Source organism: Papaver somniferum, chromosome 10 (assembly GCF_003573695.1).
Source record: "Papaver somniferum cultivar HN1 chromosome 10, ASM357369v1, whole genome shotgun sequence".
In the NCBI taxonomy this organism is placed as follows: Eukaryota; Viridiplantae; Streptophyta; class Magnoliopsida; order Ranunculales; family Papaveraceae; genus Papaver; species Papaver somniferum.
Window position 1 is genome coordinate 146,836,377 of NC_039367.1, and position 72,089 is coordinate 146,908,465.

The 72,089-nt window shown below is 36.2% G+C and overlaps 6 protein-coding genes across 6 annotated transcripts; 4 read left to right on the plus strand and 2 right to left on the minus strand.

The window, feature by feature from the left end:
- Positions 1–15,603: 15,603 nt before the first annotated feature.
- LOC113316442 (mitochondrial import inner membrane translocase subunit TIM17-2-like) lies at positions 15,604–16,227 on the minus strand. Its single transcript, XM_026564618.1, has one exon. The coding sequence runs from the start codon at positions 16,225–16,227 to the stop codon at positions 15,604–15,606; it is 624 nt and encodes a 207-aa protein (XP_026420403.1).
- A 10,950-nt stretch (positions 16,228–27,177) lies between these two features.
- On the plus strand, positions 27,178–28,029 carry LOC113316443. The gene has a single exon (XM_026564620.1). It carries the CDS (start codon positions 27,178–27,180, stop codon positions 28,027–28,029), a length of 852 nt encoding a protein of 283 aa, XP_026420405.1.
- Positions 28,030–28,032: 3 nt separating this feature from the next.
- On the plus strand, positions 28,033–32,428 carry LOC113316444. The gene is made up of 7 exons (XM_026564621.1): positions 28,033–28,771; positions 29,157–29,751; positions 29,849–30,136; positions 30,605–31,298; positions 31,400–31,402; positions 32,118–32,187; positions 32,331–32,428. Exons 1-7 carry the CDS (start codon positions 28,033–28,035, stop codon positions 32,426–32,428), a joined length of 2,487 nt encoding a protein of 828 aa, XP_026420406.1.
- Positions 32,429–43,489: 11,061 nt separating this feature from the next.
- LOC113317286 lies at positions 43,490–45,833 on the plus strand. Its single transcript, XM_026565424.1, has one exon. It carries the CDS (start codon positions 43,664–43,666, stop codon positions 45,542–45,544), a length of 1,881 nt encoding a protein of 626 aa, XP_026421209.1. The 5' UTR covers positions 43,490–43,663; the 3' UTR covers positions 45,545–45,833.
- On the plus strand, positions 45,810–51,476 carry LOC113316445. The gene is made up of 16 exons (XM_026564622.1): positions 45,810–45,818; positions 45,941–46,003; positions 46,449–46,616; positions 47,193–47,248; positions 47,360–47,534; positions 47,868–47,969; positions 48,144–48,215; positions 48,834–48,950; positions 49,154–49,231; positions 49,355–49,417; positions 49,506–49,602; positions 49,972–50,050; positions 50,126–50,334; positions 50,623–50,768; positions 50,866–50,988; positions 51,075–51,476. The coding sequence occupies exons 1-16, from the start codon at positions 45,810–45,812 to the stop codon at positions 51,222–51,224; spliced, it is 1,707 nt and encodes a 568-aa protein (XP_026420407.1). The 3' UTR covers positions 51,225–51,476.
- Positions 51,477–51,594: 118 nt separating this feature from the next.
- On the minus strand, positions 51,595–54,089 carry LOC113317287 (auxin-responsive protein IAA2-like). Its single transcript, XM_026565425.1, has 7 exons — positions 54,022–54,089; positions 53,880–53,919; positions 53,347–53,798; positions 52,797–53,083; positions 52,158–52,305; positions 51,972–52,036; positions 51,595–51,881 (listed from the first exon to the last, which is right to left on the minus strand). Exons 3-7 carry the CDS (start codon positions 53,784–53,786, stop codon positions 51,832–51,834), a joined length of 990 nt encoding a protein of 329 aa, XP_026421210.1. The 5' UTR covers positions 53,787–53,798; positions 53,880–53,919; positions 54,022–54,089; the 3' UTR covers positions 51,595–51,831.
- Between the last annotated feature and the right edge of the window lie 18,000 nt (positions 54,090–72,089).

Consider the following 72,089-nt stretch of genomic DNA (forward strand, 5'->3'; position numbering starts at 1 on the left):
GATGTCTGCCAATGAAGCAGTCGCGGAGCCAAGAATCATGAGAAGTGGTTGCAAAAATTTATTATAGGTGCAACCAAAAATTTTAGGGGTGAAAAGATGTAAAAAATAGGTTTATTTGTAAAAGAAAAAAAAAAATCTTTTAGGGCCTAGAGCCAGCTGGGCAGGGGTCCAAGTGCAACCCCTTGCAATGGGCTAGCTTGGCCCCTGCCTCCGTTCTATAAAGCGGAGAAGTGCATTTCTCTTAGAATAAAAATTTTTCTTGTTTTTTATACATATCTATTTACTTTCCTGTTTTACCCTTTGTCCAATTTCCAATACCAAAAACTATAACTTAATTATGATGATATTTGTGCATGATAAATGATGGTAATATATGGAAGAACCCATCTTGAAAATGGAGTTTCACCTGTCCAGTGGGACAGCCAAAATCTGATTCTCCGACTTTATATTGCGGACGGAAAATACCTCGCACCATCAGTATTGAGTACCATTTTCTGCCATCTTAAAACTTCTCATTTTCTTATTAGTGCAGTATTCTGCAAAAAAACATGATGGATGCAAATCCTTAATAAGTCTAAATTTTCCTTGGTGATGTCAAAGGTGATAAAAGAACATAGCAGTGGAGACAATAACTGGTGATAAAAGAACATAGCAGTGGAGACAATAACTGGCGCTGCCACACCAACACTACTCCTAATTAATAATTTCCAATGACTGAAGTTTTTGTTTTATAATCACTACAATATGCTTTCTTCTTTCTTCTCTGCATCGATTTTTTTGGTAGCAGCAGTGGAACTAAATATTTTTGCTAATGCAAGTTAGTATCAAGTCCAGCATGACGATGAAGATAAGTATGGAGCAATAATATGGTGTACGCATATTATAAAAGAGAAAAACAATAAGTTCTTGCAAGAAACTAACCTTGGTTACTCGGTGAATGGTGGAGAAAAACAATAAGTTCTTGCACCATAGTATGGAGCAATAATATGGTGCATCTTTCCAATGAAATGATATCCTGAAGCGGGTTAAGGTTAAGTTCTTTAATTCTTAATGAAGTCTATAGCTCTGTATAGAGTGGGGTACCAAGCTACAGGAGTACCTTTGATAGACTCACCTATGTGAATGAAAAAGTGTGGCCGCTTTCTATGAGAACATGGCAGTTCTCTAGAACATTCATTGAAACTGGGATAAGCACAAGGCTATAATGTGCTGGCATTTAGGACTTTACTCTTAATATAGTTGCGTGTGTATTAAGTAACATGTTCTCTCCGTAGAGTTCAAAGACATGTGTTCACTCTATGTCGGAGTTCAGAGAATTTAATACTATGTAAAGGTTCAAAACCGAAAGATACCTTTACTTATGCACATAACTATTGGATCTTGCTCAGTGTTTTTTAAAAAACATATAAGTGGGGGATTGTTGGGATATATGGTTTTTTAAAAGAATTATTTTGTACATTTATATCAACAATTCAAGCTTGGCCCGGTGGTTAAGTATTTTGGGCCTTGAGGGTGAGGTCTCAGGATCAAATCCCCCCTACTGATTGGGTATATATATATATATATATATATCATTAGTCCGAATGCGGGGCCTTGGGGTCTTTGTCTCTTGAATTTGGAAAGTATTTTTTATTCTTTTTAAAAAAAGATTTTTTTCAAAACGTTTTTACAGGTTTTAATTACGGATTCAATTGTATTTATTTTGGCATAAATTGCTTGACCGTTTTTGGACTATTACACAGGATTTTATGGAGACAATTAAAACCAAAATTTATTTTCATTAATTTTGTCTTAATTGAGAAGGCTATAATAAGCCAGTTTTGAGAGGCAGAATGGTAAGAGTTTTTCATATATTGTTTTTGTGAATCAAGAGACCAAGTTTTTTTTTGAGCAAGAATAAAAGAGTGAAAGTGATCGATTTCTCACTGTGTGCTTGAGAGATCGACGAGAGTTTTTTTTTTTCTCGGCTTTTTTATCCTAAGGACGTTGTGACAAAGAGAGACTGCTTGCACAAAACTCAAGACAGAGCCACAAAACGTATTAAAGAGAGCGACCTGGTCGTGACTCAGCCGATACCTTTGATTTTGTGCTTAACCCTTATTTTGCAGGTGTGAAATCGGTAATTGTTCCAACAGAAACACATCAAAGATCAGACTCTCATTTTACTTGCATACCAGAAAACACAACAAAGATCAGACTCTCGTTTTTACTTGCATAATTAATGAGCCCAAAAGTTCTACCAAACAGGGAAGAAAATCCATCTTCTTTCACATATATTGAAAAATCCTCCAAAAACCACTTGGTATAGCCATAGGAACATCAATAAATTAGTATGGAGGTTTAGGCGGATATACTTTATCCAACCAAAGACGAGCACCTTCGGTTAGTGTCCAAAAGACTCCATGACTTAAAGCTGATCTTGAAGCTCTAAGAAAACCTTAACGAATATTAAACAATCCACCAGTAACAGAAGCGCCAATTGTGAGGTTCCATGGGTCTTCTTTATCTCTAACATAAGCAGTTGTACACTCAAAAGCCGTAACCGTAGCACCCCATACAGCAAAATGACCGCCAACACGAGGAGCATTCAATCGAAAAGCTTGTGCACCACCGATAAATCTTTCTCCTTTTGGCGAATTATACAATCCTTTGACAGAGTGACAACTGCCACCACCCACAGCTCCTACTCCAAAACAAAGACCAGCACCATCGACAATCATGTGAGGACATGGAGCAATTTTTTCATACCATGGCGCCATCAATAATAACGAGTCTTCGATCCAAAATCCTAGAATAAATTTCTTAACGGAGAATAAGTATGTGGGCTGCGTATAATTCGGACATGTACAGTAACAGTTCCGGGCAGCCCAAGCCTGAGGATGCTGGTAGAAACCCATATGACAAAGTCCTAAAAAAAAAAAAAAAGTCAAATTTCGGAATCGTAAGTACACCAAGTCATATAATCTGTTGCTAAATGGTTGTTTCTTTTAATGAAACTTAAACCAAATATTGGATTAAAGGAGAGTGTCTGCTTCGTCATCCTGTCGTAAGCACAACAATCCCCTTTTGATGTTTTTGGCTAATTCTTCCATGAGAATCCAAATTTCTACTTTACATTACCTGAATTTCCTATGCGTTCTCATCATTAGTATCCTCTTCATATTTAGTCCAATCTCTGTCATTTGTTTTGGAAAATCATTACACTACTCATTTCATTCATCAAGCACATCTTAATTCTTAGAAATTTTTCTGAAATTTTCAATAACACCCATATCAGAAGCAACAAGCACATTAATGTCTACACACAAAGTTTCCAAACTAGCACTTGCCTTTCAATCTTAAACATTCATCTAAACAATTACACACACAGTGTACCAGAACAAAAAACCATCAATCTCAATCCAAAACTATTGAGCATTACTTGTCAACACCATAAACATCATGTTCACAACCATAATCATAAGAAAATTAAAACTAAAACTTACCCAAAAGACACCTTAAACATCATTTCATATTCACATCTTCATCACCACCAGAAGAGAGTCGACACCGACTGCAAAGAGAGAAAGAACAATCTTCAGATTACCATCATCTGCAACAAAATTAGGATGAGCAGGAGCAAGCATCGGAAAAACCACTTTGCAAAAAACTTGTTGAACATTTTCAAGATTTTCTCAAAACCTAAAAATTTGGTTGGTTCTGATACCTGTGAAGAGACATCTAAAAGTCATCTTCGTCAGTGTTCCATCCTTCTTCCTTTCTATATTATTCTTCCTCACTGTCAGACGATGCGGGTGAAGTATTATCATACGACGAAGAACTCTCAGCATCAACAGCATCTTCTCATTTCTCTTCCTCATCTGTCTCTTCCTCCAACATCTCCTCATCATCCTCTTTCTTCTCACCCCCTTGCATGGTCCTTGCAAATATCCTGGGATTTGCACGCTCAATATCAAATCCGTTTCTTAATTTCCTTTCATGATACTTCTCCATTCTTTCCTTCTCCTATGCTGCATCTGAATCCAAATCACTGGTATCAACCTCTTCTACAAGATACTCAAAACCTTCATCTGATGCTTCGGAGTCACTCTCAGTGTCACTACCATACTGCTTGCTTTTGGAGTATTTCTCTGCCCATTCCTCATCTTTTCTTTCACATCTTGCAAGATATTTTGGAAACCATAAAGAATATAGGATTTCAAGCTTCTCTTCCTCTCTTCGACGAATCCTCTCATGCTCTTCCCTTTGTCGTATCAACTCATGTGCATGCCTGTCAATCTCTGCCTGTATATCAGTCCACAATCTATGAAGCTCTAATATGTTCAAGGACAAAGTGAAAACCTTGGATTGCTCATATATACTCCGTTGAGGATGGTGGAACGATCGAAATATTCTCCTCAACGTTTCCTGGAAGATTCTGATCACTCTGATTTTCCATTTCTTAACTTTTCTCTCTTTCTCTTAATTCTTTCCTTTTCTGATCATAAACCTAGAAAATATTGTTTTGGCTAAGATAATCCCTTAGCTAAACATTCTTTTAAAGACCCTATTGTGTCCATTAATTCCCATTTATGGCGCTTGGTTAAGCGTCATGTCGTTTTGTTTCCCACGCCCATTCAAAACCATGCGTATTATTTTCATCTTCACGATCGTAATTACCCTATAAAAACCTATTTTCAACACCTAAAAATCTCTGTTATCATTACTCCCTTTAGAACTGCCATTAAGAGAGGCATGGGTAGGTCATCTAATTTTAATAACATATTTCGGGGTCTCATTAAAATCTTGTATTTTATGCAGATTAGGAGAATGCATCACCTGTTGAGAGGCACCATTGAGGTTTGGGGTATGTATGCCAGATGGGTTATCTCCAAAACTAATTTAGCCATCAAACCTAAACCCATTGCCAAGAGGCATATTATCAATCAGAACTATAAACCACCACATATCTTTTCCCACCATTTCTACTATTTCAACCCTCACCACCCATTTTTTTATGCCAATACCATTATTACCTTTGGAAGTTTATACCGCATCATACCTTTGTCTATCTAAAAAAAGACAAACCCATTTATGATTCACCAATTCCTAACCTCATCATGCTTACGTACCAATTACATATATCCCAGCAAAGTTTACAATGGGTCATTGGTCTATACCTTGTTTTCTTATCATATAACTCACGTGAATTCAAATACCCCAACCCTGTCGTTACACATAAAATATGGGAAAGACATGGACAACCTTTATGATAAATCATGTCTCCAAAGCAGAAGTAGCAGCATAACAACAACTACTTTACACCAATTTTCTCCTGAGAATTTGTCAAACTTTATTCAACAAATTTCTCATTCCCTTTCTAAGGTTCAACACCATAAAAACATAAAAACCTATTGTCATCTCTTCATCTATATTACCTATAATCTATCAGGATAATACCAAGGATACATTCTTTTCTATACACATTCATATTATATTTTTTATCAGTGTTTCTCACCCCAATCAATCTCTCTTTATACACATCCATTGTATATATCAAATGGATCCTTCCAATATACCAGATAACTCTCAAACGATAAATCAAGAAATCAAAACCTGTTTGCTCAAATGGCTGAAAAATTAACCTTACCATCTACACTTTCTGAACCAGTTCTTATCGAAAAACTGTCATTGTAGCGAAGTCTGATAGTAACCAATGGCCTCTTGCTCAATCCCCTACTGTTACAACCTTTAGTGGAATACGCAACAGAGTTCTCATTAGGTTCATAGATGAAGATGATTTTAATTAACATAATTCACTCGCAGAGACCTTGGTTTGTCTGTGGGTATCTAATGGTGCTAAAAATTGTTCCACCAGAAGGTTGGCCAGCAAATTACCAACTCTCCTTCACTGAAGAACTCATGTGGTTTATCCTGTTTAATATTCCAAAAGAATGTACTGAATTTGAAGATCTTCAGAAACTTACTTTCAAGATGGGAGAACTCATTGAAGCTCGTGATCCTTATGGAAATCATCCTTTAAAGAAGAATGTCAAGGTGTGCGTCAGGATTCCAGTTCCAAGAGCTTTATCAGTAGGCTTCCCCCTGTTTGCTAGTGGAAGAACTCAACCATTTCTCATTGCAGATACATTAAAGTTCCAAGATATTTTTGCATTTCACGTCGTACTCTTGACCATAAAGATGTTAACTGTCCTGCTTGGAAGTTGAAACAGAAAGAAATTAAGGAAGTTGCTTCTTCTAGCATCAAATATACTCTTCATGTTGTCTCAAGGCTCATCATGCCATCACCACCAGTAAACAATCAAGTTATTTCTACTTCAACTGCAATACCGGATACGATCATGCAACAAACTGAGATTGTACCAGATACTCAAGTCGAGTCTACTACTGCTCTTATATGTAACAAAGGAAAAGCTAAGGATAATGTCCAAAAGATGGAAAACACTTCCCATAATGGTCTATCAAATATGTTTCAGATGGGTCCTTTTGTAAACAGATCCACAACTCTGAAGATTTTTGATGTTGGTCTGATTCAGCGGAACTCGGCTCAGCAGAACAATGGGTTACCGATTATATTCAAACAGGTTACCACTCAGAATGTCGTTGTTGAAGCATCTATCAATGACTCTGGACAGGTTATTAGTGGTCTGATTCGAACATCAAACTCTTCAAGAAGATTCAAAACTGCTACTGCCCCTAGTCACACACCTATTATCACTAGAGGAACTCTCATTTCAGCTGATCACGATGCTCTATAAAACCTCAAAAGGAATATTAATCCTAAAGTTGATCTGAGAAAACATACAAGAGCAAATTCCAGTTTAACTAGTCTAGTGGTCATCCCAGAAGAACTGGATACCTCTGAACCTGACTATGCCCAACTTTTCCCTCCAATCACCAAATTAGGGGAATTACCTTCTATCAATCTCTCCAATTGTTCTCCCAATACCCAACCTTTGATTGATTCTTATGGAAGCTATAATGTACCTGCCGATACTTCTCCAAACAACAATGGTGTCCGCAATAAATCTCATCACAATGCTGCTAATTTTAATCTCAATTCCTCCCAAGATACTTCTCAATGTGGTGATACTACCAGTGTTTCTCTTGGTGGTGGGTCTAATTCCACCACTCAGGTAAACTCAACCCTTTCACCCCATTTAATTAATCATATTTCAGCTATCCCTATAAATCATTTTCATGTCAATAATGTCAACTTTCTAGCTTGGAACATTAGAGGTTTAGGAAAAAAAACAACAAACAAGGAACTTAGTTTGCTATGTAGAAATGTCAATCATGATATCATATTCTTACCGGAAACCAAAATGAACAAATACCTTACTGCTAGGAAGATAAAAAACATGGGTTTCCCCTGCACTTTTAATGTTTTTAGTATTGGAAGAAGTGGTGGCCTAGTTCTAGCCTAGAAAAAGGAAATTCAACTCAACATTATATTCTCAAGCTTGAGGAGCATCTATGTCAAATCTACAAACATTATTCACTCTAAAACTTGTCACATTCATTTTATGTATGGTGAACCCAATAGTAGTTTAAGGAATGCTTTCTGGGAACAACAATGACAATTTTCTAATGCTCCTTTAGATGAACAAGTTTTCTTTATAGGTGATTTTAATGCTCTCTTAGAAACTGAGGATAAGAATGGTGGTCTAGAGGTCGATGATTCTGATTTTTCAAATCTTAGAAACTTTTGTTCTATGTTTAACTTACATGACCCTGGTTTTTCTGGTCCTATATTTACTTGGTCTAATATGCAGCAAGGTGTTGATCTTATTCTTGAAAGATTAGATAGATGTCTTATAAACCAGTCTGCTGAGGATTTATGTCCTAAACTCTGTGTAAACAATCTACCTAGAAACTCTTCTGATAACTGCCTAATGCATATAGGTTTCAATTATGAGGATGTTTGTATGCCTAGACCTTTCCACTTATGGCTCTGTGGGTTGAAGATCCTACTTGCAGAGATATCATTGCCAACTCTTGGTATGTTAATGTAGTGGGCTCTCCTACCTACAAACTGAAAGCTAAGCTTTTAAGTACCAAGAGAGGTCTTAGGTATTGGAATAAATCTTCTTTTGGTAATATTCAAACCAATATATCTACCATCAGGAATGATTTGGCTGAGATTCATATTTCTAATCCTACTGACACTAGTACTACTTCTAGACTCAAAGCTAGACTAGAGTATCTCTACAACCTTGAGGAACTTTACTGGAAGGATAAATCTAGAGTGGTTTGGCTCATGGAAGGTGACAGGAATTCACCCTATTTCCATAGAGCAACCATATTTAAGAGGAAAATAAATGCCATTAGTTGGATTAAGGATTCCTAAAATACTATTCTAACTGATAAAAATAGTATTGGAACTTCCTTTATTAATTATTTCAAAAACATGTATTCCTCTCATCCTCAGCAATTCTAGGATGAAATTCTTCTTGATCTTCTTACTAAATTTTCTGCTTAGGACAATTCCATTCTAAACTTGCCTCTCACCTCTGAGGAAATAAAGAATGTTGTTTTCCAAATGGGGCGAAAAAGGCTTCTGGTCCTGATGGTTTTACAGGTCTATTCTATCAAAAAGACTGGGATATTGTAGGGGAGGATGTCATTGACATGACCCAAACCTGCTTTAGAACAGGGCGTATTGCTAAAGTTTTTAATCATACAAATATTGCTCTTATTCTCAAAGTTCCTCTTGCTGAACTTGTGTCTCAATATTGGCCTATAGGGATTTGTAATTTCATTTACAAAATACTTTCAAAAACTCTTGCTAATAGACTCAAACCTTTCATGAATAAAATTATTTCCCATAATCAAAATGCCTTCATTCCAAAGAGGATTATTTCTGATAATATTCTGCTAGCAAATGAGGTTATATTTGTTGTTAATCATAATAACAAAATTGAAGGTATTGCGGCCACTAAACTTGATATGGCCAAAGTCTATGACAAATTAGAATGGTATTTTCTTGAAAGTGTCTTGACTAGAATTGGTCTCTCTAACCACTGGATTAAACTCATAAATCAGTGTGTTTCTACTGTCTCCCATTATGTCCTTCTTAATGGTAGTCCTACTGGGTTTTTTCAACCTGAAAGAGGTCTGAGACAGGGGGATCCACTATCCCCCTATCTTTATATCATATGCTCTGAATCTCTTTCTTCTTATATTGACAACCTTTCTAAAAAAGGTAATTTGTAAGATATCAAAGTATGTAAGGATGCTCCAGAAATGACACATATGTTGTTTGCTGATGACTCCCTTTTGTTTTCTAAAGCTACTGTCAAAAACTTTCAAATTATTAAAGACTCTTCAAAAATTTTGCTTGGCTTCTGGCCAAGAAATAAATTTTAATAAGTCTGGCATTCTTTTTAGCAAGAAAATTCCTGAACATAGGAAAGCTCAGTTGGCCAATATTCTAGAGATTAAGAACAGGGATTTAGGAGAAAAATATCTTGGCACTCCCACTGTGTTTCAAGCTTCAAAAATTCAAACCCATATGGGTATTTTCCAAGCCTTGGATGTCAGAATTTCTATCTGGCTACATAAGATCATATCTCAAGCTGCTAGAACTACTTTGATTAAGAACATTGGTCAAGTCATCCCATTTTTCCAAATGGGAGATTTCCTTATCCCTAAACACCTTTGGAAACAAATGGACTCCGATCTTTGTAAATTATGGTGGGGAGAGACTTTAGAGCATCCACAGTGGGCGAGTATAACCAAAAATTTGGGATGAGATCGTAACACAGTGGGACGGAGTAAAGATCAAATCCCAACCAAAGATCAAATTCCAGACCAAATATGGTCGCGACCAAATCCCAAATTCTAATATAGTCGGGCGTAAATTTAAAGTACGCTTGTTGCTGGGCGTAAATTTAAAGTACGCTTGTTAACGGGCGGAGATTTAAATTACGCCCGATGAAAATTCAAATTAAATAAAAAAGAAAAAGAATGATGAAAGTTACGAAAAAAATGGGGCGGACCTTAAAGTCCGCCTGATGAAAGTTACAAAAAATAAATAAATGGGGCGGACTTTTAAGGTCCGCCTGATGAAAGTGTAAAATGGGGCGCAGCCATAACAGTCCGCCTGACGAAATTTTAATCATGTACCGTTGCGTCACAACACGGACTAAACCCAAAATTTGGTCTTTTTTTTTTGATCTTTGATCTTTGGTTTTGATCGCACCACTGCAGTTGCTCTTAGATCCTAAAGATAGGAAACTGCACCTGCTAGGGTGGGACATTTTGTGTGCTCTTAAGGCTGAAGGTGGTCTGGGTTTTAGAAAGTCTGAGTTAAATAATCTAGCTATGTTGGCTGGAAATGCTTGAAGAATTCTTGAAAATACAACTTGTACGCTAGACATTGTTCTTAAATCCAAATACTTTCCTATAACTGATTTCTTGAATGCCAAGTGCGCTAATAAATACTCTTGGACTTGGAAGTGTTTGCATGCTATCAAAGAAATTATTAAGCCTTTGGTCTCCTGGATTTTTGGGGATGGTCAACTCATTGATCCCTGGTGTGACAAATGGATACCTACTTTTGGTACTGCTACACCTAACCCTTTAGTCCCACCTGATCCTAATATTAAAGTCTCTTATTTCGTTGATTCTGCTACTAGAACTTGGAATTTGTCTAGCTTAAACACTCACTTTGATAATGCTTATGTTAAGAAGATTATCATTATTCATTTAAGCCAGTTACACACTCTTGATAAGATGGCTTGGGATCTTTCAAAGAATGACATGTTTTCTGCAAAACCTGCCTACATGGGAGTTAGAGGCCTTAGGCCCTCCCCTTGTAAAACTCTTTGGATGCGTATCTGAAAAATTAGGGTTCCTTACAGAATCCAAGTCTTTACCTGGAAAGCTGCTAGAAATGTGCTTCCTGCTAGAAATGTTTTGCATACTAGGATGTCTATGCAAAGTGTCGAATGTGCTAGGTGTAATAATCCTCATAAATCTATATTGCATGTTTTGGTTCTCTGTCCTTTGCTAGCCGTGTCTAGACTTCCTGATGAGGCGCAGTGTCTCTTTGTTTTTATCTTGTGGTCTCTCTGGACTAGTAGAAATAACTCCATTTTCCAAAACCTGAAAGAAACTCATGTTGTTGTCTTAGCTAGATCTAGAGCCATGCTTCTAACCAGGAAACCATATCTTTCTGTTTCTCCCATTACCTCTATCAACCTTTGTGATAAATGGATGCCCCCCTCATTTGGCTGGATAAAGTGTAACACTGATGGTGCCTATGATGACATTACTGAAGTTAATGGTGCAGGATATGTAATGAGGGATCTCAAGCAAACCCTTCTTTTGTGCCTCCATAGTTTTTGAAGTAAAGTCTGCAGAAGAAGCCGAAGCCAGAGCTATTTGGGCAGTCTTGAAGAAAGTCTTGGAGCAACAGTTAACCCATATCATTATCGAAAGTGATGCGAAGACTCTCATTGATCAATTTTCAGCTGGCTTGTTTGATGGAGATCCTCGTACAGATGCTATTTTTAAGGACATTAAGTTATTCTCTTCTAAATTAGTGGCTTGTATTTTTAGTTTTTAACCGCGTGTTTGTAATTCCGTTGGTCATGAGTAAGCTCAATGGGCAAAAACCAACAATGCCTCTATTTACTGGTTTGTGCCTCCTGTTTGGTGATTGCCAACAGTTGAGGGATCAATATATAGCCTTTTTGAAGGCCTATTTCTATAGAAAAAAACACAAAATTGGTTAAAAAGACCAAAATCAACGATTCCTGGGTGAAATGGACGGTTAGATTTTGATACTGTTTAAATGGACAAAAATGTAAAAATAGGCAGGATGTAACTAGTTTCATCGTGCCCATTTTCAAATATTTTTTCTTATTTTTAATTTACACAAGATGTATCCAGTTTCATCCTTGTTATTTTTTAAATTTAAGTTACGATGAAACCAGTTTCATCCTTACTATTTTTTTTTTTGGCCATTTCACTCAAACTATTTTTTACTCGTCAATTTGAACCGTGATTTAAAAATATTTGGACAAATGACCCATTTTCCGTAAAAAAAAAAAGAAAAAAAAATATTGAATCTTAAACCGGAAAGAGGTGAATGTATTTATCATAAATCAAGATCTAACTACACATAAATTCCATATGGAAGGTGCTTTCTTCATTTTCAGATCCGAACCAACTAGTTTATCCCGTAAGTCATTTACTCTATTGTGATGGTGATGTCAAAGGTATTAAGGTAATAAAGAACATAGCCGTGGAGACAATAACTGGTGTATACGATATTCTCTTATGACCGCCCCTACTATATCTGACGTAAGATAATTTTAGTCGTCTCCAATGATTCATATTTTTGTTTTATAACCACTGCCATATGGTTTTCTTTCTTCTCTGCATTGATTTTTACGGACAAAAGTGTTTAATCCCTTAAATTGAAATGGTCGCACGGATATTTTGTAAACACATATGATGTGTGATTTTTTTTCACCATTGTTTGTTTCACTAACATGATGGTAACATAAAGCAAAAATGTAAATAAGTCGTACTTTTTGCAGTTCTATCGCTATTAGTTCTATAGTGAGTCAGCTCATCTGAGTCTGCTCAGTTTTGTATACCCAACTCATTCGAGTCAAACTCGTATCCCAGAAAAATACACTGCAGTAAGTTAGAAGTCTAAAAATCTGGAGTAGTTATGGACAATACAAGCCCGAATAAAATTATTAGTGCCAACCCCATGTTCTGGTTCTTGTCTACTGGTAGGATCGGGATCAGCACCTACTGATCCTGATCGACGGATCCAGCCAACCACATTTCTTCAACATATGGTCAGTCAACAAAAACTCAAATATAAAACAGCCTCCTCTAAGGTTTCAACTCCTAACGGCCTAATCAGGTAGTAGAGGAACTAATACAGCTGTGTATTTGATACCCTCAACACATATTATAATAGAAAAGATAAAAACTATTAGAATACGGACATCCAACTCAAAACCAATTGGCAATAAGTGGAAAGGTCCAAAGGATTATAAACCGCGGGATCTTAGATTTTTCAGAAAATATGGGATTAATATTCTCAACACGCCCTCTCATGTGTAGCCTCGTTGGGTCTAACACGTGGACAATAAATCGGGTGACGTCGCAAATAGCCTGCTCTGATACCATATTAGAATACGGGCATCCAACTCAAAACCAATTGGCAATAAGTGTAGAGGCCCAAAGGATTATAAACCGCAGGATCTTAGATTGCCCAGACAATGTGAGACTAATATTCTCAACAAAAACAATAAGTTTAGCATGAAGTTTCCGACGATTTAACAGAACTCAAACAAACATTATAGATTAAGTTAATTTAATTGCTGATGTTCATCAACAATTAAATTAGTAGGGAGTGTTAATTGGTACTGATGTTCATCAACAACACAATGGAATATGGAGTATGATGCATAAGTCTCCATACATATTGAACCGAAAACATAAAGATTGGAGAATGAGTTAAGATAAAGACTGGTTTGTCAATGGGAAAACAATCTTTCATTGACCAAAAACAACCACTGCAATGGCTATAGATAGGAACCATCGCGGATCTATGGTGGAAGAAAAGTAATTGATACTGATAGTTCAACGTGTTAGCTTGCGAAGAAGCCAACAAAAAAAAGTTCTATGAGTTTCACCGAAGGAAACTTATGTTTCCCAGAAACATAAAAAAGAAGAAGAGAATATTATTGTAACAAAATGATGTTACCAAATCTTAGATGAGATAATATTTTTCTTAAATATTCGGAAATAAAGGATGTATCTCGTAAAAGATGGAAAATATGGAAACGTCCATAATGAATGAATTGATTCGCCAGATTTTGGCAAGAATTTCAGAAATGGATTTTCGGGATTGAATTCTTCTTGACAAAGAAAAAATAAATAGTAAATTACAGGGTATGTATACTTGATCATCCACAATGTGCTTGATTGAAATACCCATAATTACCATAAAAGCTTTAAGGTACAAAGTATATGATATTAAGAGAAATGTTTTGGAGTGAACAATGGCAAGATATTGATAGAATATCATGTGTACTATATGGACATGGCATAGCAAAAGAATAGATTAGCCCATAGTTTGAACTATTGAATGAAATCATATAGATTGGAGAATCCAACTAAGTACATGAAAATATTAGGTCTTGGTAAAGCAAAACCTCAATAAGATAAACTTGTTAAAAGCGATAACAAGATATCTGAAAAATGGAATACTCTTCGAAAATGATTGAGTTTCCATGAATCTTGGCAACAAGAGCAGGAAAAGGAAAAAAAAAAAAGAAGAAATCATGAAACTACCATCTTGTGCACAAAGTCATGAAACTATGATCGATATCCATAGTCATAAAAATATGAGAAGGAATTCATGATGAGAAGAGAGATTATGAAGTTGAGTAAATGAACCAAGTCTGAGCAGCAAACAATATTATTTTACTGATCAACACAAAGAGTCGGTCATTTCATAAAACAATTTCTTGAATGTGAACAAAGGAAAGCCTATACAACTGTAGGTCTTAGATTTGAATAGAATTCATAAAAATGACGATTATGAATTTAAATCTTCTGGACTAATATTGTAGACTAGCCAGAAAAAAAAGAAATTGAAAGCGGAAGCAATCTGAGCGGATCTTCCCGCTCTGATACCATAATAAATTATGAGTATCGAGGGATCATTGATCAGGAAAACTAAATCAATCAAACATAGAAGACAATAGATTAAAGTGGTTCGGCACTAACGCCTACATCCACTATGAAACCCCGTAGGGTGAATTGGATTGATCTCCAGGCTTAGTGGGATAGTTACATTTGCTTTGGTTCTTCCTATTTATAGATGATAGGAATAAAGAAGGTAAAGAAACTGTATCTCTGACTATGTAAAACTAGTCTATCTAGAATAGAGGATTTACAACTGACTTGATCCTATTATCTAGACGGAGACTTGACTGCATTTCACTTATCTTGACTGCACTTCACTTGCCTTCGTTTAACTAGCGCCTTAATCCCATGGTAACATGTACGCATGATATTTCAACAACTTTCAAGTGTAGACAGTGCAAATGAAATCAAAATGCCAATAACAGTGCTGCATAGCAGAAAAAGCACCCAAGATCAGCTCTCATTGTTACTTGCCTAATGAGAAAATATTTTAACATAAATATTATACTTTAATCAAAGGTAGGAAATTGCCAACTAGCTAGAAGAAGACCCTCCATTTGATTACATTGCATGGAAGATTACAAAACAAATTGAAAAAAAAAAAACATATGTTGTAACAAGTAAATATCTTTGAATTTATTATCAAAAGTTGTGAACAGTTTATGAGAACTTAACAAACAATACGGATTAGGTTCAGTTGTACTTGATAATGGTGGAGAAGTGAGAAGTTAGGAGTTGTTGTCCTGAAATTAAACAGCTACACGACGCGCATATGAGTACGCATAAGTATTCATGTATATTGAACCGAAAAAATAAATGGCTTTAAAAATGTAGAAATGCACATAAACTCATATGACTAAGATAATACTGTGGCAGATCAAAACCGCACCCAAGACCAAAACATGATTTTTTTTACCTTTAATCAAAGGTAGGTATGGGCAAACTAGGACTATCAAAACTTTCCAGAACCGCTGTTTTACTTTCACTACTTTTCTCCTCCTGCTTCTTTTTCCCAAACATCCTACCAAACAAAGAAGAAGACCCTCCATCTTCTACAACGTCTGTTGGATAATCCTCTGGAAAACCACTTGGCATATGAATAGGAGCATCTTCTTGTTCACTTGCCAACTGAGCTAACTTATTATTATTCACAAAGATACCAACACCTTCAATCATAGCTAATAGCACTCCACCATAAAAATCTGATCTCGAAGCTTGACGAAATCCTTGACGAATATTAAGCAATCCACCGGTGGCAGCACCAGCAATAATTGAGTTCCATGGGTTTTCTTTATGCCTAAGATAAACAGCTGTACAATCACAAGCTGAATACATAGCACCCCAGGCTGCAAAATTACCTCCAATACGAGGAGCATTCATTCTCATAGCTTGTGCACCACCCTTAAATCTTTCACATTTTGGCGAACTGTACATTCCTTTTAGAAAGTGCCAAAGGCCACCACCTCCAACTCCCATTCCAAAAGCACCACCAGCATCGGTAACAATTCTGTCGGGGCATTGCTCTCTTTCATGGAATGTCATCACAGCAATCAACGATGAGTTTGATCCAGAACCCTAACTAGTTTATAAATTTTCTTTTGCGAACGTGAAGAACAATTTCTTCAAGCAAGAAAATAAATAGGGTGGGTTACGTACGTACAGTTCCTACTTGTACAATAAGATTTCTTGTCTCTATAGTTGCAAACTATTCGGGTCTTGGAAGGAAAGAAATTAAATTCCTGCTCGACTGTTATAACCTTGTTCTACTTGTTAGTTGCATACTAATTGCATATCTAAAAGGGTATTAGGTAAGAGTCGTGCTAGCTAGGGCCAGGTGCATGCAAGGACTGACCTATAAAGATACGGGGCTATAGCCCGTGCACGTCTCTGATTTTGGCACAACAAATTCTAGACCATAAGTGTGACTAGCTATTTTAGATATGCAATTAGTATGGGGTGATGAAACCCTCGCTTAAACCGTGAAGATGGACCTCTTTTCTTAGATATAACCGTGAAGATGGACCTCTTTTCTTCATCTTCCCCTTAAAGGCCTTGACAAATAAAGCTCTCACTTTAAACGGTGATGAAATTCTCGTTTCCTATTGGTCTAGAAAGACCTTTTCTAATGTAGAAGCTATGGTGAGGACATTTGGCGTAACTCTATTGGTCGGCATATTTAAAACTGGATTACACTTCGTTTACGTCAAGTATTTAACCGTCCCTTAATAAAACCGTCAGTAAAAAAAAAAGGTAGACAACACTTTGTGGGAGTTTTAACGTAATTAATTTCCTTACACCATATTTACACTTAATATTTAACTAACGTGGACCGTCTTAGGTGGACAATACTTCCTTCCTGAAAATCTTTCCAAGACATAATTCTGTTGCGTTCGATAAAAAAATTTGCTTAAAAAAAGTTTTGCCAAAAATATCGATAGTCGTTATGCCACTTTGATAAGAAAGCCAGTTTAATAGGGCGGGTATGGGGCGGGTATGGGACGGGGATCTTGTATCCCAGTCACTGCCCCGTTCAAAAAAAAACCCACACCCTCCCCATTACCCGCTTGATCTGGGACGGGGCGGGTATGGGAAATGCCCGTACGGGGCAGGTTTTTTACGGGTTACCCATAACATTAAGCAAGTTCCTTCCTAGCGAACGATTGATCAAAACTATACGTGTTAAGCTGACTTCTTCCATCACTTTTTTTACTTGGAGTGATTATTGATTGTCTTATGTCTTGCTGTTTACGTCGAGGACATCTTTTCATGTGTGCGTGTAGATGCTTAGTCCCATTTGTGCTTTTTCCTCCTAATGGTTTATGACAATATTTGCAAACTGCTTTGTCTTCCCCTTTTATCTTTTTCTTTTCAAAGTGGTTTCCCACTATGGATCTTTTCTTCCCTGAAACTATAGCAATTTCACCTTCGGCATTATCACAATCACCTGTAATGTTTGCCTCGGCAGTTTCACCATGGTCATCATCCATTGGAGGACTTGGAATTGTCTCGACATGGTGTTCAGACTGTTCGGATTCACCTCGTGTGGATATAGTTGTCATTTTGGGATCACTGTGTAATATACACATAAAGTAATATAATATATATAATAAAGAAAGCTTAAATAATATAATATAATCAATACAATAATTAAATAATATAATATAATATAATTTCTTAGTTTAAATATAATATAAATAATTAATGATATTTTATCCTTTTTTTTATAATATAATATAATATAATTTCTTAGTTTAAATATAATATAAATAATTAATGATATCTTATATTTTTACCTTTTCTTTTATAATATAATATCTTAGTTTAAATATAATATAAATAATTAATAAAAATACAAAATCCTAAAATGGGAATGTACGGGGCGGGTATGGGGCGGGGACCTAGAATCCCATCCCGCCCCATCCCCGCTTCACTAATTTCGGGTATTACCCATATCCAACCCCAACCCCAACCCCATTTGTACGGGTAAAACCCTATCCAATGGGGCGGGTACCCACGGGGATGGGTTTGGGTGGGGCAAATGGCCATCCCTATGTAATGGATATTCTTTTTTCAGAGTTCTCTGTAGAAATTATAGGAACCCTAATTCTTTTGAAGCTTTGATCAGGATTTCCATTAACTAACTTTAGAGGACGAATCTGAATTGGAAAAGAAGTACCTTTAAATTTGAATAAAAATGTTGAATCCTTATGAACAGAAACTTGCACCTTAATACGAATGGCTGATGCATCCGACCACGATAACGTTGATGAATGAACCTCCAATAAACCACCAAACTTGAAACCAATATTCCCAAAAATATCAAAATCCCCAAGATGAAATGGAACCCCTTTGGTTTCAATCCAAGATCCCTCTGAAATTTTTGTTGGCATAAGGACTGTATTAACAGATGGCCACCATGGACTGAGTCTAATTGTAGCTCCTTCAAAAGTCCATAATCCCCTGCTGATTAAGATATCCTTATGTTCTGGAGAAGAAAAGAACTTTTTTTTCTTCAAAAGGAAAGATATCAAAGTCAGTTTTCAAAGCAAAACGACTAGAAATTTCTTTTCCCAATCTGCTCCAAGAACCCACAAAATGTGATGACTCAATTACTAATGCCTGATCCCAGTTATTAGTGCATGTAATTGTCTCTTTCCCTGAAGACTGACACTGAGCCACCAGGGTCGTTTGTTGTTCAGACACTTTAGGATCAATCGGAACATGAGGCTTTGTAGCTGGTAATGATTTTTTTGAAAAAAAAATTATCAAAACCAACTACAAAATGCATCCAACTATGTGAATTGGTTTCAGCTGGAAAGATTGTGTGATGTTTGCTTTCGTTATTCGATAAAGATAGTCGAAAGAATTCACCATAATTGTTTCTATTACGAGCCAGAAGGATGTGCTCAGATCCCTTGTGAAAAATCCAATGCCACGCTCCATAGAATTCTTTCTGAGATTCTTTTCTCAAAATATTCTTGACCCAAACCAGTGCGGATCGACTCAATAAAAGCTGAATCAAATCTTTTGTGTCTCTTGTTTCTTCTGTTAAAAGAAAATCACCAGATTTTTTGGAGATCACAAAAGATTTGTACTCGCAAACAATCCTAATTAATTTCTGATAAAGATGATTCTTGAGTAATAGATTTCTTTTTATGAGTAACAGAAATCCAACCTTCATCCGTATTGTCCATCTCTGAGCCTTGTTGATTTTGTGTGTGATCGGGCTTTCTCGGATTTTGTTTTCCTGTTACCACTACTAACCAATCCTTCTTCTTATTCTGCTGTCCTGTACCATCAATCTGCTTCTTCGAAACGTGTTGATCACCAAACCCTGGCTCTTTCCTGCTGCTGCGTGAAGACGAATCCTGAACCATTTTCGACGCATAAAGTCGACTATTCCCCTTATTTAAAATGCTTATTCATATGAGTTCCCACGTCGGGATGAGGGTGACATTCCCCTAAAATTAAATTAGATAAAAATGTTAAACACTAATAAACCTATAGAGGACACTTGGCGAATCTCTATTAGTCAGAACATTAAAATTTCTGTAACACTCTGTCTACACCGGGTATTTAACCGGCAGTTAGTAACACAGTTAGAGAAAATATGGGTAGACAATACTTTTGTCAGAGTTTACACCTAATTAATTTGTTGCACTCAGTTTACATCAAATACCTAACCGGACGTTAAGTAACACCGTCGAGGTGGACAATACTCCCATGGAAAACTAAGCCATATCATTACACAACCCTAAGTTCGATGATCTTGTGTTTGGTCTTTAAAACTCCATGATATTTCCTACCGTTCTCTCATTCACCTGAAACGAGAAGAAAAGAAATAAAAGCAGCGGTTGCTGCTGATAATAATAATTAGAATGAAAATAATGATGTGATGCTAAAAGAACCAGGCCAAATTGGGGCTTACTAAAATTCATTCGGGCCTATCATGAAAGTTAAAATAATATCATTTTAAAGTAATTTTAAAAATAATATATCCAACTAATATTTTTAATAGCTAATTTATTCTTGGTTTTTTTATCTATTGGTAAAAATTTGGTGCTGGTAAGTTTCGAACTCAGGTCACTGGTATATCATCGCCTAATGAATTTACCTTTGTACTACAATGACACTGGCTGCTCCTGATTAGTTAGTGTTAATTGATTCAATTTGTGGTTATCTAATCGTGTTAGTTGCGAAACTAGTTACTCATTAATTCTAAGATTTTTTTCCAAGAACGTCAAACCATTGTCGGCTGATACCCACATATGTAGATTCCGGTTTGTTATTCTTCATTCAAGAAAAATATAAGGAATCGTCAAATATTTATTGATATATATGCCGATTGTAACATAAAAACCATCTAGAAAAAAATGGTTAACAAGAATCGTTCGATTCAAACGTTCTCGACGACCAGTTATAGCCTAAAACCAAAAACGAAGCCTTTAATCCCAAATAAGTCAGGGTAGGCTACAAATGAAATGCAAGATAAACCAAGAGGTCGGCTCGCCTCCTTTTATTCACATGACGTGTCGCAAGAGTGTAGCGCCCCCACGGCATATCTGTGAGTTTCACCTCATGACGATATGGTTGAGTTTCGTGTCATCTCACCAGTCATACCACTACCATCTCTATTTATACTGGTCGATAACACGCCGTGTAGGAAGAAACTACACATGTGGAGTTAATCCTTGGCGATTTTTGCGTTCTGGATTCCCTTTTTCGGCATGGGAGGGGGCGTTAGCCAGCTCCACGATCGGGCATGGGTTCACGTTTCGCAAGCTATGCCCATCTCTTGAAGAGGTAATCGGGCTTGAAGCTCTCGCGAGTATTAATAAAGAATCGATCAATATGAATGGCTACATCGGTCGTTTGTATCCTAAAAAACCAATGATTTATTTCCTCTAATCCGAATCAATCGACATGAATGTCCACATTGACTAATTCAGTGTTGATATTATTCAACCACGAAGAACATCTAACCAGTATCCTCTTATATGTAGGTGCCACATCAGCGGGTTGTCCAGAATCGATTAATGTGAACATTGATATCGATTGATTCTAGTTAAGTTAATCCAGAAATCTACAAAAATTATATTTTGAATGTATTAATGATCAGAATCCTAATTAAGAGGATTTTGTTGATCAAAAAGTACCCAAGGAGTGAAGCTGAAATAGATTTGGTTTAAGGTATTAAGCTTTATAGTGAAGATAATTTATTACTTTCACCCATTCTAGACACCCATATCCTCAATTAGGTAAGAATAAAATCAGTAGGCATCTATTAATCTGAGTACACCTCAATCTAGTCAGGTACAATAAGTTCGAGGAAACAGAACAATAAAATTGGAAACTTGCTCAATAAACAACCTAAACATCTGCAAGAGAAAAAGATAGATAAAGGTTTCGGTGATTGTAATAGTGACAAGACATGGAGAATCATACGTAGTTGGTTCGTGACTTCAAGTTCCACGACTGTACATACATTGATACACTTGAACGAGCAGAAGTCTAAGGGATTTCGGAGTTGTCACATAGAGGTGTAAAACGGGCCGACACACCTCAATACGACGCATTAAAAGGAGAGCCCAACATGCTATGTGTCGTGTTGTGCCGTGCCAGAGATTAAGGATTTGCGTGTTCTGTGGTGCTTGAGGGTATGCTGTGATATGATGTGTCAAGAATAATTATGATGTTCCTGTACTGCGTCTGCCACATTTATTTTATATTTTCCAAAGTAAATATTTTCCAGATATTTAGATATTATAATTATATGTATATATTTTTATAGAAATAACTCAACATAAAAAAGATAAAATGGAGCGCTGCTAGATTTACTGAGATTTTTCACTCGCAAAATATCCCGACAAGGAAATCAACAGAAGAGATTCAAACTCTCAACATATGGATGGGTAATGGGAAAATGTGGGTCCCATTTCTTATTACACGTACGCGGGAGAAAAATCAGGAGATCTAGTTGGTCAACTAATTATTTCCGGATAAAATGTCAAAAATTGGCCAGAAGAAAACTCTTTTGTGAAATATACACAAAATATGTTGTATTATACCGTATTATTACATGTGTATTGTGACGTGCTTTTTTAGCGTGATATATCGCGTTCTTATACGCGCGATGTGTTGTGCCACTATACCGATTAGTTGGCCCAGTATAGCACATGAAGCTCCCGTGTTGGGCTAAGTCACATGCTGGACTATGTTGTGCTTTGTGGCACGGTTCAATTTAAACCTCTAGTATCACCCCCCCCCCTCCTTTTTTTTTTCTTTTTTTTTGTAATTATCAGACTTGCACTAGTGGAAAATGGGTGTTTACCGACCCACATCAGAGACCCCCACTAACGGTAGTTGGACCGCTGACCCGTAAAAGCGGTCTCTGATATAATAAAAAAACGGAAAAATTCTGGGAGGTTAATTAGCTGTCTCTGAATAACAAAATTTATGTACCATTTTACCCTTCCGGGAGCTCCGATTGAGAGACCCCCGCCGTGAGCTGCAGTTCTGATAGTTTTGTTGGGCGCGAAATTTGGCGCCACTTCCCACGGTCAAGATCTTTCTAACTATGAACGGCTAGATCTCAACTTTGTTTTTATCGATCCTAAATAAATCCCCTCTCATTTTTATCTCTCTTCACTTCTCCTTCCCTAACCTAGCCGCAGCAGAAAAACACAGCTGCAAGTCCAAGATTATCCAAAATCTACTCCACCATTAAGTTTATCTAATTAGCTAATAGAAAGTCGATTAACCTTCCACGTCTGTGAATTTAGTGCTTTTATGGTTTGATTTTCTAAACAAAATCAGGTACAGTAATTAGGGTTTGAAATTGAGTTTTGAAATTTTTGATTTTGTTTTAACTTGTTTTGCTATTTGTTTGATTATCTTCATTGGGTTCTAATTATTTATCGTTTTTTTGTTGATTTCGGTTTGATCTCTTAGTTAGGGTTGGAGTTTGTTCATCAGGTACATGTAGGTTTTAATTTTTGTATCTTCTTTTAATTGGAATAGATTTTTGGTTGATTATCTTCAGTGGGTTCTAATTATTTATCGTTTTTTTGTTGATTTCAGTTTGATCTCTGAGTTAGGGTTTGAGTTTGTTCATCGGCTACAGGTAGGCTTCAACTTGATTTTGATTTTTTTTTAATTTCTTTTAATTGGAGTAGCTTTTTGATTTTGATCATATAATTTTTCAGTGGGTTTTAATTATTTATCATTTTTCTGTTGTTTTCAGTTTGATCTTGAACATCTTAAGTTGCAGGAAGATCTTCACAGGTATAATGAATTTGATCTCTCATCTATTATATTTTTGCAAGGATAAACTATGAATCACCCCGTCTATCCAAAGCCTGCCTAAAATGGTGTTGTATGGGGAACAACCACCAACCTGTACCTACATATATAAACCCTTCAAACCATTGAGCCTGACTTATATCTTCAATCCAAGTTGACTAAGATTTTGTGTTATGTTGTCCTGTATACAGATATGTTTTCCTGTAATAGCTCATGTTAGTCGGATTTGTTTATTTAATCCAAGTTGACTAAGATTTTGTGTTATGTTTTCCTGTATACAGATATGAGAATTCATGTTGGAGGTACCAGCCGATTCCGTTCTGCAAGTACTAGGTCTGCTAGTACTAGGTCGCCAAGTACTACTCCTACCTCAAATGAAGTTAACTGGCCGAGGGGTTTGCTCAGTTCACAAGGCTCTCCATCAACTGATGGTGCAAACACAGCTGCAAGTCCAAGTGTAGGGAGTCGACGTTTGTCTTTGTCACATGGTGAACATTCTCCAACCCAAGGTAATGGGAATCAACCCGAAGGACATGAATGGCATGAGGCTTTTCATCAGGCAGATGATGATCCTGGCGAAACCGAGGAAAGCATGAACGGTATAATATGCAACTCTGTTTTTTCAGTTTCCTTTATGTGATATATATGTTATGTTATAAATTGACATTTAATTTGTTGTGTTTTCAGTAGATGATCAACTTCCAGAAATCCCATTCAACTCCTTGGGCCAACTAATAGAAGATATTTCTAAGCCATATGCTTCCAGACTTGGGGTGATAGCCAGGAGTTTCGTCTCACCACATTATGAGGATTGGAGGATAGTCCCTCTGGAATATAAGGAAGAAATTTGGAGGAGCCTTAAGAATGAGTACAATGTACCTGAAATCATCAAGGCAAAGGCTTTAAGGATGGCAAATAAGTCATGGAAAAATAGAAAGACTAAACTAAGAAATTGGTGTGATAAGTTTGATACTATTGCTGCGAAAAAGCACAATCGACCAGTAGGTGTGAGGAGAGAGCATTGGGAAGCCTTTGTTGATATGTATGCTTCTCCCAAGGATAAGAAACTAAGGGAAATAGGGAAGGAATCAAGAAAGCAACTGAAAGTTCTGCATACTACTGGAAGGGATGGCATTGCTCGTCGGCGGCATGTGATGGAGCAACAAAGTCCAACCGGCAGTGTATCAAGATCTGCTGTATACTTGGCAACCCATGTTTACCAAGAAATCCCCCAAGAAGACCTTGATTTAATCGACCCAAATTGTTATGAAATAAAATGCAGAGAATATGTTGTAAGTCCTGTGATTTTTCTTTGTTGGTTTTTGATTGACTTAAATATATTTGTCTTTTGGTTTTATTTGAAATTTGTTTTCCACTTACATATCATCTGATTAACTTTCCAGGCAAAGATAAGGGAGTTGAACGAAATTGAGCAGTATAGAGAGGAAACCAATTTGGACAAAGATGCAGTCGCCACGGTGGGTGCATATGATTTTGTATTGCAGTTTGCAAAAAAAAAAAACTTGTCAGTTGCTAGATAAATGATTTTTTTTTTTAATTCCTCGTAGGTGCTTGGAATTGATATAGAGGATTTGTTCGAGGAATGGGAGGTGGGATATCAAAGACTGAACTGATTGCTTCCGCAGTTCCTAGGGAGAAATTACGTCAACAGGAGCTGAAGACTAGATCTGTCGAAGATCGTGTTCGTTCTCTTGAGAGACTAATGGCTGGTTTAAGCTCCAATCCTAGCACCAGCAATGCTAATGCTCAGGTAGAATTCTATAACTAGTTAATGATCAATTGCATAAGTTGCTTTTTGATTGATTGTTGTTTTCAAGAACGTTTGTTCAATACTGTTTTGTTATTTCATGTTTGATTAACCAATTAATAGTGAACTAGAATCTTATACTAGGTTTTCATAATTAGTCTGTGTTTCTCTTATGATTTGTTTCTCTTATAATTAGTCTGTGTTTCTCTGTGTTTCATAATTCCTCTGTTTGCACTGTTTTTATTATGTGCACCTGTAATTGTTATTGCCATAATGGATGTGTTTATGATCTGCAGGGAATGAATGGTGGTGGTGGTTATCAAACTAGAAGTCAGGGGGTAATTTTGAGAAATATGAGAAAGAGATGTGTTGCCTTGGGCCATATAGATAGGAGTAGGCCTCTAGTAAATGATGAATTTCATTTGGTCCAAATTGATGAAGTTTGTCTAGAATCTGAGGCTCTCTGTGATGGCGATGGAACTTTTAAGGATGTTATCATAGGCCAAAAGATTTTGTGGCCGCAACACTCTGTTAGTCTAATTTCCACTGATGGTGTTGGGTTTTAATAAAGTTGGAGTTCTGGGTTTTTGTGGAGGTACTGACTTTTTGGGATTTGTTTTTGGGTATATATACATGGCTGGTATACATGTAAGTTTTTCGGATATGTATTTAGGTACTGGGTTAGTTTTTCGGATATATATTTAGGTACTGGTTTTATATATGTAACTATTTTGGGCAAGCTTAACTTTTAGATGTAACTATTTTGGGATTTCTTGCAAGTTTGTATGGTTTTGAGTCTCATCTCTTTTTTTTTTGTTGTAAAGAAGAAGATACTCAAAACATGTAAAGAAGTGTCTTGCAACTTCTATATGAATATGTAGCTTCAGCATGTTTTGGAGCCATGCCTTATCTAACGATATATATTATTATTAACTTTCATATTTTTTTACATCATTTCAGTTTCAGTATTGTTAATAACTTTTAACTTGTTGTCTATCCTCAAATTTCAATCCAGCAAGACCTATTTTTCTTTTCCAAAATGAAAATACTTGTTGATACTGCATACTTAACCAATATAATGAACTAATACCAAAATACTAGATCACTTGAATTATACTGAACTAAAATCTTCAAAAATATATAAACAAAAAATGAGCAAAACAAAGAAAAAACCCAGATCAAAGTTCTTAAAAAGACAGAATCCATGACTGGAAAAGATAAAATCATTCTCACTTCAATTTCTGAGCTTATATCTTAACCCCAAATAAAATCTGACTCGTTTAGAGGCGATTCAGCCCATTCAGATGAGTCAGTTATCAATCTGACTCTTTCTACACCATAATTTCCTTATCCATCCGAGAATAAAAAAGAAAGAAAGGAAATATTTTCTCTCCCTCGTAATCTAATTCAGATGAGTTGACCAGAAACTTATTCAGCAGAACCAACTCTTTCTACACCATGATTTGATTTCAGAACTCAGATCTCCAGCTCACCAATTTATTAGGGTAAGTACTGTTTTCTAAGTTCAAATTTGTTAGGGTTTAGCCTAATTGATTTCAGTTTCATTTGGATATTGAATTTGTTTTTTTTTTAAATTAGGTCAAAGTAAGTAGTGTACTTGTAATCAATGAGTGATGTTCTTTCTTTCATACTTTTGTATGTGGATTTTTGTAATTGTATCTGACTTTGGGTACCATTGATTTATGTGAGTAATACTGGTTTCATTTATATTGGTTCTTTTGTTTTTTGTTAATTGCTTGATTTGATGAGTTCTTTCCAGTTATGATTTGGATTTTGAATAAGATTTGAATGTTTACAGAATATGTTTGTTGAATTGCCTCAATGAGTTGGTTCTGATTTATATATGTATATCCTTTTTTTTTCATATGTCTCAACATCTAACTACTCCAAATAAAGACTGGATGTTTGCACGCAAGGGTTCACCTCCATGGATTCAAGGTGTTCAATATTTCATCCAATTTGCAACAGAGAGTCTTGGTGAAGGTATCAAAGAATTTCGTTGTCCTTGCATGAAGTGTAAGAATTACAACAGTTTACCAAAATCTCTAGATGATGTACATGGGGATATTCTTGATTATGGGTTCGACAGGCAATACCGAACATGGATCCATCACGGAGAGCAACCTCGTGTGAATAATGTTCAAGCTCGTTCTTTACCTGCCAATAATGCTATGAATCACGGAGCTGCTGCATCTTTTCCGAGGATATTTGACTTGTTCAATGAGACACTAGGACGTGTATGTGGTATTGATAATCCTGAAGACCATCCGGGTACTGCTGTTGAAGATGGTACTGTTGTTGAAGCTGGTACTGCTGCTCAAGATAAGGCTAATGTGAATTGCAGGAAGAGGTTGGAGGATGCAGTCCAACCCTTATTTCCAGGTTGTGATGCTGATCATACAAAACTATCAGCAACAGTTGAGTTGCTTAGTATGCAAGCAAGGTATCAATGTTCTGATGTTTTCATGACTGAATTATTTGGATATTTGAAAATTATTTTACCAGATGGGAACACATTGCCATCTAATTGTCGTAAAGCAAAGGACATGATTAAGCCATTTCAGTTGCCGGTCCATATCATCCATGCTTGCATTAATGATTGTATTCTCTATCGCAAGGACTATGCTAATGAAGAGAAGTGTCCTAAATGTGGTGAAAGTAGATGGAAGAAACCACCCGAAGGGAGTAATCCATCAACTAAAAAGGTTCCAGTGAAGAGACTGAGGTATTTTCCAGTTACAGAAAGGTTGTAGCGTATGTATGTTGCAACATGGATAGCTGAGCTGATGACATGGTATGCTAAGGTTGAAGAAAGTGCTACACATATGAGACATCCGGTGGATTCGTCACAATGGAAGTCAATAGACATGAAGTGGCCTGAGTTTGCTGAAGAGAAACGAAACGTACGTCTGGGACTAGCAACTGATGGTTTTAACCCTTTTGGAATGATGACCTCGCATAGTACTTGTCCTGTTATGCTTACTTGTTATAACCTTCCGCCATCTGAATGCACGTCAAAGGATTTTACGATGTTAACACTGCTGATTCCTGGTCCACTTGGTCCTAACCACAACATAGATGTTTATTTGCAGCCCTTGATCGACGAGTTAATTGATTTATGGACAGTCGGTAAAGTAACGTACGATGCGCATACAATGACTTCCTTTACAATGAAAGCAATGTTATTGTGGTGCATACACGACTTTCCCGCATATGCTCATGTTTCTGGTTTGCGAACTTCTGGAAGATTTGGTTGTCCTGTGTGTGGAGAAAATACAGAGGCGTTCAGGCTAAAATGGGGTTCTAAGTATGCTTATATGGGTCATAGAAGGTTTCTAAGAGATAGGTTTCACCCTTATAGACTGAAAACATCTGAGTTCAACGGATTTGAGGAGACAAGGGGTGCACCAAGACGTTTGAGTGGTGCCGAATTATTCGACAAGACAGCAACCGCAGATAAAGAGTTTGGGAAGCTGGTCAAGCGGCCGGTCGTACGTGAGTCTCCGTGGTCGAAGAGATCGATCTTTTTTTGTCTACCATATTGGAAGGTAACCTCCTTTCTAACTTTATGTCATCTCATCTCATCAGTTACTTGTTATATATATATATATATAATATTTTGATCTCCATAGCTTTACTTGTTATATTTGTTTTGCTCGGCATAATTTTACTTGTTAGAAGCTTTATATCTACCAGCATGCATCCATGAATCCATTTCTCAGAAACAGGCCTCATCATAGTTATAGTTATGTTTGTTCTGTTTGTGCTGAAACAGTTACTTAAATTCAATTCAATATGTGTTGTTTGAAATTCCTTTCTAACATAATATCATCTCATTAGTTTATGCAAATCCGGCACAATGTGGATGTCATGCATGTAGAAAAGAATTTTACGGAGAATTTGTTTGGAACTTTTATGAGCCATAAGGATAAGAACAAGGATGGGAAACTGGCGCGTAAAGATTTAAAACTGCTAAACTTAAAGCCTTGCTTGTGGTTGACGGAAGAGAATGGAAAAGTAGAGATGCCTCATGCACCTTATTCTTTGTCTAAGGAAGAAAGGGAAGTCATCTGTAAAACTCTTAGCACACTTAAAGTTCCAATTGGTTACAGTGCGAATTGGAAACGGAAAGTATGCTTGAAAGACTTCCAATTGAAGGGTTTGAAGTCTCACGATTATCATATTCTGATGCAGGGGTTAATGCCTATTTTTATGATGCATTGTTTCAAAGAACATAAGCCTTTGCGTGAGGCAGTTCGACACTTATCGTTGTTTTTCAAAGTACTAACTTCCAAGGTTATTGATCGTGCTGAGCTTCGTATAATGCACGAACGTGTGGTGGAGTCACTATGTGTGTTTGAAATGTATTTCCCGCCTGCTTTTTTTGTTAGTATGACTCATGTTGTCGTACACTTGGCAGAAGAGGCACATCAATTGGGGCCTGTTCAGTTTAGGTGGATGTACCCTTACGAGAGGTATAAACAATTCTTTAGTTACTTATGATCCCTTTAGTTTATTCTTTTTTGAACTTAGCGAAACTTATATATCTTTGTTTACTAACTACATGTGCAGGATGATGAGGTACTACAAAGTACTTGGTCGCAACAAAAATTATGTAGAAGGCTCTATTACAAAACAGTATGAGATTAATGAAGGAGCGCGCCATTGCGTCGAGATACTTCCTGAAAAGAGGCGAAAGTCTCTTAAGTGTCGTGGAAAGATATCAATGCCCAGTGATGTTTATGAAGGTCCATACCCACCTAATTCACAAGGAAAGCCACATTCATTGACCAACGTAGAGCACGAACAAGTTCGTTTGTGGATATTGAGACATTCAGATGAAAATACTGAATGGGAAGAGTAAGTAAAGCCTACGTTGATTTCTTTTTAGATCATTTCATCACATTATGCATTGGATTTTAAGTTCAAAGACATGAATGTACGATCAGTGATAGATCTTAGTTTATTACTTTATGACATCTAATGAACTTATACCAGCAGTTAACTACCCACATGCTACAACTGAAAGTGTCTTAAACTAGCAGTTCCATTTTGTTTATAGCTGTAAAATCAGTTTATACTCTAATGAGGTTCACTCGTCAAGCTTTAGCATACTGTTTTATTTTTAACTGTGCAGTTGAAACATTTTAGTTATCATGACATGAGTTTAAGCTGAAATCTAAGTTGATTTTTGTTACAATATGACATCTTCTAAAATCTGTGTGTGCTCACTCGAAACGAGGTTAAGGGAGTAGTACTACTTGATTATGTTTCCTGATTTGTAAGTTAATGCTTATATCACTTGTCACTTTCTGTGTTGTTTGACAGGAAGTACGAGATATATGTTCGTAATTTGAACCAAACTCGTACGGGAAGGATAAAAACTACAGACTACATTGAATGGCTACAGAAACAACTTGAAGGCACTCCTATGACAGATTTTCGTAGGCTGGCAATTGGTCCTACCTTCGCTACAATTTCGTATAACTCATATTTTGTTAATGGCTATCTTTTTTACACAACCGATGCCGAAAAAAATTTAACTACACAAAATAGTGGAGTCACCATGGATGCTTGCACCAGCTTCAGAGCAAGTTCCAGAGATACTAACTTGGTCGATGACGATACTACGTACTATGGCATTCTACAACACATACTTGAACTGGATTATGGATTTTTCTCAGAAATTGTTTTTTACTGTGATTGGGTGCGAGTCAAAGACAAAGTACATGGATCCTATGTGGATCCGGATACAAAGTTGAGGTTTGTCAACTTCAGAAAGTTTATGAGAAGCTCAAAAGAAGTCGACGAGCCATTCATCCATGCTTCTCAAGCTAGACAAGTTTTTTACTGCAGAGATGTGACAAGGGAGCACTGGAATTTGGTTTTGGAATCTCCAATAAGATCAGACCCCAATAAGAATGCTTTGGAAGATCCATTTGTCTTCACTGCAAATGCAAATGAAGCTCCATCAATTTTTACAGTTGTTGGAGAAGATGAGTATTGGAATGAAGAAGCTCAGGTAAGGTTTCATATGTCTCTTCCTAGTAGATTCCATATTTGTTATGTTAGCTCTTTTATTTTCTTTTTAATTTCATTTTGTATAATTGGTTATCTTTCCAGGGGGTGAGAAACAGGGATACACGTGAATGAACTTGCACGAGACCTTATAATTCCATTGGTGGAAATCATGTAGATCCCCTTGCGCACATGTGAGTTGACAACATACCCTGAACCTCCTTTGTGATTTGATTTTGGTACTTATTTGGGTGAGATAGCATGTCGAATCTTGGGTTATATTCTGCACCTGTTATATTCCACTATATATATATATATAACCTGTTGGCTGTTGATACGAGCTTGAACATTATTCCACTGTGAATTAGTATTTGCATACCAAAAGCATTCCACAAAAGTAATTCCCTTATAGTGATTTTCTTTTCCTGAATTCCCTGCTTTCTTCATTTATGTTTTCACTCTTGTTGCATGATTGTATACCTGCTACTGATGAGCCAACTGTTGTTTACATGACCTAGATCTAGGTTTAATCTCTCAAATTACCTCACACGTGCTTCCAACATTAAAAGAAAGAATACAGAGATTGTTGATTTAAGGAGCTTCATCATTGCAAGGTTTTTTGTTGAATTTGGACTAGGTTAGGATTTTTGTTTTTGTTAAACCTGTACCAGGTTAAGATTCTTTTTAATTGGTTGGTGTCAATTGAGATGCTAGACGCGTTTTAAATTCAAGTCATAGGTACTACCATGTAACGTTTTACTACTTAGAGATGTGTCCCCCATTACCGTGCGATTCTTTAACTTGGTGTGTTACTTGAATGTAGATGCCTCTTAATACAGTTGGAAAAGTGTCTAGCACTGATGATACTCATTACTCGAGTTTAAAACTCATTGGTACTTCAGTGAATATTGAATCGTCAATGCTGGTTGTCTTGCCTTAAGCTTGCCGTCTAGGATTTATTCATCTATATACCACTATGTGACCGTGTATTTTGAACTGAACGAAGTCATGGTGCTGTTGTTGATTTTCTTTGCAGGAACGACGTTCTTTGTCGTATGTGAACCAGGGACACATCACATGGATGCTCTACTTGATATCATTTACGAAGTATTGGATAAGTTTATCGTCATCTGAGGAGCTTATCGTTTTGTTGTTTAACATGTTGCTTTTAGCTTATTTTCTATTAGTTTGAACTTACTTACTAGCTAGCTAGCTTGGACATGTATTGTCTTGAACCAAAATTTCATCTTTTTTGTGTAATTTGAAACTCAATGGATAATATGAATGTATGTGGAATTCTCAAGTTTTTGAGTTTAAATTTGAATTTTAGTTTGGGTTTAATTTGAGTTCCATTTGAATTGACTTTTCCTTGAGTTTGACTTGACTTGACTTTGATTTGAGTTCCATTTGACTTGACTTGACTTTGATGCAGTCAGATTATTCAGATTCAGCCATTCAGATTCAACAAATCTGAATCGATATATTTTTTTTATTATAATTTAAATCTGAGACTCACGGCTGTGGGTCTGCACCTTGTTACCCTTAAAATCAGTCGTTATTGTGAGACCCACGGTTAGGCGTTGTACCAAACAGAGACGCTTTATCAGAGACCCCAACAGAGACTGTTGAAAATTGTCGTATAACTCGTATATATGACTTTTCCTGACGGTCACGGAACTTCTGTTTTCCACTAGTGTTGGAGAGTTAGAAGCCCTAATTACAACTTGAGTAGAGTCGTCTAATGCGGAAGCATTGAGAGACTTCCCTGCATTAGTTTATCTAATACTAAAGAGTTAACAATACCTTTTTTTTTTTGATAATCAACCATTAGTATTTTATTATATTAAAAAACTTTTACATGATGGTTTTCAAGAAAAAAAAGTACATCATAAACATGAAACAAATACAATAAAAGGTGCAAAACGTAAATAAATGGCAAAGAGAAAGAGTGATCCACAACGATAGCACTCAAATCTTGTACGGAGATATTGGAGAAGGAATGGTACTCGAAATCACGATTCGACCATTTTGATTGATTTTCTTCGTGGAATAGAGATACTCCTATTAGAGAGTAGTGATTTTCCCAAAAACTCATGTCTAGGGAGAAGCCCAGAAACTCTAGATTTATTATTCTGTTGAAGAAGAACTTGATCTTTTGCCTCCGTTAAATCGCCTGATGTACTTGTTCCGAAAACCCGAATCACGAACAAATCTATAGAAAGAAACACTATAAAAATGTAGATAATTAGCGAAGAAAATAATCTCCCTAATAGCGAAGAAAATTATTCAAAACGTAAAATAAAACTAAAAACGAGAAATTTTTGCTCAGATCTAACCCCTAGAGGACTATATCTGAGCAAATGAGGAAGAAGATGATAAGTTTTCTTCAAGGTTTTGAGAAGGGGAATAAATTCTTAATTTAAGTGACAATGAAAAAATTTAACTTCTTAATTTAAGTGACAATGAAAAAATTTAACTTCTTTTGCCAAAAAATATGCTACACTATTTGCAGCTCTAGAAACTAATAAAAATCCTATAAAAATTTGAACAATCATTGACTTCCAGTTTTACTTCATCGATGATTGCTTAATTTGTCCGAGAGATTGAGGATTGTTTTCCGTTGAAATAGTCAAAAAGATTCCTACAATCGCCTTTACTGCTGAAATTTGTAAGATGAAGCTCCTTAGCCCACGTTGCTGCCTGAAGCAATCCTACTGCTTATGCTTCTTCCGGAGTTGCTGCTCTGGAGGGTCTTACTCTGCCTTGTTCAAATTCACCTGTATTATCTCTAAGAATTAAGGAAAAACCTGATGGATTATTAGTAGATAACCAAGTTGAATCCACAATAATTTTATGCTTATGTTTTCCTGAAAATTTCCATTATTTTTTTTTGATTTTTGGTCGGATTCTTGTTTTTCTGTTCGTGAGCTGTAGAAGACAAACCTCTGTGCCAAAATTGAAGATATCTCTGTACTAGGTGCTAGAGCCAAAACAGATTTAACATAAACTGCAATGAAAAAAAAAAGATGTTATATGGTTTTATTAGCATCACAACAAAATTAGGTACATTTTGAAGGCACATCTTTAAGGATGTTTGATAATTTTGAACTTGTGGAGACTGCATTCTGTAAGCATTTTCAAGTAAGAATTCTTTGAGAAACATCTAGATTCCATAAACTTCTCCAGAGCGTATCAGGAATATTCAGCTTATAAGAGTTTATTCTGTTTTCATTTAATTTTTCATACATAGATTTGATTGTAAACTCCCCTGAATTTGCCAGCAATCACCTTAATTTATCTGGTTGAGTTCTGGATATCCTTGTTGGAAAGATACTAACGTTACAGATTCTTCCAGCTTTTTTGGTATTGAAATTTGGGATTATCAATGGAATATTCCACTTTGTAGTGATTGGACCAATAAGATCAATCACAAGTGTTAAACGGTCGTTGAAATTGTCTTTGTATTGAATCAGAGTATCTGTTCAATTTGGTATCCAATTGACTTCCCAAATATTTATACTTTTTCCATCTCTACCTCCCATATGATATTTTGTTCCATTAAAGTTATACCTCTGCTGATGCATTTCCAAATCTTGAAACTAGTTGGAATTTTTTTAACCGTAATAGCAGATTTTTTCCTGAAATATTTGAGTTTTAGTTGAGATGCCCATAGAGAGTCAGGTTCAGTTAGAAATCTCCAAGTTAATTTAGCAATCATACAAACTTGGTTTGTGAGCATCTGAAATGGCATATTTGAAATGGCGGATTTGAAAAGTCATTGGCATCGAGTCCACAAATAGGCAGATGAAGTGTCCACACGTCGAATTTCACACGGATTTGATCCAACGACAGAGATGGATGCAATATTTCATTTAGCGCGGCCACAAAAAATGTTTCAGCGCATCTAGATGGTAGATTAGAATTGCCATAAAACTTAAGAGGTTATTCTAGTTTCCGACCTAGATGCTAGATTAGTAGACCATAAGTAGTCTGGGACCTCCCGTGAGTACTCTTGAATCTTGATGGTTAAGGGGGAGTATGATTTTGCTTAGGGGAAATTAGGGGGAGACCCAAAAAAAATAATATTCTCATTCTCAGGCCCACAATTAATTTTGTATGTCGTGACACCCATAATTATATGAAATTATTATATGAATTATTACATAACTGGTTATGCATACTATCTTTTCAGGCATAACTCGTTATGCAGCCTAATTTTTCAGGGGTATAATTGGCAGTGCAACTTGGACATAACATATCTAAAAATCCGCGCCTTAGAATTTTACAAATTCTATATCATTGGAAATCTTTTTAAAAGAGCTACGCAACGAGTACAAACAAGAATATCAAATTTTTGTTTTTAACGAAAAAATCAGAGGTGATCCTCATTTTAGGGAATTTTTTTGAAAACTTGATACTTAACCATTATGCAGTCACCAAAAACGATGCATAACACATTCTGCAGACGCATAACGAATTATGCAACCATTTTCTCTACTGCATAACAAATTATGCATTTGGATAACAAAATCATGCATCTATAACAAGTTATATTACCATTTTTTTGGTTGATTTTAGCCGTACATATAAAAAATTGATGCATAATGCAGTATGCGTCCATATTTACGGATGCATATCAGGTTATGCATCTATTTTCTCGATGCATAATGCATTATGTAGCCGTATTTTCGGACGCATAACAGGTTATGCAGGTTTTCTGGACTGCATAACAAGTTATTCAACAAATTTTGTAGATGCATAACAGGTTATGCATCCATTTTCACGAATGCATAACATGTTATGCAGCCACCAAAAAAGATGCATAACACATTCTGCAGGCGCATAACGAATTATGCAACCATTTTCTCGACTGCATAACAAAATTATGCATTTATAACAAGTTATGTAGCCATTTTTTTAGTTGATTTTAGTGCGTACATAAAAAATTGATGCATAATGCATTATGCAGCCATATTTTCGGATGCATAACAGGTTATGCATCCATTTTCACGACTGCATTGCAGATATTATTATTGGTGCATGACAAGTTATGCAGTCTTTGTTTTTGTTGGTTTCGATAGTGACAAAAAAGTTGATGCATAACATGCTAAGCAACCGTTTTCTGGACTGCATAACAAGTTATGCAACAAATTTTGTAGATGCATAATAGGTTATGCATCCATTTGCACGACTGCATAACAAGTAATGCACATTTTCTCGACTGCATGACAGGTTATACAGATATTATTGAGGAGCATGACAACTCTTCATAATCTCTCTTACACCAGCAGACACATTATAGACCCACCAAAAGTCAGTTATTGTTGTGTTGTTTCTCGGTTGAGATGAAACTCCACCTTACTATTGATAGATACATTTTTGTGTCTAATTTGTCCTCAATGTTTCGTATTGTTAGTACTCATTTTCGTCCTAATTTTGGTGTTTTATGTATTTGTAGGCATTTTTGGGAATAAAACATTTTTTGGAAAATTCGGCTCGAAAAGTTGATTTTGGCACCCGGAGGACACATGTTATGCGGACTCTCTGCTTTGGATAAGGGGCACCCACTTGATACGGGGTGACCACTTGCTATTCGCACCCCTGAACTAGATAGGGGGAGGTCATCTTCTTTGTTTGAATTTGGTTTTGGCGGTAATACTTACATGCACGCTGTTGATTTTGGGTCGGATTGTTGGAGGGATTTCAGCGAGATTCAATCGCTAGAAACGATTGGGCTAGGCCTGAATACACTAGACAGGATTAGTATGGTCAATTTGATCGAGCAAAATGGGCCAGCAAAGCCGTGGGATGAAGATAAAGCTAAACAGGGAAGAGAAGATAATATCGATTCTGTTTGATTCTAACTTGGAATTTACGTGGCCAATTAGTTAGAGAATATCTTGTCTTTGATTATTGCTCTATCTTAGAAAGTTTTACAACCAACAGACGCGTGAAGAACGAAATTTGGAAGAAATATATCCGAGAATATTTTCTTCATCAATGCCGAGTAATGGAGGATTATATGAAGTTATGGAGAGATACTTCGGTGTTGTTGGGTTATAAATAGTTGCTGAGGTATCCTAGCGAAGGTTGTCGAGAGTTTGGGGTCGAGAGGAGGTCCAGAGAAGCAGAAATCAAGAGTTGATGAAACTCTGTTGCTGCTTCTACTGCTGATGAAGAACACCAAGAACACGAAGAACGGACTCGCAAGGACAATCGTTTATGAACAGTGTCTAAGACGCACAGCCGTGGGTCGCAGCGCAGTCTAAACAGCAGCAGCACTTGTCTTTTATCGCTCATTCTGTGACGCTTTTTTTCCGTCGCAGATAACAGTTTTACACCATTTTCTCTTCTTCTCATCATTTGTGAACCATTTTTGAGCCATAATAAATTATTTTGAGAGCATTTTTCCTATGATGAGTTAAACCCCAACACTGGGACGACGGAGGAGGCCGAGCTTCATACATGGGTAATTTTATTAATTCTTTTTAAGACTTTTGCATTAAAAATTAATTGAAATATGATTTGATTAAATTGGGTGTTATTTGATTAGATGGGTCATGCTTAGCTTAGGTGATTTGATGTTCCATGCTTAACATTTACAATCAATGTTTTGAGAATCTACTTTGGCAAAATAAGAGTCCATTTATGTTTGAGCGATTATTGTTGAGAATAAATCATTGATCCCTATGTTATGAAGATTGGCCAATTTGTCAATATTTTTGTATATAATTTTTATAAATCTAAAAATCCTTCACCTTCACAAGTCTTAGAGTTTGAACCTTCATTACTACAACCCACGAAAAATCTTTAATCATTTTGGCGCCGCTGCCGGGTAAGGCACTAAAGAATTTTCTTGGTTGGCATACTTATTGACTATAGGAGGAAGTACCCTGATGCGAAATTCCAATTGTTGTACACGAGTTTGCACTCAAGCATACTAAAATTCATATAAAGTGACAGAGCTCTACTCAGATAGTTGCACTATGGACATCATATTCGGAGTCAAACTAATCATATGGATAGAAAAAGGAGATGGAAATAGAAAAATGTAGATGGTTTTGATGTTAACCAAATGATCGATGTTTCACATATCTGTCTGAAGGCCACTGCCAGGACGAACCTGTCCTAATGGACTAAGATACCGGTCTGACTAATATCAACACAACTGGCATATAAAAGGGAACCAGTGGTCAATAACTTAAATCTAGATCAACAAACTGGCAAATACAAGGGAACCAACAGTTGACTACACAGAACAATAACCATGTTTTTTTTTTTTTTTTTTTTAACAGCATGAATAGATCTTTTTGATCCAAGCGCATGCTTCTTGTCAGCAGATTACACGATAGTTCCCACGGGTCCTGCAGTCCACGCTTGCTTAGGCGACGGAAACAGGGAGAACACACGCGTATTTCTATCCAAGTGTTAATATTTATTCCGATTGGTCTAATTGGTCCGGTCTCAACTTTTTTTTTTATATGGTAACTCAATCACTCTAATTCACCCTAGCAGTGGTAACAACTTGAATCGTGTGCCCCACCTAATCACTTTGAGAAACATAGTTTAAAATGAAAAAATAAAATGAAAAAAAGAAATGAAACGGACTCAACGAGATATGATGCAACTATCATGTTATTTCTAACACCTGAGCTCTGTGCTTTTATGAATAGACTCTATAGATGTTTCCATCTAATCAGATTGGTTCCTCAACTCCTACAACCAAGATGTCCCCATCCACTTAGATTGGTTAGAGCAAACCTTAATAGGCATAAATTTCTAGGCTCTGGAGTTTACTAATTGCAACTAAAAAGTTTCTCCCATACCCCCAAACTTAAATCTAACATTGTCCTCAATGTTCTAAAGATGAAACTAAAAGCACGAATAAGGAGAAACTGTTACCATTTGAAGCGAAAGAGTTAGGGAAAGATATTACCGTGTTGCATGAGCATGGGATACCTCCCAAGAAGTGCTAAGTTTAAAGTCTTCAGCCAGACTTAGGAAAGGATTAGTCAACTCGAACCATAAAGTAACAGTCGAAATAACCGTGGGTCTTCAAAACTAAATAAAGCTGACCAAAGGAAACTGCAATGAACCAAGAAAGTGGACAAGAATAGCATGCCCTTACCTAGTTTCCTGAAAACTGTCGCTAATTGCGGTTCAGGTTCAAGTTCTATGAAAGGGTCTAAATAGAATATTTTCATTGGCTGCGTTTCTTCATAGATGGGATCCGAATCACTAGGTCTTAGAGTCTGTAAAAACTCAAATACGAACTTAGAATCACGAAGTAATAACCTAAATAATTGTGGATCCTCTAAGTCAATCAGATATGACTTACATAGTTGACCACAGTGAGAGTAGTGGTCATTCTTAGGAAAATGTGTCGATTCTATTAACCTAAAGTACTTAGGCTTAGTCTCAGTACTTAATATTCGACTCATTTGAAACGTTCCCACAGTTGGAAGAAAAATATTTGGTGGGAAAACAAAGTCAATCTGGGTATCATAGCCTGGGCAAACCACATCAACCAGAGAATGGGTTTCTAATAACTGAACTCCTTCATGGACATCATTAGGCTCGGGAAAACGAGTATGAAGGTAATCTTGTAAAATGTTCGAGGCACAGATATCAAGTCCTAAGTGTGGGGACTTTCTGAGAGTTAAAGGTAAGGCACTAGGGAAGTGATAATCACCCCCAAACTTAGAGTTTTCAGTGTCTCTAGATAGACCTCTAATTATTTCTTGAATTTCCATATATTCAAAGTCCTTAAAATATTCAAGAGATTCTTCTAAGTTATTATCAGGTAGTGCATCTTTACTCATCTCTACGGGTCTATCTTCTTCTTCCAAGACTATTGTTTCTAAGTCGCTAAACTCTAAAACAGTATTTTCGAAACGAACCCAATCCTCTAAACCACTATCGGCTTCGTAATCAAAAGGAAAATCTACATCTTCTAAAACGGTGGTATCCCTAATCAAATCCTCGTCCTTTTGAATAGTTGAATAATCATAAAAATTATTTGGATTTGAACTAGAAATAATATAATCACTATACAGCTCAATTGGATTACTAGACTCCTGATCACTATGCCTACATATTTCAGATTCTTCATTACTGCTATCCTCATCATCATAGTACGAAGATGATTGAACCTTATCTAAATAAGTAGTGTCTTTTATTCTAACCTCGTCCTCTAAATTAGGCAAATATTCACTATTTACATCAAGGGTAAAATTGGAAACACTATTTTGGAATGTAAGATTATTTCGAGCAAGTCTTTCGTTCGTCTCAGCCATCAGCTTGAGGGATTCCTTTATAGAAAGTTCACTCATTATTGTAGTTCTTTCGTCTAGAATTACACTATTCATCTCAGCTAACTTACGCGTCGACTCAGCTAACTCCCTGAGGGACTCTTCTAAAGGAGGAATAGGAACAGAGGGATCATAAAAAGGACTACTTTTCAATAGTTTGATTGTATCCTCTAGAGACGAAGAACTAGTACTATAATCTTCTTGCTCGTAAGACTGATGCATGTGTGGATAGTAATTGGGCTCACCAGGGTATGACCCATATCCTTCCAAATGATGGCGTTCCCAACCACTATTCCCAACATGGTCATAGAAAGGATGATGTCCATATTCAAATTCAGGTCGATATTCATTGTATGGCTTCTATCATACCAGCTCGACATTCTTAAATGCAAGGGAATTCTACAACACAAACAAGGCCGACTCGACTCCACCAAAGCAAACCTAAAGATTTCTAGCAAACAAAAAGCATGATGGCTCCACTTAGATTGTTTTCTAGACCAGCTTCTATTCCTTCGAAAAGGAATTCGTTACAATTTGAGCACACCCCTCTGGAATCAATCCGAGCTAATGTAAGTTGAATCGAGGCGAGGGAAGCTTAGTAGAGCTTTGATACCCAAGGCCTCACCGCATTAGAAGGCGGCGCAGTCACGCATTCAACTCACAGAAACCATCATGAACTTTGAAGTGTGCTTAAAGAGGAACCAATATTTTTCGAACGAGTTTCCTATTAAGCTCGTTACCCTATCGGTCTCGTTCTATTCCAAATTTTAAAGCTTGGGTTCGCGTTAGGTTTCGTTTTCCTAAGGCGGGCAAGAAGGGAGCGGTGATGAAATCCGAACCCTTATCTTGTATTGGCCAGGCCTTTCCCTTTACTAGGAATTTAAAAACAGTCCAAATTCGTCCTCAATCAATGAATCACCTTAAGGAATACAGTAACTCGCTTACAGGAGATTCGCGAGTGTTTCGATGGACTTACCTCCCGTACCATACGGGGGATGAACCGTTGAAGTCGACTCGGGCCACGACTCCTATGTCATGTACGAACCCGAGGGGCCAAGACGATATAGTAATCGTCGTCCTTCCCTGCACACAGTTTATATAATTTTTTTTTGTTTTGTTTAATAATACCCTTCCGTAGGGTTAAAAAAAATAATTTCCAATTGTTTAAAGTCCAAAGTCCAAAATAAATAAAAAAAAATTACAGTTTTCCTCACACACTCTAAAAAAAAATTTAAAAATTAAATCCTAAAATTGTCCTTTTTTCTTCTCTTTTCGCTTTTCTCTTTAAGCTTTTTCCTCTCCAAGTCCTTAGTGCTCCACTTCGAACCTGTAAATCAAAGAAAAAAAGACAAAGTAAAAAGGAACAAATAATAAAAAAATAAACCTAAAAAAAATAAAAATAAATCTATATACAAGTCCGCGTCGGCGGCACCAACTATAATAGGTTATGCAACCATTTTTTCAGCTGCATAATAGATTATGTAGTCACTTTTGTATTTGCAAAACAAATCATGCAGTCATTTCTTTAGACACACAACAGAATTTTGGACATATTAACTGACCCAAACGTCACTGAACCAAGGTTAATTAAGAATATGACTCATCCAAATTCTTAACTTGAAAAACATTGCAACAACACACACGTACGTAGTACATATCAGTCTCAATCGATACGTCGATACAAATAGTGCAGAGACTAATCAACGATGCCCAGTAGACACCGCCTACATGCTTAATTAAAGACAACCAAAAGAAATACACGCTGCTTATTGATAGCTAATAATTAAATTCTAACTTGATATTTCAGATCCTCACATTAGCTGCAGGTAGCTAATTATGGTTGGACGATAATTCCATTGAAATACTATTCACTGCATTTCCTCGAATAATGATGAACCGAGAGCTGTAGTTGATGATGCCAGAGTGGTAACGGTCTTGTAACAGCACCTACACAACATTAACGAAGGAGCGCACCCCATCCTAAAGAATCATTTATGAAGTCTCGTGAGTCATGTATTGATAGTTGAATAGTACTTGCATTGCATATTACATATTTTATAAAAAAAAATGAAAAAAACAAACATGCAAGCTATCGAAAATTTCAAATTTCCCGTTATTCAGGATAAATTTGCAAATCTCAATATCTAAGTTTTTCTGAGATTAAATACACGGGTTTGTAAATCTAGTTTGGCTAATCATAAATCTCTAATTGAAATTTGTTTTGAGAGAAAATCAAATTTTGATGTAAAACAGGATCTGGGTTTTCATGAAATATTTTTTCTAAAATTTGTCTTCAAAAATCACCAGATCTGACTACTTCAAAAGAAAAATCAAGGAAAGAGAAGGGGGATCCTTTTAAGGTTGATCCTTGATGTAACTTTGTTTTGAGGCGGAAATCATATAGAAACCTCAACCACAATTTCATCCATCAAATCTGAAATTTACTTTTTTATCAAGAGATCTAGATAAAAAATCTTACCAATTTCACATCTCTCCTTGTTAAGCCATAATTACACCATCACTGATGAAGATTTTCATATGATCTCTCCAATTTAGAGCAGGCTTCAGTGATACGTTTGCAAATTCTTTTGGTGTTTCATTAGAGTTGAGAGGAAGAAGAAGAATTGAGAAGTAGCTCGGTTAAAAAAAATACCAAAATATAATTTTATAAATTCTGGACGTGAGAAAAATTTTGTGAAAGAAAATGGGTGCGCCCGTGAACATTTGGGACGGTGGGTTAGACAGTGAAAAAAGAATGAAAAATTGGTGTGACCGTGGTTTTCACTTTTGCTTACTGGGCCAAAAGCCCGGAGCTAGAATTTTTTTAAGGGGAGTTAAAAAGGAGCTAGCTGAGTCAGACACTCGGAAGATATTTGGAATTTAGGGGGGCTTGGAAAGACGCAGAATCAGACCAACTCACTAGAAAACCTCCGCAATTTTCATGGCGTCTGAATAAAAATGTCTGCTTCAACAGTCTTCGATTGAGTCATCTAATCTCCTCCTCCCAGGTTCTTATTATCATTATCTCTTTATCTATTTCCAAATAGTACTACTAATCATGTATTCTAACTTCATGAAATCTCAAGCATTTCCATTAGTTTTTAGGGTTTCAACAAGACCCATATGTCTTAAACCCTCAATCAATACTCACCCTTTCTCAAATGGGTTTTTCTTAAACCCTATGGAAGCTATCAAAACTCGAAAATTCTCATCTGGGTCTGTTAGTAGAACTAGAAATTCCTCAGTGATTAGAGCTAGGGGTTCCTCTTCTTATCAAAGAGATTTTAATGGTAATAATAGAGGTAGAAATGGAGGCAATAGAACTAATAGAGTTAGCAAATTGGAGAAAGCAAGTGCTGAAGTGTCTACTCGTTCTTCTTGGGAAGATGCTGCTGATAATTTCTTTGATAAACATGGTGGAAGAGAGTCAGTGGAGTTGATTGCTAAGGCTAGAACAGGAGGTAATGGAGAAAATCGTCAAGGAAGGATTGTGATTGAAAGGAATGAGGATAGGGTGGCTTCTGATGGAAAAGGTGAAGAAATTGGTGGTGCTGATTTTGGAGGGGATAAGGGTAGAACTAGGTATACAAGAGTGACAGATAGAGACAATGGTTCTGAAAGACGCGATTCTGGCAGATGGAATAGAGAGAATGGTTCTGAAAGACGCGAGTCTGGTAGATGGAATAGAGAGAATGGTTCTGAAAGACCTGCTGGCGGTAGATGGAATAGAGAGGGCGGTTCTGAAATGCGTGAGTCGGGGAGATGGAATAGAGAGAATGGTTCTGAAAGACCTGCTGGCGGTAGATGGAATAGAGAGGGTGGTTCTGAAATGCGTGAGTCGGGGAGATGGAATAGAGATAATGGTTCTGAAAGACCTGCGGCTGGTAGATGGAATAGAGATAATGATTCTGCAAAAGCTGAATTTGGTAGAGGGAATAGGGAGAATGGTTCTGAAAACCCTGAATTCGGTAGATGGAATAATGGAAGTTGGGGTAGAAATGCATGGAAAGAAGCTACTGAGTCGACCTTGCCGAAGATGGTAGGTGAAGGGATTTATGGAGTTGGACCTGTTTTAGCTGCGTTGTCAGCTGGAAGAAGAGAGTTCTATACTTTACATGTCCAAGAAGGTTTGGATTTGAGTAGCAATAACAAGAAGAAGAAGGACAAGAAAGGGTTCGAGAAGGTTTTGAAGATAGCTGAGAAATTGGGATTAACTGTTATACATACTCCGAAACATGATCTGAATATGATTGTGGATAATCGGCCGCATCAGGGATTAGTACTAGATGCTTCCCCATTGGAGATGGTAAGGGTACGGGAATTGGAACCTGTATCAGTTGAAGGAGAAAAGGCCCCTCTTTGGGTTGCTTTAGATGAAGTTACAGACCCTCAAAATTTGGGGGCCATTATTCGATCTTCTTATTTCTTTGGAGCTGAAGGCGTGGTACTATGTGCAAAAAATTCTGCTCCATTAAGTGGTGTGGTGAGTAAAGCTAGTGCAGGATCTCTAGAATTAATGGAGCTCAGAGATTGCAAGAATATGATGCAGTTCTTAGCATCATCTGCGGATAATGGTTGGCGGGTTCTTGGAGGATCAGTTTCTTCAAGAGCTGTTCCTTTGAATGAGGTTCCAGTGGGTGTTCCTACAATTCTTGTATTGGGAAGTGAAGGGACTGGGTTGAGGCCTTTGGTTGAGAGATCTTGTACTGACTTGATTAGAATCCCTGGAAATATTCCTGAGGATATTTCTGCTGCGGATGCTGAAGACGAAAACACTGAGCAGGTTGATCGTGCCTCCTCGGGGGAGGAATTTCGATCTTTTCTGGCCGTGGAGAGCTTAAATGTCAGTGTTGCTGCTGGTGTGCTTCTTCATCATTTGGTTGGAGTCGGTAACACCAATTCTTCAGTAGCTAACAGTGAAGTAAATGTGCTTGAGTGAGAATCATTTTTCGAATCTGTAGGTTTTTATTCTAATCTTGACAATCATATACGTCATCTTTTCTTTATTGTGCTTTGCAAGTTTTTTGTTCAGCTGTCGAGAATCATGAGTTAGAGCCAAATTAGTAGGAATAGGAATGAAATTCATCACAATTGTTAGTAATTTCAGACCGTAGTTGCAGGCATGTTGAATGCTAGAGATATAATATTGATTCTTGGCATGTCTTCTTGTTTCTCTGCCTATGTTATGGTTTAAAGAAAATAGGATGAGTCAAGTAAATTCGATATCATTAACTTGTCTCCAACAGCTGCTTTAAAGTTTCTCTTTTTCCCTGTAAAACCCTTTATCCACCTGGGAAGTTGTTAAAATGGACTGATTGTATCTGTGAACCTACAGATAGCTGTTGACATTGAAGGTAATACATTTCATAAAAAGCCTCTGCAGAAATTCACTCTTCCTGTCTTTCATATCTTGTCTGACTAAAATGGAAAACGGCAAGATGATCTAAGTTTAGTACAAAAAATTGAAAATATATGCATAAGGTTGCAAGGAAAAAAAAACCAATCAGAAGTGGTTGGAGTAGCCCGGTTTTCAATTCCACTGAAAGTTTTTTCAGTTGGCTGATAGCCCTTGTAGGCTATTAGTTGGGCATCCAAACCACCACTCATTGGCAATTAGTTTTCTAACTCTAATCTCATTTATGGAAGATCCTTGGAATCCTTTCGTCCAATGTGGGACTATTATTGAAGGTTTGATTTGGGAAGCTAGTAACAACCAAAAATAACTACCGTTATTAACGGTCTTATTTGATTCCGCAATTAAAGGAGAAGATATGTGGGTCAAAATGGTTTCATTGGCTGTCTCAGATGTTTTCTTCCATTGATGGTCGTCATATTATATATAGAAAAAACATAAATCAAATCTAGGGTTTTCTTTGTTGATTCAAGGAGAAGGAGAAGAAGAAGAAGAAGTCATATTAGCAATGTTGACATTATTCGAACTTCTTGATCCTTATCTCTTTTCAGCTAGTCAATTTTGTTGCAGTTCTGTTGCTGTTTTCATCCAGATCCAGGTATGAATCATCATTCAATGTTTGATTTGATTTCCTTGTACAAATTGAATCTTTTTGTAGAGATTTTATAATTTGAGATGTTTCTGTAATTTTAAGATCAAAATGGGGTTGACTTTTGATAAGCTGTGGCTTAATAGGAAGCTTAGCACTGCAGATTCAGAATTCGTTTGAATTTTTGATACTTTACTAGTTTAACCCATCCTCTTAACCAGCATTTGGCATATAGGGTCTGACATCAAACAATTCGATTGCTTTACTACCCGGTTTATCATCTCCTTGATTGATTAGTGATGGTTAAGAGGCTGGGTTGAAATATATATATGCGCAGCATGGTTGTTACAGCAATAAGAGGAATGTAAAAAGATCTTTAGAGTATCCAAGTTTTTTCGGGTAACTTACTGCTGAGAAGGAAAGAACTTGATGAATAAATGTTTTATTTCTTAGATTATAGGCCTTTCCTAAAAGATATTTAATCTGCAATACCATTATTGGGTAGTATTATATCTAGCTCTTTCATGTTCGCAAGCGTTGCAGGCTAAAGATTTCTAAAAGGACTGACTGTTATTTTCTGCGCAGGGATGTTTGATTTGCTTGACACTTGCTCTTGGATGGGCTTTGGCTGCTTATGTCAGGTATAAAAATCAACACATGAGATTTTTATGTCAGGTTCTGGGGGTTGTTGTAAGGGTCTTTCTAGGTATTTCCTGTTGTAATATCTGAAATCAGAGAACTGTTTTACGCAGAAAGAGAGAAGTTAAGCGTATGAGGCGTAGTTTTAAGGATGGAAATACCTTTGCATTCCTTTGCCATAATATCAATGAACTCGAGCATTCTTTTCAGAGCAAGTTACCAAGAGTGTCAGTTATCATGCCTCTAAAGGGGTTTGGAGAACACAATCTACAGAATTGGAGAAGCCAGGTCAGAATGTATGTTTGATGAAACATATTTCCTTCTTCCCTTATTGAGCATCCACATTACACAGTTTGAGTTTGAGAAAATTGGGATGGGAAAAAACAAAGGTTTAGTTAGTCTTTTTATGTTCTTTTCTCGAGTGTCACGGACAGGGCCACAGGGGATACCTTTAGTTCTTTCCTTTTTCATTTCTAGAATGTGTTCGATCATGGTTTATAGGTTTGTAAAAAATGGTCTTTAACTTGCCAGCTTTTTTTTACCATTGTTATTTTCATCTTTTTAACTAATAATTATGTTTATTGGTTCATGCCAATCTTTGTTTACGATTTTGCGATGCAGATCACTTCTCTTTATGGTGGTCCCTTAGAATTTCTGTTTGTGGTGGAAAGTACAGAAGATCCTGCCTATGAAGCTGTTTGTATGCTGCTCGAAAATTTTAATGTAAATTGTTTATCACCCATTCACCCTATTCGATTGTTGCATTGGCATGTATGTGTTGGGGTTTCAACAAGGGTTTCGGTTCTGTCTTTTGTTCTTCAGTCATGCTTTTCATTCAATGAATGACAATTACTGGTTGGATTTATTACATTTCTGGCTTGTTATGTTCATTTTCAGGATGATATCGAGACGCATATTGTTGTAGCTGGGTTGTCGACTACATGCAGTCAAAAAATTCACAATCAGTTAGTATGTAAAGTGTCTAAACCTTATCACCAAGTCTTTTGTTAGACAGCTAAAATGGTCTCGTGTTATGCATTTAGCAATTCTATGTATCAATAAGCAAATCTACCGTGTGGAAGTTATATGACTCTTTGTTGGATATATCAATTACCAGAGAATGTCCTACGTACTGAAAACTTGATTAGGAAGTTTACTGTCTTGACTTGTTAAATACATGGGCAAGTTATATGACTATTTGGCTATTTTGCAAGTTATATGACTATTTTGGCTAGAGTATTACATAAGTAAATACATGGGGAACAATCAATTCATTGCAGTCAGTACTACTGGGGAAAGACAGTACCTTGCAAAACCCGGAGCACTTACACAGTGAAAGTGGGTGATAGTTCAATTGAAGTTTCACATACCTATGAGCTTTCCGTTTTCTTCCAAGTGTTCATTTTCTGTTTTACTGTATTGATTGAGGAACACTAGATCCATGGTTTAAAGAAAGCGTTTCGGGGTGAGTGTTTTTGCGCCTCGCCCCCAAAACGTTTTGCTAGAGAGCGTACCGCTTCGCCGTTTCGCCTTTTTAAACATTGACTAGATCTTTTGTGTTTATACTCTAATGGCACTCTTGTACAGGTTGGTGTCGAGAAAATGCATAAAGATACCAAGTATGTCTTGTTTCTGGATGATGATGTTAGGCTACACCCTGGATCCGTTGGAGCCCTCACTGCTGAGATGGAAAAAAATCCCGATGTATGTTTATAGGTTCTTCCTATTACTTCGTAATTCTAGTTTTTTATTTTATGGACCATTTGTTAATTGTTTGGGCGTGTGTGTTTAAATTTATAGTTTGCTTTATGCTTATGCCAAAATCTTGGTGCCTGAATGGATTGCAGAAACCTCATTTAATCTTCATGTTATATTTTTGCACTTAACTTTGTGGCATCTATGTGCAGATATTTATTCAAACTGGATATCCTCTTGATTTGCCTTCTGGAACTTTTGGAAGCTATTGCATTTATGAATATCATATGGTATGGGAAAACACTTTGTACTGAACTTGAGATGTTTATATGATTATTTGAGTCTAGTCTCTGATCGTCTGATGTTATCTTTCTTGGGTTTTCTGATGTTATCTTTCTTGTGTTTAAACCCAGCCTTGCTCGATGGGGTTTGCTACTGGTGGGAAAACCTTCTTTTTGTGGGGAGGATGCATGATGGTAAAATCTCAAATCTCTTTTAAGTATGGCTATGTCGTACTTGAGCTCGATTTTAGTTCTTATCATGTTTTTGATATATATTTTTCAGATGCATGCAGATGACTTCAGAAAGGACCTGTATGGCGTAGTCACCGGACTCAGAGATGGTGGATACTCTGATGATATGACTCTAGCAGCAATTGCAGGTACAACTGGGTGCTCTATATTTGCCAGTTTAGTTATAGTACTTCTAGGTGCTCTATAACTCCACATTTATTGAGTGAAGAATCATGAATGGTACTGATGCTAGTGTATAGGAAGGCAAAGTGTAGAGTACCCTTTTAAATCCTTGCAACGTTTAACTGCAAGAGATTGCAACTGAAACTGCAGTAATCTAATAACATGTCTGATCTGATTTGTGTTTTGTCCTTATTTTGATTTCCATTTCTTAAGTATGTAGTTGGCAAAGATGTTTATTTTCATTTTTTAACCTTTACTCATATAAGAATCTTATCTGCGAAGAAATTAGCACTGGCCATCCTCCTATCTTCATTTTGATCAAAATGCTTTTGCAGGTCAACATAAGAGGCTCATCACATCACCTCCGGTTGCCGTCTTCCCCCACCCTCTTGCAAGTGATCTTAGTTTCCCAAGGTATTTATATTGTTCAAGAACAATTACGTCTTGCATTTTTCAGGTTAACTAATTGCTCTTTGTTTTTTCTTGTAGGTATTGGAATTATTTAAGGAAGCAGACATTTGTACTTGAATCGTACATCAATAGAGTCAACTGGATCATGAATCGTGCTTTATTTGCCGTTCACTTCTACTTATCATGGGGATTTGTTGCACCATACATCATGGCAATGATTCATACAGCAGCAGCATTACGAGTATATTTCAGAGGTTATTCATTTGATGGAACCTCTGCCACTGGTGGTGAGCAAACTAATTTTCCCTTTTAGGTAGGTTTGATTCAGTTGACATTCCTTATAAAGGAACCTCTGCAGAAAACAATATGATATATGACATTGCCAGGACAGACCTGGTACCCGGGACTATACAACAGCGAAGCCTTTAGGCCCAAACCTGTTGGTGTAGGCTAGAAATGAAACCCAACCAAGTAAAAGTATTATATGCAGCAGAAACGAATGAGATGGATGGTGAAATTGCTTTGCTTTATGAAGTTCATAATGCTAACAATATCTGTTAACTGCTTTGTCCTAGGGTTGGTACTTGTGGGTTGTTTAGCGATATCCACTTTGATAGAACTTTTTTCAATGTGGAACCTGACGAAGGTTGAGATTCAGCTCTGCAACGATTTGTCTCCAGAAGGACCTCCTGTTTCCCTTGGTTCTTATAACTGGGTACTTGTAAGTAATCCACTAGATAAGTTCAGTTTGAAATTGTCCAAGGCAGTAATGTATACTGTAGTTTATGCAGCCTCCTGATCGTACTGTTTTTTAACAGATCTTTCTTGCAATGCTGGTAGACAACTTCTTGTACCCTATATCAGCAATAAAATCTCATTTCGGTCAGTCTATCAATTGGTCTGGTGTTCGATACCACTTGAGGAATGGAAAAATTAGCAAGGTATGTGCTAGGAGTGCAACTTCTCGTTTATTCTTGCAGTCTCAGTACAAATTTGCTAACTATTGAAGTGGAAACTGTAAATCTAGATTGACAGAAAGAAAGAATCGGCATTCAGGTATTCAGATTTGGCAGGAAAATATCTCTATGGATACAAAGGAGCTAAAAATGCGTCATTCATCAGTTACTTGACAGGAGGTTTGGTACGACGGCACCAACGCAGGCAATCCCAAGATTAAACAAAGACGATTGTGAAAAGATATAGTTCTGGTAAATCATATCGTACAACACCTTTTTGTGAATGTCTACACTAGGTTTACTTTTCCTTTGTTTCATTCTTTCTATTGAATTTATTTGATTCTTAATTTGAATTTCCGATACTTTTCCACTGCCCAAATTCATTGTAACAACACAGATTAACTGTAATTTAGACAATCCAGTTGTTTAAAAATTGTCATGTAAGATAATTCTCAATTAAAACCTTCTGTGCATTTTTTGGATCTATCTTTTGTGCTAATCATGCAGTCTGGCATCCCAAGCAATTTGCTGAATCAGTTCAGGGTTCATAACAAGATATTAACATATAGCAAGCTTTAGTTAAAATTTATATTTTCTGTAGAACTATTCCTTTCTATTATGACAGACAAGATTCTTGGAGTTCTTTTGCATCGTCTATGAAGTATCAATGTAGCTCTAATCTCTCTACGAACCATTAATAACAGAAGATTACACAAATTTCTTCCATCCACAAAAGAGAAACTATTCAGAAGTCTGTAACTACGCCACCGATCTTTGTTAGGCGAGAGCTGAAAATTAAACTTCTAACAGCGAGAATCCTCCTAGCCTTCATTTAACTGCAGAGGCGCGAATTGTACTGTCTTGCTTACTGCTGCAAACTGAGATTAAACAAGATGTAGCCTTAGATATCAAACCAAGAGGAGGAGAAACAAGGCGATTGTTCACCAGGTGGTAAGAAGTGAACTTACGGCATAATGTAGAAAGTTCAGAGCTCTTCAATACACGCAACCTCTTTACTGTGGAAGCAAACATACTGCAATTTCGAAACATAACACTAAAATCAGGAACACACAAACAACTCAAAGTAACTTTAAAAACGAATCTCATTTGGATATAGTAAATGAAGCAGAAGTTTAATAAGATATGATGCTTACTCCCATGGGACATCACCAACCAGCATCCTATCTCCTTCATTATCCTCATAAACCAGAGTATATTCTCCGCCACAGTCTAATAAACCCGTAATTGCTTTAACTTCAACTTTCTTGTTATGAATTCCACAGCTAGAAGTGTCTCTTTCAGCTAAACAAAGTTGTAAAACAAAACCCATTTAGTCCCATGTTAACAAAAATTCATGCAAAACAACAATTGCAACTAACCCGTCGTTATTCCGTTACACAAAACCAACTAACCCATCTCATAAAACTTGATAAAATTAAACATTCATTTGCCAACCTTAAAATTTTCAACTATCTCAATCCAATCCAGACCTTACACAAGAAATATGAGTTCAGTCACAAACCTAAAACTACCAGTTCTGAGAACAGGAGCTCAGCATTCAAAAGCAAGGGAGAAAAAAAAACGGGTCATTACGGCATATACTGGACTATCCAAGTAGTACCACCTAAACTAACCAAACTTATCATGCCAAGAATTTGCTTTATAATGTTATATTCTAATCAAGAAACAAAAAGATTGTGATAAACACCAAACAATTTCAATCAAGTATCCAAAATCAGGGTGATCATACAGAAACATTTGGATTCTGGAATGAACAGATTAAGAAGTACTACCTGCAAGAAGAGATCTGAAGAGCTCATCAACAGCAAAAGAAAGCTTATCATAACTATCATAAGCATCAATATCAACTTTCCTTCCAATTGGAACTCCATCCATGTTGATCTTCACAAACAAACCTTTCCTCCTGCAATTTTCTGGAGGCTTCACACAATTCTCCTTGGGCATCTTTCCCTTCTCTAATTCAGCAACTTGCTTTGTTGCAGAATTTGAAAGATTTTTCCTATATGACCGAATTGGTGGCCATCCAACAACTGGTGCAGCAGCAGCAGTAGTACTAGTCCTGAATTTTTCCATTTAGCAACAACAATAAAGCAAGACCCACATCAGATAATCACTAAACAGTATCAAAATCCTCACAACAGAATCAAAATCTTCTAAACAGAATCAAAATATCCTGAAACCAACAACATAAAAGCAGCAAGTACAAAAAGAGAAGCTCTTTTCAGTTTTGGGAAAGAGTCAAGCACAAAAAGCCAAAAACAAACAGCTTTGATAAATGAAAAACGAAGATAAAAAATGTTGCATAAAGAAAAAGTGAAGTACCTTTTCTGGGAAATACTGTTGTTTGCAGCTGTAATTGTTGCAGCAGCAGGAGTTGCTGCTGCAAAACATGCCTTGTTATTGTCAGTCTTGTTGTTGTTCTGCAACTCTACTGCTTTTTCAGAACATCCTGCACAAAGATTTTGTTGTGGGGTTGCTGCTGCAAAATCAAGATACTGCTTCTGCTGAGTATGAAAAATTATAGGAGATGGACCAGATGGTGTTGTTGATGAAGAGTTAGAACACCATGGAAATGAAAGATTCTGGTTGCTGTAGTTGTGGGTTCCTGATGAGTTCATGTAGTTATGCACTTGATGATGATGATGAACTTGATCATCACCTGGTGGACCTAAAGTCAGTTCAAGCTTCTTCTCTTCAGCAAAATCATGATTTTCTCTTAACATCCATTGATGATACTGTTCTGATGAACTTCCTCCTTCCATTACTTTACTTAACTGCAACACAGAAATGGCAATATCCTTGATCAGAGAAAGAGAGATGAAAGTATAGTAAAGAGAGAGATGAGAAGTACATACCTTAACAAGAAGAGATGCAAAAGAACCAAACCTCAAGTGGCTGCTGAAATCATCAAATTCAGTGGTTACTCACAACATGAAAACAACAAGAAACCCATACCCCATACCTCACCAAACAACACACTAAAACAAGAACACTTACCAAAAATTGCTCAGCTCAAAATTTTCCTCAAAACCCAATAAATAACTAAAAAACAGTACTACGAAAGAAAAAAGAATGGGAGAGACAAACAAAAACCAAAATGCTTTGCTTTTTCTTGTGTCACCAGACTTATTAAGGAAAGTGTGATGAAAAGAAAAGATAAAGAAATAAACAAATAAATAAAAGAGGGTTTGGATTCCTGCACTTGAAAACAGAATTTTTAGAACCTTATTCACGCAACCAACCAAAACTCTGTTATGACACACAAATCTAAAAACAAACAAAGGTTTACAAAAGCCAATAACGTTGTTGTTGTTGTTATTATTGCTGTTGGGTGTGAAGAAGAGATAAAGTGTGAAACTGCTTACACAATGTAATGTTTGTTTGTTACTACCAAAATTATATAACTCTTTTCAATTGCAACTTCCTTTTTATCTTCCCGTGACACACAACACAACCCAACACAATTCTCTTTTGTATATGGGGGAAGAGTTTTAAGACAAGAATGCTCTAAATGTTTGTTTATAAATGGGTGTATGATGGTTAGAATTGCTTATGTACATTGTTAGGAGTTCAAGTAAACATGGTTAGTGGCTGCTGAGATATGGTTGTCTTTGCTTTGCTTTTGAATCTTTTGAAAAATGCACGTGTTCAGCAGAACAACATTTTTTTTGTTTATATGTGTATCTTGGATCTCATATTTAGGAATTACTGGCTAGTCCAGGAATGAGGGAATCGGTTACTGGTTAGTCCACTCCCAGAATTGATTTATCCTCTGGTCCAAAAACATGTTTTTGGACCAGAAACTTTATCCCCTAGTCCATCCACGTGCGGTTTATACAAGACCAGTTTTCAAATATTCCCAACATACCCTTCTGCAACTCAAAGTGACGAACATAAAACCAAGTCAGTTTCTTTCCTCTTTTTTTTTTCTCAGATCGGTTTCTCTCACTCTGCGTTTTGGATAGAATCAATTTCTGGTACTGTTTTTCAATCATCTTCATCTGAGCTTCGAATTAGGTTCTTCTGAGTTTCGAATTAGGTCATCTGAGCTTCGAACCAAGGTATTTATCCTTTCAATCATCCTTTTCTGTTGTTGTTCTAGAAATCTTGATGAATTATTAGGTTTATTCTGATCCGATTTCTATCAGGATAATTGTATATGATGTACATTGTTATCTTTTTATGATTTCATTTTATGATTTCTGTTTTATGATGATTTACAATGTCAATTCAGTTTCGAAGTAATTTCCGTTCGTTTTCTAAGTAATTTTCGTGATTTTTGTGTGTTTCAGTTAGGTATTTGAGCTTCGAATTAGGTTTATCTCAGATTCGAACAAGGTATGATTTCTTTTTATGATTTCTGTTCTGTTTTTTTGTAATCTGATTTTTTGTATTTTCTACGTTTTTCTGCTGCTCTTTTGTTTAGTTTTCATTAGACAGATCGTGTAGTATGTATTACCAATACGTACTGCATATAGCGTGCTCTCTTTTCATTCTGCAGTAGATGCCAATACATATGAATATGAGTCAGTACATGTCAATACGTCCTGCATATAGCATGCTCTTTTTTCATCCTGCAGTAGATCCCAATACATATCAATATGAGTCAGTACATGTCAATGCGTACTGCTTATAGCATGTCAATACAAAGACTCTTTTTGTTTCATCTCAGTACATGTCATTTTTTACAGGGTTAACATGTCTGACGTTGCTCCCAAACCAGACTTCTCCATCTATTCTCTTGTATACCATAAGCAATATCATTTTGCGTATGAGGTTACATCGTTTTCAACTTTAGAGGAGTTGAAATTTTGCATCTGTAATATGTGGAGCTGGTTGACTCCATCGACTATTCTGGTTAACTATTTCCAGAATCAAGCGATAGTTCCTATTCTTGCCGATGTAACACTCCAGGGCATCTCTGCATTACATTCTTCAAATCAATCAGCTTTCTTTGATTTTCACGTGGATGTAATTTCAAATGGCGCATCTAGGCGTATGGAAGTTGACAGTAATGCAGACTTAGTTGTCAGTGCAAAGAATAATTATTTGAAAGAAGGTAAAGAAGCCCCAAGAGTGTTTTTTTCCAGATGGTTGGGATAAGATTTTTGATGATACATATCAATTATTCTATGGTGGTGTTGATGTCGTACGTATAGCATGCCAAAAATACTGCATGAGAACTGGATATGAGGTAATTAAGAAGAAGAATGACCTTGAGAGATTCACCGCCGTATGTAGTGTGAAAGGTTGTTCATGGAAGCTTCACGCAACTGCCATTGGTAGTTCTATTGATGTTTTTAAGATAAAGGAATATGTGGGATGGCACACCTGTGACGGTGGTTATATGTTGAAGAATCCAAGAGTTACAAAAAAACTCATGAACAGTCTAATTCATGAGATGGTCAGGTAAAACCCTCGCATAACACCAGCAGAGATCATAGATTATCTTAAAGTTTGTGGTGGCATTGAAATACAGTATCACCATGCATAACATGCAATTGAGTTGTCGCATAAACATATTTTTGGTAATGATGTGAATTCGTACACTGATCTTGCTTGGTGGGTGAATGATGTTTGGGAAACAAACCCTGGGTCATTTATTGATTTCGATTTCAATGATGCTACAAAAAGATTCAATAGACTTTTTCTTTGCTTTGGAGCTTGTATAGAGGGATATAAACTATGTCGTCCCATGATTTTCTGTGACTGTACATTTCTCACTGGAACTTTTAAAGGAGGTCTCATGGAAGCAACATGTCTTAATGGCAATCAAGGTAACTTTTTTTTTTTTTTTTTTTTTTGATATGTAGTGTATGGTAGTTAGATCACTCATATTGACCTTACTTCACCATCTGACAATGAGTATTGACCATACTACATACTACATATTGACCTTACTGAGTATGAGATAAACAATACTGCATGTGAAAATGTAGTGTCAATCAGTTGCTTAACATGTCATTATGTAGTGTCAGGTTTTCACATATCAACAAAGAGGTAAACCATACTGCATGTCAATATGTAGTGTCAATATTAGTTGCTTAACATAACTAGTAATTCCTTTTTGCAGGATTTTATCCGCTTGCGTTTGCTTTAGTACCCGGTGAAGACAATATCAGCTGGGAATGGTTTTTCAAGAAACTGAAGGAGGCTTTGAATGATGATCGCCCAATCACTTTTATGACTGACCCAGGTGAAGGGTTGGTTAAATATATTCCCAAAGAGTTCCCTGATTCTCATCAAAGATATTGTTACTTCCATTTGGACAAAAACTTACCTATCGCAAAGTCTGACGAAAAGTATAAGGAAGTGATTGATGCTTTTCGAAAGGCGACATATGCTCTTTCTCCTGCAACATACGAGGAAGGTCTTCAAGAAATGGTTAATTTGGGAAGGCCTTGGGTTGCTGACTACTGCCGCAACATTCCAAAAGAAAAGTGGTCCAGTGATTTCTTCAAGGGCTGTAGTTATGGTTACACTTCATCTAGCGTTGCTGAATCGTTCAATAGATGTATTAACCAAGAGAAGAAATTACCTGTGTGTGCGTTCGTTGACTCGATCCGGTTTGTATCAGTTTCCTTAGTCACAGTACAAGCTTATATTAGTTTTCTTTTTGTAACAGTATTAGCATATATGTTCTGTTAATCTACGTATACTTTTAGTATAATAGACTTGCTATTCCCTTGTCGTGTAGGATACGTATGATGGAAATGATGTCAGAACGTCGTGAAGAGAGTCTCTTGATGGACCCACAACTGCTAACCCCTACGTATCAAGCCTTGATTCAACTACACATCCAAATTGGCCGTCCCTGGAAATTTAGCCAGTCAGATGCTAATCGTTATGAAGTGCATTCTCCAAGGTTAGCGTTTACCCCTAAACTCTATCATCTAAATGTTATTTACTTTCTCTTTCTTTTTTTTAAGTACCATGTTTCTGTGAGAACATATAAATATGTACTGTGTATATTAGGTATACTGAAAAATAACACATGAATATGTACTGTGCAGATCTCATATGGTAGATCTAGAGAGAAAAACTTGTACTTGCCAACGATGGCGCGTTTATGGTTTTCCATGCTCGCACGCTACTGCAGCTATTACTAGATCTGGAGGAAGGATTCTTGATTACGTTGAAGATTATTTCAAAGTTACCACTTTTCGTAAGCTATATTCAATAGCTATTAGACCCGTTCCTAACCACGACAGGTATGTGTCTTTAATCAGTACATTTTCATATTTTGCATAAAAATATGTAATGGTAGATACCACTTACACATGTAATAGAAATTGAAACTGTCAACATAAACCTACTTACATATGGATGTTACATACTGATATGTAATGGTAGATACCACTACATTTTTTGATATTTGTTTTTTCAGGAACAATATACCATGTACATATTCATATGTAGTTGTGGTTCATTCCATTTATATAATACTGTTTTTTTCTCACAGGCCTGATGAGTATCACGTAGACGATATCGTTCTCCCAGCAGAAGTAATTAGGTCTCCACCAGGCAGGAAAAAGGGGAAACGTATTAAGTCTGCATATGATACTAGTAGAAAATCTGTCAAGTGTTCAAACTGTAATTTGAAGACTCATCACAACAAGGAAACATGCAATCTTATCCGACAGTATGAACTTTCTGAAGAATGATTTTGTGTCAGGTATGTATTTCAGTCAGATACATATTAATGTCTTAATTAAGCAAGTATGATACAATACAATGTACTTTTAAGCAAGTAGTGTTCTGATTTCTCTTTTTCTTTTATCACAGGCTTGAACGTGCAGCAGAATGTTATATCGATGATGTTGCCAGATTCCTTTTCCACAATTCTTTCCTCTAGTCCTTGTTCTATTCTACCGTTTTTCTTTTTGATTTTGTCAGTACCAACTGAATTTGGTTAATAAGTATTTCATTTACAGTACATACATTACAAGTGTACTGAAAATACTGTTTTTGTTGTTTTTTAGAACATCTTTTGGTTTTTGAAACATTATAAGTCTATCAAAATGTAGTTATTGTAGTTATTTTCGAATAATGAAATATGTTGTTAAGTCTATCAAAATGTCAGTATCTATCACAGTAGTGAAGTATTTACATACTGAAATTACATGTCAGTATTGTAGTGTTAGTATCTACCACTACATACTGATATGTAGTGGTTGTATTGTAACCATACTAGATGTTTGTAACAAGAAAACAATCAAATATGTACTGGTTTGTGGTTTAACCATCTTCCACTAAGATTATTTAAAACATATCATAATTACAATTCCACAAAAACTTTTGTGGTTTCAATCAGGTTAGTACATATTAAAGAAAACAATCAGTACTTACTGATATGTAGTGGTTAGTTTAATTATGATATGTGGTTTTCCAGCTGATTCACCATCTTCACGGGGGTCGAGGGGGAAGCGCCCCCTCGTATCAACAACACAAAATCATGTTTAAGTAACACAATTGAAATATCACTACATTAAAGTTAAACCCAAATTCAAATTAAAAATCACTACATATTAAATATACCAAAAAAAACATGTTTGGAAAAGCTATATGTTTTTGAACATTCTTGAACTCATGAAATGAAATGTAACCAAGAATAAAAAGAAAAGAAAATAGGTAAATAGTGATATGTACTGTCAGATTACTTTTAGCAAGTAAGACTATTTTTGTGTTATCTGCCAACTGATTTCTGGTGGAGATGCTTTCAGCAATTTGCATGCTAACGGGACCCTTTTGTTACGAATCTTCGCTTGCACTTCTTCATCATCTCCCAAAGGCACTCCCACATATTTTCTTTTTCACTTCATCTTCATAAAATGCATCACAAACAGTAGACAGTCTGGCGATCCCCCTTGTTGAGGTGCTTCACATTCATTCACTATTACATTATTCATTGTTACTTTGTTCTTCTCCAGCAAGTACACGTTGATAGGTACGTACATGTAATCTGCCATTTTACAGGCGTGTGGATAACAAATACCTCTCCATTCAGCCTTAGAAGAATTGTAGTGGTTGAACACCATTTTTTCGCAGTCATACTCAAGTAGCGTCCAATGAAGATTGTGGTGGCACATTGGTACAAGAATCTTCTTGATACTTTCATCCATCTCCAATATTGGTTTGTAAATAGAATCATGTGCTGCTCCTTTGAGGTTATCCGAGAACTCGACATTGTACTGAAAACATGGATGTACTTGAAATAGTTTATATCTAATTTTGTTTTATGCAATATCGATATGTAGTGTACCTACCCCTACATACTTTTTTAATTTTTGAATATGTGTTGTAGTAAATATGCAGTGTAAGATAACAACTTACCCAAGCGGACGGATCCAGATGCAACACAGGCAAGTATTTCCTGTATACTTCGTGCATCGGTTGCTCATTCTGAAATTTGGTGTTAAGCTTGTATTGTGCGTAGTTGAGAAGATCTTGTTCTAATAAATCGTTCTGCACCAAGTCATCAACTGTAGTTCCACTTACACAAAGACCACCTTCTCCCACTCTCCAAGCAATTGAGCTAGAAAATAAACGACGTAAAGGTTAGTATTCTTTGTGTAACAGTACATACTGATATGTCTTTCTCAGTATTTTTTATACAAATATGTATGTATATCAAAAGTACATACACAAACTAATAGTACATATCAATATAAAAGTGTCAATTGAGAACTCACCTAAGATTTTTTGCATTATTGATGTATGTGGAAAGAGTACTCTTTTGTTCATCGTTCATGTCATTATAGAATGGTGATTTAGTCAGTTTCCGGAAATACTTGCGCAATTTAAGCTTTCTCTTTTTGTTTAGTGGTATTGCTTCTGCTGCTGCAGCTTTCGGTCCTTTATATGATGGTGAGAACTTACTTCCACTCTCATATATATCATCTACCTTCTTTGCAGGATGGGAACGAGTAACAGGTCTGGTGGGTGTTGTTACCTGCTGCTTTTCGGGCTTTGAAGCGCGCTTTTTGTTCACTTTTACAATTTTTTGTTTCTGGCTTGGGCTAAACTGTTCCTGCATTTTTAATCAACATAAAAAAATATGTAAATATCTATATTGCATAAAACATAGTTACATCACCTAATCATTTTTGAAAGCATGTAGTGGTATATGATTGTATGGTATAGTGATTTCTAGTGCTACCATACTGATATACATATCAGTATGTAGTGATTTGTAGTGTAATATTAACTACACAAAATGAGATTTTTCGTACATATCATTCACCTGTGATGGAACCTCCAAAACATCTTGTGAGGGGACATCCAAAACATCTTGTGATGAAACATCCAAAGGATCTTGTGATGCAACCTCCAAATGACTTTTTGAACTGGTTGTAGGTATGTATTCTTGTTGCTTACCTGTAACTTCACCTGCATCTTTCGATTCAATAGGTTCTTGTTGCTCAGTTGTTTCTTGTGGAATTTGTAAAGGCCGCAAATCTCTTCCAAACAAATTATCAAATTGTTCTCGTAAGTTAATACCAAAAAGACCATCGTTGTTATCTGGAAGGAGGTCTGCAAACTCTTCGACATAAACACCAATGCCAGAGTTTTCCATTTCTATAAAATCTGGCATAGACAGCTTTTCAATGTGTTCCAAACTCGACATCATAGTAAACAAAGGTACATCCATCAAATGAAACTCTTCCGCCGCCAATCCGGCGTTATACTCTGGAAATTTCTGCGAATTAACTACAACTGAAGACTTCGTTTCTAGCATAGTTGTAAGAAACTCCTTTGCTGCTTCCTTCCTAACTTCAAGTTGATCAACCTGCAAAAATCAATTGAAACTGTCAACAAAAACCTGCTTAGCTTGAGTTTTTGCTATGTCTACCACCACAAGAATGTACTGTTACATATAAATATGTTCCACTACAAGAATGTACTGTTACATATGTATGTAATGGTAGATACCACTACATATTGATAAGTAACAGATAGATATTTATATGTAACAGATAGATAATGGTATACAATAATGTACTGTTACATATCAATATGTAATGGTAGATACCACTACATATTGATATGTAACAGATAAATATTGATATGCTACTTAGACTACGTACTGATATGCTACTTACGTGTGTGTTTTCTTTGCCCTTTTTCTCTTGTATCTCTTTTACTTTTTTCTCCAAATTAGATTTAGCCCAATTTTTAACCTCAGAACGCGGAACTTCAACATCATGGAACTTCAATACTGAAGTTGTTGACAATTCAACCTCAGAGGTGGCATTAGCATGAGTTTGATCTTTCGGTGTTGACAAACCAACTTCAGGAATGTTGACATTAGCATCTGTTTGATCTTCCGGAGAACCTTGTATTTCGTTCTCAACTATTTGGTCCACATTCAACTCTTCATTGAGGTTTCTTGGACTAGGTGTACATCCCAAGATAACATAATATTCCTGGCTGGCTTCTCTCTGCAAAGGGAAAGCTTTCCGGTAAATATCATGCAACATGCACTCAAGCTTTGAAGCGTCAACCGGTTCGCCCTCTTGATGCATTTCACTAGTGGAAAATGGGTGTTTAGCGACCTACAGCAGAGACCCCCCGGTAACGGTAGTTGGGCCGCGGACCCGTAAAAGCGGTCTCTGATATGATAAAAACAAGGAAAAATTCCGAGATGATTAATAGCTGTCTCAGAATAATTACTATTTTACCCTAAATCTACCGCCGATCCCGCGACCCTTCCAAACCGATGCAAATTTGATAATTTTTTATTATTTTATGGAGCATATAAATACTTCTTTCTCTCACCTTTCTCTTTTTCTTTTTCTTTCTCTTTTTTCTTCTGCTCGCGCTCTCTCTCTCTCTTCACTTATCTCCTCAGCTAGCAGAAACTCATATCTTCTTCATCCACCAAATCGAAACTGAAAAGAAAACCCAGAAAAAATCAATTAAATCATCTTCTCTCTCGGTCTCTTATCCATCTTCTTCATCGACCAAATCAAAACCTAAAAAAACCCATAAGAAATCAATTAAATCTTTGCTCTAGAACCCATGGTTTGTTTTTATAAATTACAAGAAACACCCATTTTTCCAGTTTGATTAAATCATTGGGTTTGTTTCTGTAAGTTTCTTCTGGTAATTAGGGTTTATTGTTTGATTTTTCTTCAACTTTTTTCTTGTTCCTTTTGTTTCTTCATAAGGTTATTTTGAGTATTCTCGTGATTTAATCCAAGGTCTCTTCTTTTAATTGATAGCCATTTAGGCATTTTTCTTAATTAGTCTCAACAATTTTCGATTTATTTTGGTTTGATGAATCAAGGTTCGATTATCAACTCTACTTGTTTTGCTAATCTGGGGTTTGTGATTTTGCTATAATATGGTAAGATTTCAGGTCTAAATTTGTTAGAATATTTGTTTGATTCAAAATCTAGTTGAAGTATTCCTTTTTCTCTCAATTTTATACACAAAAAATTGGTAAAAGATTTTATTTATTTTTGAATTTTGGAATTATGGGTTTGATATTGGAAACCTAACAAGGAGGTTTTATTCCAAATTGTTTTTATCTCACTGATTGGATGTCCCCTGTTTAGTTGTTTTTCATTGATCTCTGGATTATTTGAATTTTGATGAGCATTTTTGTTTTCCCTTGATCGCAGTTGGTAAGTCTTTGTGCCATGGAAAGAAATTGAAACTAGTTTTTTAGAGGATCTGTTGTTGGATTATTTTCCAGATCTGTTAATTGGTTCTGGAATATCAATATCTGCAATGGGGAGTCCACTTTCCTCGCGTTGCTGGAATGTTCAAGCATGCTTTGCAACCCGTCGCTCTATCTTGAGGAAATGCAGATGATGAGGCCCATGGAAAGTCTCTACACAGGAAGGTTAAAATTTTAAACTATCTCCCTTATGTATTAGTCTTGATCAGTTTGCTCACACGTATGCTATTTAATTTTAATGTTGAGTTGCATTTTAAAAATATCAAGAGTATAAGGAATCCAATGAAGCCTGCTGGAGTTTAGGAAAGTTTGATTTTTGTTTGTGTCAGAGAAGTCTTCAGATTCAAAATGGGTTTTGTAGCTAATTAAAATTTTGTGGGTTGTGGCAAAAACATGTTCTTTGTTGCTGAAAAGTATATAGATGATTAGTTTGTCAACACCATTTTGTGTATATAGCTAATTAAACTTTGGGGGGTTATGGTATAAACATGTAAGTTTGTTTTATTTTTGATTCAAGAATGTTAAATGGAAAAGTGCTTGGTTTGCTTGATTTTAATAGTTAATTTTCTTTTCTACTTGATGCAGGTTCTTGGTTTTGAAGCTGGAAGACCCTACACAGCCAGGTTAAATACTATGATCTGCTTGTATGCCTATGTTTAATGGAAAAGTGCTTGGTTTGCTTCAAGAATGTTACATGGAAAAGTGCTTGGTTTGCTTGATTTTAATAGTTAATTTTCTTTTCTACTTGATGCAGGTGCTTGGTTTTAATAGTTAATTTGCTTTCCCCGAAACAGCACTGAGCTCATTGCTTTTCTAGTTAAGTGCTTCTGTTTAATATCGAGTAGCAGGCAACCATGTAACAGCACTGAGCTCATTGCTTGATTATTATTTTTTGGTTAATCAGGGTTTATGTTAGTGATTTTGTGCTTGCACTGGAAGAGTTCAACTTAGTGATTAATGATGATTTATCGGTTTACCCTTTCCACGTGGTCATTGTGATTTCATGGTGTACTAGAGTCTTAGTTAACTTCTAGGTTACTTGACTTTTGCATCGGCTCAGCATTTGAATTTCTAATTAAGAAGTTTTCAGTGATAAATTCTTAAAAGGTCACCTAATTGCACAATGGCTAAATCACTGAACTATACAACATTGTATTGCTTTTAGAAAGTCATTTACTGACATTCTGTTGATTTTATGACTTGAAAGAAATGGGTAAATTTTTGTTCATTTTAGATGTTTAATTGCCACATTTTCAATGTTCTCATCTTTTTATTCTAACCAGGGAGCTTCAAGGTATCTCGACCAAACATAAAGGTCCAGTCAACTGTTTAAAATGGAACAAAGAGGGTGATCGTCTTCTTACTGGAAGTTCCGATGAAGCTGTTGTGTGGCAGTGGCAAATGAATACCTTGAGACGGGCTCAAAACTTTGAATTTCATACTGGTTAGTGGTTAGTCCTTTGGTTTTAATAGTTAATTTGATAGCTATTCGTACCGATTTTCATACTTGTCTTTAATGGGAATTGGAAGCCACATATCATAGAGGCGTCTTATTGACGAGCTTGCTAGAATGGGACTGAATGATTCCATTGTAAGTATTTTTTTCTTTATCAATTTAGTTTTGTGCTTCCATTAAGTTTATGATGTAGATCTTCTTCTTGGCATATCTGTTTTTTTCTGTGCCACTGAGAAATGATCCTATAATAGTGCCATCCACTTGTCTTTAATGTTCATAATTATCCATGACAGGTGAGAAGAGCTCTGTTGATTATGCACCAGAGAGAGGAGGTTGAATACAAGAGAGAAAGACGTGTTATTCTTCGCAAAGCTTGATGTTTTTGTAGTGCAGAAAAGAAAGGTAGAATCTAAGGATTTGCATATTTTCTCAGGGAAATGGCTCCTACGTTGAATCATTACTACAGTTCTTCACTAAATTTCTCCCTCGGAGATTTTAGTATTTGCCTGCACAACTTCATTGTTATGATGTTAACTGCATTGATAATGTTCAAACTAATCATATGTATTCTACTCCCGTTGCTCCTTGAGATTATTCAGTGTCTTGTAACTACCTTTAGTATTGTAAATATTCACTCACTAATCCCTCCTCGTTCTCTTCATGGCATCTGCAGTTACATCGACTACCTCTTCTTAGGGGAATATGTTGACCTAAGCCAACTCAGCTTAAATGATTAATGTTTTGCTTGCATTGAAGGTATTGCTTGGGGTATCGTTTCCCGTTTGTTTCTTTCTGGTGTTTACCCTGTTTTTTATAAAATGAAGGTGAATTAAGTGTATTTCTATGGCCATCTGTACGTCCCAGGTCGAGTATCCACAAGATGTACATTTTATTCGTGGAAACCCCGAGGCAACATATATTGATGCTCTGTTTGGATTCAGGATCGGGTGCACTGAGGATGGTATTTTTCACAATCTCATTGGCTTCCTAGTTTCTTCTCTAATTTGTTTGACAAATGATTCACTTACTACATGTGCTAACAGGGAGAAAAGAATGATTCACTTACTAGTTTCTTCTCTAATCTGTGTGTATCTGTCAAAACACATTTCTAATCTGTTGGATGATTTTATTTTTCCTTTCAGGATTCCCAATCATTGGAAAATTTAGAGAGCTAAGAACTAATGTGTTGGGAGGTAAGGTGGTCATCTTTTCGTATTACCTTACTCAATTACATGATAATAATAATACTAGTTGTGCACATTAAAACTACAGGCAAGAGAAACTACTTGAGATGGTTTCAAGAATTACACTAGATGGTTTGTTGATGGTAATGAAGAATAACTAGATGTTATTGACTTATCTTACAAGTGTGTTTCTCTGTATACAAGTGACCTGGCTAATTTTTTGTACAGAAGCTTGATATCTCCAATTTGCTGTTTAATCAAATGTCTATTAGTTTCATCTTGTTGTTCAATCTTAGATATTACTAGTTAGATAGAACTTAAATGTTGTTTTGAACTCAGTATTCAATCCTTTTGTTGTGTAATCTTAAACCTAATGGGCACAATGAATGAATGTTGAATTTTGAGTTTGAGTTGAAGTTATTGTTTCATTTAAATTAAGTTTGGATTGAAATCGACTTTAATTTGAATTAAATTTGAGTTTCATTTGATGTTCAGTCAGATTATTTCAGATTTTGCCATTCAGGCATTTCAACAAATCTGAATATATATATTTTTTTTATATTATAATTTAAATATGAGACCCACGGTTAAGGGTCTGTACCTCGTTACCCTTAAAATTAGTCGTTATTCTGAGACACACGGTTTTGGGTCGTACCGAACAGAGACGCTTTATCAGAGACCCCAACAGAGACAGTTAAAATTGGTCGTATAACTCGTATATATGACTTGTCCTGACGGTCGCGGAACTTCTGTTTTCCACTAGTGTTGTGTTGAATTCACTCCATTTGGCAGATATTGTATTCCTCAAATCATCATATTTAATCTTCCAATCTTCTCCCCCCAATACTGAGTCATCTTCTTCCTTCTCTTCTTCCTTCTCTTCTCCCTCTTCTTCTTTCTCTTCTTCCGATTCGGAATTGTCATCTAAACAAAAAGCATCATCATTTGCTTCCTGTTGAATCCTTCTTGAAATACGATTAAGGATTTGTCTTTCTTCGTGTGTGATATCGTCTTTGAAATCAACATGGAACTGGTACAAATCAAATAAATGTAAAAAAGAGACTACATATTAGATATTACCAAAAAAAAAACATGTCGCAGTTCTTTCTCTATTAGATACACAGGGAGAACTACATATTGATATGCTAATAACTACATATCAATATGTATCACCACAAATTGATATGCTAATAACTACTACATATTGATATGCTAATATGTAGTAGCATATTGATATGCTAATAACTACATATCAATATGTCGAACTACATATACTTATCAATATATATTTTTATTATGACAAAATATGTACGGCAAGTTTACCTGATACTCAGAAAGATCAATATCCTTTAGGAACTCAGCACATATCTTTGTATGATTCCACCTAGCCACTCTTGGCACATACATTCCTGCAGGTTCTGTCACTATATCCTCGGGCGCCACCAAATGGGTATGCTCCGCAAACCATGGATGCAAAATATTGATATGCAGTATTAGATATACTATCAAAATGTAGAAAACACATAAAACAAAAACATTTTGAAGTAGAATAAACAAATAAATAGATTCTTACCAACAAATAAATAGCACAACCATTTGTGCGTTCTACGGATTCCACGTTTTCATTCAGCTCTTTCTCTAAATGAGAATGGATGAGGTCAAGCCATGAAATATTCTTAGCCTTCTCAAGATCAAGAAAGAAACCAATATATTTTTCAGTCAAAGCGTTTGCATCACTTGTAGCGAAAAATAATGAAGTGCACATATACAGGCAGATAAGCCTAACAAGATCTTCAGCATCTTCCTTGTCTTCCTCGTCTTCTTCAGAATCTTCATTTGATTGATCACCCACGCTTTGCAGAGACTCTTCATCAGACTTCTTCTTTTCCAGATTAATTGGTGTTCGTTTAAGGATTTTCAAGATTGCCTTCACAATCATTGGCCTAGTCACTTTATCACCAGCTTTCAAATCAGTAGGGAAGTCCTTTTGAAAAATTCTGTTTCACGCCATCCACTTTTTTTATTGACTTGTGTAAGCCTATAATCAAGATATTCCATATTTGGAATTCTCGGCATCCCATAAATAAGTGTCATTTCTTCTGGTGTGGATACTAGCTCATTCGGTTGGCCATGCCTTTTAAAGACAAATCTAAGCTTGTTTGGATCTTGACCCCTAACGTAACAGCGTAACATTTTCGTCATTGCATCTTCAATCTTCAACCAATGTTCCAACTCAAATCTTGTGTACTAGAACATTAGGAACAGGTTACAGAATAATGCTTCAGAAATCATCTTCGGATGCAACTCACTCAACTCAAGGTTTTCAGTGGACTTCGCAATAGCCTTATTAGTGGTCCTAATAGTCTTCGCAAGTCCCCACAAGCCCCTGAAACCGTCACGGTATAAACTTCGTGGTTTTCCATCTCCTTTCTTACGCTTATTAGCACCTACACAATAACAAGAACCAAAAACTATTACAGTACATATCAATATGGTATATCAAATATGTAGTTACATCATCAATATGTAGTTGTAATATCTACCAAGTCTTGAAACTACATATTATTAACAGTACATACGAGAATATAAGTATCTACCTCTACATATTTATATGTAATATGTTATGAGAGTATAAGTATTTACCTCTACATATTGATATGTAATATGTTATGAGAGTATAAGTATTTAACTCTACATATTGATATATAATAGTAGATACCACTACGTATTATTTTAACTACATATCGATTTGTAATATTACGTATGGCATGTATCTGCTTTGATAGAGTAAAAATGTAAAAACACTTAATTCCAAAAACAAGCACAACAATGCATCATTACATACTCATAAACATATGTTATTAAGGATACATATTATTCATACGCTTTGTTCTTATATGTAGTTGTACTACATACCTTCTACATTTGCTTTCCCCCCTTTTGCTTTTGGTGAAGGAGTAGCAGCTCTCAAGGCAAGTGCTTTCTTCCCCTTCTCTTCCCCTACACCATATCAAATATGTAGTTAATGTATCTACCATGAACATGAAACAACTACATATCAAATACCACAACATACTGGTAATTTTATAACTACATACTGATAACTACATATGAACCACAATTTAGGGGGGTCGAGGGGGCGGTTATTAAGAATTATCTTCACTTTTAACATTACAAACCTTGTTTCAGGAGCGCTTTTGCTTTCCCCCTTTTTGCTTTTCCCTTTCCTTTTCGAGAAGGAGTAGCAGCTCTCAGGACAAGTGCTTTGTTCACCTTTACTGGTGGTGAAGGAGTAGCAGCCTTTGTCGTTGTTTTTCCTTTTGCTTTAGTAGTTGCCGCTGCTGTTTTTCTTTTGCTTTTTGCTTCAGGAGCAGCATCTGCTTTCTTTCCTTTGGTTTTTGCTGTTTTTGTAAAACAAAAGTTTTGTACACATTACATATTACAGGCAGATAATAATATGTAACACACATATCAATTTGAGATGCTATCATTAAACAACACAAATTAGGCTTTGGAAATATGTTGTCTCAAATTACATATACAACATATGAAAACATGTATACCAGACACTACATACAAATATGTAGTGATTCCATTGAGCATAAAAATCAAAAAGAAAAACGACAACAACTTACCTATTTTCTGATCGATATGTTTCTTCCTCTTTGTTGGTGAAGGAGTAACAACTTTACTCCTACTTCTTGTTATTGGTGAAGGAGTAACAACTTTACTTCTTGTTACTCCTACATCAGGGGGTTTCTTCGGGGTTTGTTGTCGGTGAATCATCATCGTTTTTTCTTCTTCTTTTTGCTGGAGAAGGGTTTTCTTCTGTACTTTCTTCTGTAATTGTCCTCTTAATTTTTCTAGTCAATACCATTTTCTCTCTTCAATTGAATGAAATGAAAATTAGGTCTGAAAATTAGGTTTTCTGTAACTGTTGTTGATAGATTTTCGACTTGAAATTTCGGTAATTGTTGTTGATGACCTTTATCGATTTCTTTCAATCTTTTTTAACCATTAACTTCGAGAATTTCAGATCAAAATACTTCGAGAATTTCAGTAGGAAATCAGTTTAGTTTTGATTTCTTTTGTGATACGGTGCTTGTAGATTAAACGATTTCGATCTGTTTGGTGGATTTTGTTTTCTCCGAAGAAGATTGAAAAACTAAAAAAGAAGAGAAGATTGAAAAAGTGCAGGAGCAGTAAAATGAAAACTGAAAATAGTTAGGGTTCTTGTTTGTCGATGAAAACAAGAAGAAAACTGAACTGACGCGTGGTTTCTTTTCTGCGTTTTTCTGCCTGTGACTCTAACACGCGTGTTGTTAAGGTTAGCTTACTAATTTTAGCTTTTTCAAATATTTTTTGGACCAGCTATTAAATGTATTCTCCCGCTGGACTACAGATTAACCCGGATCGGGTTTTTTGGACTAAACAGGAAATTTCTCATATGATATTGGTGTTTCCGTGGATAATGTCTGTGGACCTAGCCACACCTACACTTACTTACAAGGAAAAAACAAAAGGCTTTGGGCTTGGAGGTACTTATGTCGCATAGAAAATGTGTATCAACTATTAAGATTCTGCCGATGAAAAAAATTTAGAGGCTTATATCTACAGCAGTGCTGATGAGTACGGTTTACTGAGTGTTGGAAAACGATTAATAAAAAAAAAAAATTAAGTTTTAATAAAAAATTATAATTTTTTTTTTTGTGAATGAAACTTTTTAGTCCCACTTTGTGGAGTTTCCAATTTTTAGTAGTTTTAACAACTATATAAACCTTTTAGTCCCACATCGGGGAGTTTTTCTTCTTAAGTTGTATTTGTGAATTATATAAACAAATTCACTACTTTTGTAAAATCTATGGGAAATGGGTTTCTCTATATTTAGAGGGACCCCCAAGGGAAAAAAATATTTTATATTGTTTTTTCAAGGGTTCGAGATTTTCCTTTATGGTTTTTTCGGAGTTGCCAAGCTCAAGTTGAGCATCTACTATATATGCTAGTAGTAGGTGTATTAGGGTGTTTTATCCTGGAGATATTCGTCCGGTGAGGGCTATAACATCACTCTTGAGTGTAGCCGGGCGCTAATGTCTTAAGGGCAACGTGTTGAACACGTGACTCATTCTGTTTTTTTCCAAAGTTGTTCCTTGTTGCTGTTGCGGAGATATGGGGAGCTCATTCGTTTCATCAAATCGATCACTTCCATTATAAAGGAGCTAAGTATCAATAACTTTTGCTTATTTGATTTTTCCTTGTTTTTGATTATTGCACCCAACAATATTAAGACATTAATATTTGTGATAATCAAAAATGGTTGGTTGGTTTGTGAATCATGGATGTTAATTGTGGAGTGAAAAACAAAAACGAATTTTTGGTCAGCTATAGAGTTTCAAGTTTATCTCTTAACCTAGAAGGAATTTCGATGAACCCTTTTGACACAACGTAGTAGACATCCTGATAGTTAACCACGTAAAATTTCAGAATTTTTGGAGTTGTAAAAGTATATTTTTGATATTTTACAAAATTGAGAAACGTTCCTGAAAAATTCTGATGGGAAGAAATTTGTTGTTAACTAAAGTAGTTTTTATGGGGTAACCATGAGGTTTTTGATATGGTGGTTCAAACAAAGTTTATAAATATAGATATTATCTTCAAAACTCATATTTTATCTGAACTAAGGTTTGTGAGATATGGTGTATTAGGTGATTGGGAAATTACCGTGTCCGTGGTCAGAGTATAA

Excerpts from the sequence above, each read along its gene's own strand:
- LOC113316442 (XM_026564618.1), bottom strand. The coding sequence starts at position 16,227 with ATGACATTCCATGAAAGAGAGCAATGCCCCGACAGAATTGTTACCGAT.
- LOC113316443 (XM_026564620.1), top strand. The coding sequence starts at position 27,178 with ATGTTTGCACGCAAGGGTTCACCTCCATGGATTCAAGGTGTTCAATAT.
- LOC113316444 (XM_026564621.1), top strand. The coding sequence starts at position 28,033 with ATGTATGTTGCAACATGGATAGCTGAGCTGATGACATGGTATGCTAAG. Across the intron at positions 28,772-29,156 it reads GGTCAAGCGGCCGGTCGTAC|AAAAGAATTTTACGGAGAAT; the intron begins GTGAGTCTCCGT and ends TCATGCATGTAG. Across the intron at positions 30,137-30,604 it reads GAAAATACTGAATGGGAAGA|GAAGTACGAGATATATGTTC; the intron begins GTAAGTAAAGCC and ends GTTGTTTGACAG.
- LOC113317286 (XM_026565424.1), top strand. The coding sequence starts at position 43,664 with ATGTATTCTAACTTCATGAAATCTCAAGCATTTCCATTAGTTTTTAGG.
- LOC113316445 (XM_026564622.1), top strand. Across the intron at positions 48,216-48,833 it reads AAAAAATTCACAATCAGTTA|GTTGGTGTCGAGAAAATGCA; the intron begins GTATGTAAAGTG and ends ACTCTTGTACAG. Across the intron at positions 50,335-50,622 it reads TGGAACCTCTGCCACTGGTG|GGTTGGTACTTGTGGGTTGT; the intron begins GTGAGCAAACTA and ends GCTTTGTCCTAG.
- LOC113317287 (XM_026565425.1), bottom strand. The coding sequence starts at position 53,786 with ATGGAAGGAGGAAGTTCATCAGAACAGTATCATCAATGGATGTTAAGA. Across the intron at positions 52,306-52,796 it reads CTTCAGATCTCTTCTTGCAG|CTGAAAGAGACACTTCTAGC; the intron begins GTAGTACTTCTT and ends AACTTTGTTTAG. Across the intron at positions 51,882-51,971 it reads TGAACTTTCTACATTATGCC|TTTGCAGCAGTAAGCAAGAC; the intron begins GTAAGTTCACTT and ends GTTTAATCTCAG.